This window comes from Bufo bufo, chromosome 1 (assembly GCF_905171765.1).
Source record: "Bufo bufo chromosome 1, aBufBuf1.1, whole genome shotgun sequence".
NCBI lineage: Eukaryota > Metazoa > Chordata > Amphibia > Anura > Bufonidae > Bufo > Bufo bufo.
The window spans coordinates 760,217,119-760,289,207 of record NC_053389.1 but is presented as its reverse complement, the minus strand read 5'-3'; the positions used below and the strand labels follow the sequence as shown (position 1 = coordinate 760,289,207).

Sequence of the window (72,089 nt, the reverse complement as noted above, 5' to 3'; positions counted from 1 at the left end):
GAAACTTCTGAACTCCCTTCCTAGGCTAGGCCCTGCCTATTTATACAGAACTGGGAGCTCCCTCTGCTGACTGTACCAAGGATTGCCTGCAACAGGCCTAACTGGCTTAAAGGGGAATACACAGAAAACCTAGCAGTGTCGGGTAACCTACCCGTATGCTGCACACCCCCAGACTTTAACGTGAGTAAGCCCTCGTACTCACACACACCTTCCTGAATCGGTATAACATGGTACATAACATTGACATTACATTATAATATGATAAATAATTGTTTCACACATAAAAAACATAACATTGGTAACTTCATAAATAAGTGAAGCAAGGGAAAGGGGCGTCTTCTTGCTTCTTAGGCACGGCCGCTGACCTGGCACAGCGGACTTGGGGTGAACCAGGTTAGTCCATTTGTCTTTGATGGCAGTATAATAACAGAACTACCCAGGGGTTTCCTGTGGGTGTATCACAGGCAAGGGCTCACGTGGAGGAGTCCATTCTTTGACAATTTTCTTTTTATTGAAAAGAAGCAGGTAGTTATTACACAAGTGACCTTATGTCATAGTAATAAGACAAAAAGATTGTACAACTGCATAGCCAGGGCGGATAGGCACATCCCCCAAACATTCTAGGTCTTATGCATAATGCGAATGAGCAGACCAGAGACATGACATGAGACAAAATTAATAAAGCATAACATCCATATAATAATCCCTAGTGGATCCCTGTATGGACACGCCTTGAGCATATATTAATGTGTACTTACATCGGTCACTTGGTTTACAGGGACATTTTGTCCAATTGGTGAACAGCAAGACAACGGCCTCACTATAACAAACATAACCATAACTTACATCTCTAAGCACATCTTAAAGAAGCATAAGGTAATCTGATGTTGGAGGTAGAGTGAAATAGTACCAGTCGTAAGGGTCAGGTGACCTTTATTGAGTAGCTGATGATTGTGACAAGCGATAACGCAACCAAGGGTTCCACATTTTAGCATGTTTCTCATGTGATCTATTCTCCCAACTGGCTAGTTCCTCAAGGCGCTGTATGTGATCTACCTTATTCATCCAATGGGATAAAGTGGGGGGATCTGCACTCAGCCACCTCTGTGGAATTATCAACCTTGCCGCTTGGATCAGTTGAGTGGCTAGGTTATTCTTAGAAGGGGAGAGAGCTTTGGTGGGTAACCATAGAAGGACTAACTCCGGGGACAGAGGTATCGTCTTATGTGTAATTGAGTTAATGGCCTTAGATACCCTCTCCCAGAAGGGTTGTATTAGAGGGCAGGACCAAAAGATATGTGAAAGTGTACCAACACCATCTTTACATCTCCAACATTGGTCACTGGAACTCAGACCCCTGAGGAACAACTGTTTCGGTGTCATATACCATTGGGTGAGTACCTTAAAAGAGTGCTCTTGTACTTTGACGCACCTGGAGAAGCCGTGCGAATGAGCATATAATCTGAGAACCTCCGTCTCAGTGAAAGACCTATTTAATTCTGACTCCCAGGTTTTCAGAAACAGAGGAGCGTCATTAGCTCGGGGTACATTTAGGCCTAAATAAAATAAGGAAATCAGTCTACTGTGTGGCGAGCTGGAGGACAGAATTTTTTCGAACCATGTTTGATCCTGTTTATGAATCTGCTTATTTATTAGAGTCCTACTGACTACCTTAAGATCGGCCAAGCCCAGAAAATTGCAAGACTGCATGGCTAGATGAAGGGGATGATCAGTTGATAAATTACCTAGAGCAGCATCTAAGTACTCTTTGGTTGTGAATTCCTTAAGAGAACTCCACGCTGGGGAGGTATTTGCTAATGTAGGTCTTACTGCAAAGGGGGCTAAGTCTGCTGGCATAGCTAGTGAGGGGGCGCCTAACAAGCCACATTCCTTATTGAGTTGTTTAATTACCATATTTGTGCCCTTAAGTAGTGTATGGTTATGCAAAGATGCGTTAGTCAGACCCCACAGTGCTGCTCTCTGTGATTGAGAAAGTTGGAGTGTCTCCAAGGCATTACCCAACGTTGAGCAGCTAGAGATATGTAACTGCATCCAGCGCCTAAGGTGGATCGCCCTATAGTATAACTGAACATCTGGCAGCGCAAACCCACCCTGAGTCTTCCTCAAAATCAGTCTACTGTAAGCTATCCTAGCTCCGCCCCCCCCCCCCCCCCCCACAGGTATGTAGAGAATAATCTCCGGATCTGTGTGAAAAAGGAGGAGGGAAGGAAGACAGGCAGCATCTGCATGACATATAATATTTTAGGTAACACAAAGGCCTTCAGCAGGTTCTTTCTCCCCATCCAGGAGGTGTAGGGGATGCGGAGGGAACCTAGTAGTTTTTGCACATCGGACAGAAGAGGGGTGTAGTTCAGCTGAAAAATATTCTCCAGTTTAGACGGGATATTAATTCCCAGATATGTGATGTGGGAAGTCTGCCATATTAAGGGAAGATACACTTTTTGATGGGGCTGTAATATTCATAACCTCCGACTTAGTGTAATTTACCTTGTAATTAGAGACTGTGCCGAATATTTCAAATAAGGAGAGGAGATGCGGGAAGGCCTCGACCGGGTTGGACACCATCACCAAGAGGTCGTCAGCGTAAGCAACGTTAATATATTCGATTGTGTCTTTCATGGCCCTAACCCCTCTTATACCAGGGTGGTCTCTGATGGCTTGGAGAAGTGTCTCCATAACTAAAATGTATAAAGCAGGAGATAAAGGGCAGCCTTGCCGAGGGCCATTATAAATGGGAAAGGAAGGTGATAAGGTGCCATTTACTCTAATTTTAGCACTCGAGTTGGTGTATAGAGTCATGATAGCTTTTTGAAATTGTTCAGGAATACCAAACCTCTGCAGTGTCCTCTCCATGAAGCCCCATCTCACCCGGTCGAAGGCCTTCTCCGCATCCACACTTAAAAAGGTCAGGGGTGTACCGTGCTTCTTAGCCCACTGGATTGCCGTGACGACTCTGCAGGAGTTATGGTTCCCCTCCCTTCCTGGTACACACCCAGCTTGGTCAGGGTGGATCAATTTGGGAAGAAAGGAACTAAGTCTGGTAGCCAAGATTTTGGCCCAGACCTTGACGTCAACGTTCAGGAGTGATATGGGCCTGTAACTCCCGCAGAGCGTGTGGTCTTTTCCAGGTTTAGGCAGGATAGTCACTGTAGCTTCTAGAGATTGAGTAGGAAGTTGCCCACCTGTAAGGAGAGAGTTGCACCAATTCGTGAGGTGAGGACATAAGATATCAGTAAATTTCTTGTAATATCCTACCGGAAACCCATCCGGCCCTGGACATTTCCCCATGGGCATTGACCTCAGCACTCTCCCTACTTCTTCCTCGGTTACCGGGGCAATCAGTGAGGACCCCTCTTCCCTACTAAGTTGGGGCAAATTTAAGTTGGACAGGAAATCCTCCATTATAGAATTTACGGTTGGGTCTGGGCTAATAGGGCTTTTATCTAATCCATAAAGCTCCTGATAGAAATTTTTAAATTCCTTTGCTATGTCTACAGTTCTATGTAATAATTTACCATCTGAGGATTTTATACTGGGGATAAACAAAGAGTCCTTCCGTTGTTTTATTAGCGATGACATCAGCTTCGAACCTCTGTCCCCATGAGAAAAAAACCGAAACTGCGCGTATTGATACGCTTTGGCATGGCATATGTTTAGGTGGTCCTTCAGTTTCGTTCTCAGGAGGAGGAGTTCTTGCTGTATTTTCAGGGCTTTAGACCTCTTATGAGTGGCTTCAAGATCAGCAATCTGCTTGAGTAAGGTATGAAGTGTTTGCTGTCTCTCCTTTTTAATTTTACATCCCAGGGCTATAAGTTCTCCTCTTATGACGGATTTATGTGCTTCCCACACCACAGTCTGGGGAACGTCTGGAGTTAAGTTTTCCGCAAAATACCAGGACAATTTCTTTGACAAGGCCTCTACTGCCTCCTTTCTATCCAATAAGGTTTCATTAAGTCTCCACTGCTTACACTGGGAGGGTAAACCAGAAATATGTATAACCATCGACACAGGGGCATGATCTGAAATAGTGATAGGGTCGATCACCGTCTGTTCCACCATGTCTATGCAGGAATTTGATATCAGGAGATAATCTAGTCTTTTGTAGACATTGTGTGCAGCAGAAAAAAAGGTGTAATCCCTGTCTGTGGGATGCGTCAGACGCCAGGCATCAGTTAAGTTAGCATTAGCAATGTGAGTATTAATACAGCCCAGGGTCCTCTGTGTTTGCTGAGTGGATCCATCCGAGGTATCAATACTGGGGTTCAGAGCCACATTAAGGTCTCCGCCTACAATACAGATCCCCTCAGCAAAAGCCTTGAGCACCTGCATGGTCTTTGCTATCCACGCTTTCTGACCTCTGTTGGGACTATACAGGCTCGCCAGGGTTACCGGTTGAGTGCCTATAACCCCCTTTACAAGGATGAATCTGCCTTCAGCATCTGTCTGAGTGGCTGTCATCTTAAAAGGTATGCGTTTTGTTATGGCAATACCCACCCCTCTTTTGGCTTTGTCGAAAGTGCTAAGGAACCAATTATTAAAATATCCCTTTTGAAGCGTGGGAACATTCGTGGTTCTAAAGTGCAGTTCCTGAAAGAAACATATGTCTGTGCGGTATTTCCGCAACAGGCGTATAACCTGGGATCTTTTTTGTGGAGTGTTGAACCCCCTTACGTTAAAGGATGTACATTTAATCCGTGACATCTTACATGTATATAAAAGCCCTCCAACCGCAGCTCCATATTACGTGCAATAGAGATTTAAAACCATATAACTGAACCCAGCCAATATTCCATACAGAACTTTGGAACATGGCCACATAACAGAACTTAGGGGGGATACATCTGACAACTCCTAACAAGGAGCATACAGTCAGTATGCCGTCCACCCAGTTAAAGCGCTGACACCAGGGCTGCGCTAGTATACCCCTGATGTAAAACATATGGGGGGGATCTAAGATTGAATATAGATCCTAAACATCCAGCCAATCCTGCACCTGGTGCAGTATGACATAGAATTGACTAACATAGCCCGTTATATGTGACTCTCAGACATTCTAGCAACATGACATGGGGCATATTAGAACCTGGAACATAACAGAGGCAGATACAACAAGCTAGTCATATAAGAGGTAAACAAGTACCATAGGATGAAACACAAATAATACTTGCAATACTGCGGATAGAAGTGAGGGATCGTACAGAACACACATAACCCTCACTGGATCCAATAGATAATTCACAAGGACAAACCCTTTGATCGCAGCGTTCATGTGTCTCTGAAACCAGGGCCCATCTTCTTTTTCGGACCCACTTTGGACCACCGCTGTACTCCAGGCAAATCAGGTAGTGGGGACCCCGTCTCCGCTGATGGAAGCCATGATGGGATGTCCATTGGGGTGGTCTGGAGTAACTCCCAGGCCGCAGCTAAATCTTTAGGGACACGGATGGTGCACCTCCTGCCCCCGACCGCAAACGTTAGGCCAAAGGGAAACAACCATTTATATGGTGTCTTGATGTGTCGCAGGTGGTCTGTGAGAGGACGGAGAGCCCTCCGTTTGTTTAGCGTTGTTGGCGCCAAATCTTGAAATAACAGGATCGTGGCTCCCTCATGGGTGAGATCTTTTTTCTCCCTGGCTGCTCTAAGCAAGGCCGCCGCATCTGTGTACCTCAGCAGACCACAGATAACGTCCCTGGGGTTTTCGTTATCCTTAGGCTTTGGCCTGAGCGCTCTGTGAATGCGCTCGATATCAATATCTGCCGCGTTGTCTGTACCCAGGAGGGCGGTGAAGATGGCGGCCGCCGCCTCAGGTAAGCCCTCATGTGGGATCAGCTCCGGCATGCCGCGTATCCTAATATTCTTCCGCCTGCTGCGGTTCTCTTGATCCTCGATGAGGGAGAAGGCTGTGTCTAAAGACTCCATGTATGCCACCGTATTCTCTCCCAGAGAGCGGGTGAACGATAATAAGGCCGCCTGGTTCCCCTCTAATGTCTCCACGCGGTGACCGATTTGGTGAATGTCGGATTTGATTTCCTGGAGCTCCTGTAGCACCGGAGCAATAGCCGATGAGAGGGCCTGCTGGAGGAATGTCCTCGATATAGGTGCTATGCCTGTGGGCTGAGGCCTGTCTTCTATGCCACCGATAGCTCCATCAGTCTCCTGCAGCCAGACATCTGCGTCATGTGGCGCCATTTTGGCCGCACCGCTCGTCGCACCAGAGGGCTTTTTATTCAAGTATCTTTCCATGTCAGAGACCCCTCGATCCGGCTTCGGAGAGTCAGCTTTCTCCTTAGGAAGGTACTTGCCAATTTTCCCCATACTTTGGTGGGCTAAATTGCTAAATATACCAGGTTGCAGGATTGCATAGGCAGGAGCTTCTCCTACATGCGACTGCTCTGGTCAGCAGTCAGACTCCGCCCCCTGGAGGAGTCCATTCTTGCGCACAAATGTCCAGCAAGGTATTACCAGTAGCAACTGTTTGGGAGGAGACACCACCAGAATAGTCAAAGTCTCCTAAACGGACTGGCGGGCGTCCCCTGGTCATCCGGGTGGACCTTCTCAATACAGGGGTCTCCTCTTCCCTTAGCAACGAGGTAGAAGAAAGAGGAGCAGCAGGAGGGTCTCCATCAGTGAGACCTTGGTCAGGAACAACAGGAACAACAATATCCCCTAGAGGGGGAACTGGATCCAGGGCATCTTGAACCGGCTCTTCTGGAGGTGAAGCTACAGTAAGTGCCGGAGCAGGCACCAGCAAGTTCAACCATGGTGTCAAAAGCCAATGCATGGGATCAGCGTCATACCTTAGATTACTGACAGCCTGCATAGGATCCTCGGGCTGTATTGCTGACTCTGACACAGGATATTCAGATCCAGAACTCTCGGCACTAGGTTCTGGTGTCAGGCAGAGCTTCAACCGGTTTCGGTGTACAATTTGGGATCCCTTGTCTTCCCGGGTGATCTCATAAGTGTGAGTTCCAACATTTGGGATTGCAGTGACAACATAGGGACTTCGCTCCCATTTACTGTCCAGTTTACTGGTACGGCGGTTATTCTTTAACCATACCACGGCCCCTATTGTCAAGGGTTCTGCATGGGCTGCTTGATCATAGTCTCTCTGCTGTCGGTCCCTAGCATAGTCCATACGTTCCTGAACAATGGCGTTGGCTGTATTCAATCGCCTTTGATGTTCAGCAACCCAGTCGGTGTTAGGTAATGGGTTAATGCAATCAGGTACGTGTATGTCCAATGAATGATCAGCAGGCAATGTCCCTTGGCGTCCAAACATCAAGTAAAAAGGGGTATACCCGGTGGAACAATGTATGGTATGATTGTATGTGAACATGAGCTGTGGCAACAGATTAGGCCAATCTCCTCTGTTTTCAGGAGGTACGGCCCTCAGCATCTCTATCAAGGTCTGATTCATTTTTTCACATAATCCATTACCTTGAGGATGGTAGGCCGTTGTCCGGATCTTCTTACAGTTGTGTAAGCGGCACAGTTCATGGAACAGATGGGACTCAAAAGCAGGTCCTTGATCGGTGAGGATCTTTTCTGGACATCTGTAGGGCAGGAGGAAATGCTTCCAGAACAGTTCGGCTGTAATCTTGGCTGTCTGGTCTCTCACAGGCACCGCTACAACAAACTTAGTGAAATGGTCAATAATAGTCATGGCATAAGCATACCCTGAGCGACTAGGCTCCAGTTTCACATGGTCGATGGCGACAAGTTCAAGAGGACGAGTACTTACAATGGGTCTCAGTGGTGCCCTCTGATCATGGTGCTCACTTCGTTTTAAGGCACAGGCTACACACTCCCGACACCACTTCTCAATGTCTTCTCTCATGCCCACCCAGTAAAACCGCTGGCGGATAGTAGCCTCAGTCTTTTGGACCCCAAAGTGACCGGATTGATTGTGGTACATCTCCAACACCATACCTGCATCTCGTCGGGGTATGAGAATCTGGTGCACTCTCTCGTTGGACACTGGGTCTAGGCTTCTCCGTAGCAATAGGCCCTTTTGTATGAAGAGTTGATGGCGCTGTCTCCACAGTTTGATGAGCTCAGGATCTGCACTCTTACGCCGAATCCTCTCAGGGGCTCTGCCACTAGTAATGAAGTCCAACAACTCACCCAGCACTCTACTTTCAGACTGTAGTTTCACCCACCTTTCTTCTTTAGGATCAGGCCTACTGGAGGGTGAAGGAACTGCAGCTCTGTCATTGGTAGCTCGAGCCTGATCCTGTTGAGCAAATTTGTTATAGAAAGCCGGCATCTCTACATCTTCCCAAGCATCTCGCACATCATCAAGAGCTGTCTCTGTGGGAAGCCTGGATAAAGCATCAGCATTATCATTAGTACGTCCAGCACGATATTTTACAGAGAAATCATAGTTGGCGAGGCGAGAGGCCCATCTCTGCTCCAAGGCCCCTAATTTAGCTGTATTTAGATGTGCCAGAGGGTTATTGTCAGTGAATGCAATGAACGGGGTGGCGGCTAGATAATCCTTGAATTTTTCTGTCACTGCCCACACTAATGCCAGGAACTCTAGTTTGAAGGAACTATAATTCTGGTCATTTTTCTCAGCTCCTTTCAGGGAGCGGCTTGCATAAGCTATCACTCTTTCTTTTCCCTCTTGGATCTGGGCTAACACAGCTCCCAGGCCTCGCTTGCTAGCATCAGTATACAGATGGAAGGGCTTGCTGTAGTCTGGATAACCTAACACAGGAGGCTCGGTCAGTTTTTTTTTTAACAATTGGAACGCTATCTCTCTTTCCTCATTCCACTCAATGGGCACAGGAGTTCTAGGACTTTTCTTGGGTTGCCCCCTCAAGAGCTCCTGGATAGGATCAGCTATTTGAGCAAAATGGGGGATAAAAAATCGTCTATAGTAGCCGGCAAAACCAAGGAAACCCCTCACTTCCTTGACGGTAGTAGGAACCGGCCAATTACGGACAGCCGCTAGCTTATCAGGGTCAGGTTGCACGCCCTCTCCGCTGACCACATGCCCCAGGTATCTTACTGCAGGTTTGAGCAGGTGACACTTGGATGGCTTTACCTTCAAGCCATATTTGATAAGGATTTCAAATACTTCTGCCAAATGTTTCAGATGGTCTTCATATGTTTTTGAGTACACAATGACGTCATCTAGATACAGCAGCACTGTTTCGAAGTTTTTGTGACCCAAACACCGTTCCATTAGTCTCTGGAAAGTTCCTGGGGCATTACATAGCCCGAACGGCATACAATTGAATTCGAACAGGCCCATGGGAGTGGTGAAAGCAGTCTTTTCCCTATCTGCAGGGGCCATGGGTACTTGCCAGTAGCCACTGGTCAAGTCCAATGTGGAGAAATAGGCAGAGGAGCCCAGAGCAGTTAGTGACTCCTCAATGCGGGGCAGTGGGTATGCATCTTTGTGGGTTATCTGATTAATTTTCCTATAATCCACACAGAAACGGATACCACCATCCTTTTTCTTTACAAGGACCAGGGGTGCAGCCCACGGACTACGGCTGTCCCGGATTACATTAGAGTCTTTCATCTCTTGGATCATTTCTTTTACAGTCTGATATGAAGTAGGCGGTAAGGGTCTGTATCTCTCCTTGATAGGAGGATGAGAGCCAGTAGGTATGGTGTGTTGTATGGCACTCACCTCTCCATAATCAGTAGCATGCTTACTGAAGGCCTGGTGGTACTCTTTGACAAGCTGTATAATCCCTTCTTGTTGTTGTTGGGGGGTAGTCTCGTCCCCCACATGGAGCTCTTCCCACCAGGGCACTTGTGGCTGGGTCACCGACGGACGTCCGCTGACTGCAGCTGGCGGCTTTTCTGTCACTGGAAGACGAATGATGTCTTGGAAGGACACCTGGGACAGCTGGGCAACACGGCAATGCTTAGTAAGCGCAACAGGATGATCACTCAGGTTAATCAGACGGACAGGTACTTTACCTTGGGAGACGTTCACCAGGCACTTGGCAGCTCTCACATAAGGGTAATCCTCCATCTGGATTGGTTCCACCAGGGCTCGATAATCTCGGCCTTGGACTCCCAGGACAGCACGACACCATAAAAGAGTTTGAGAATTAGGAGGCAAAGTCACAGGCTTAATATCACTAATCCTGGCAGTACAAATTTCTCCTTTCCCATTAGCAAACCTCTGCTGGGCACTTAATACAGTAATAGTCTTTTGAATCACCCTCTTGGATGCAGAGGAAGCAGTGGGCAAAGTCTGGTGTAATACGGCAAGTATTTCTGAATAACAGTTTTTGAAGACATTGGTGCCTAGAATGACAGGATGTCCTCCTCTGTCGCCGGCCTGTACTACTATCACCCCCTGTTGCGGTAAGGTTACTTCTCCCACCTGCAGGGTGGGTTCCCAGTATCCATGAATCTTTACTGGTTTGCCATTACTGGCGATAATCTCCACCCAGGATTCAGGCGGCTGGGTCAATTGGTTGGTGTCCCAGAATCTTTCAAAGGCGGGCAGCTGAATAGTAGTGACCTGAGACCCAGTATCTAATAGGGCTTCAAAGGGGACCCCGTTGATCTCTATATTGATTTTAGGATGGGATCCTACATAACGTGGCATCCAATTTGGATCCTCTGGACCTAGTGTTCTACCTCCCGAGGGGTGGTCCTCAGCCTCAGGGGTTGCCCGTTTAACTGCCAGCACGTGGATTCTGTGTGTCCCAGCTTTTTGCAGTATGTACACACGGGCCTCTTGCGATCTCTATTACGCCTCCCAGGATCCCTGGGGTGAGTCTCTTGGTAAGGAGGTGGGAACGGCCTAGGAGGTGACAGGAATTCTTCTTCTGTCATTATGGGTTTTTCCCATTCCTCTATTTTTCTGCACACTTTCTCTAGACTTTTAGTGAGGTGATTTACTTGCTCTGTCAGCATGGCAATAGTATCGGTGGCTGACACTTGAACTGCTTGACCGGCCTCAGCTTGGTTAGTGATAAGCGGTTTTGGCCTGCAGGCTGATAACTCAGGTGGGGTGCTCAACTCCGTAGATACTGCTGACGCCAGAATTTTTATAGCCAGTTCTTTAAAGTCCAGAAAGGCACTGTTAGGGTGCTGGGCGGACAGCATCTTTAGTTTGGTCCTTATTTGCTCACTAGACACCTCGTTGATAAATTGTTCCCTCAAGGTCTGGTCCTGATTATCAGCCTCTTTGGGATCTATCTGGATTACAGCCCCTAAAGCCTCCTGAAGTGATAGGGCATAGTCACGGAGGGACTCACCGGGCTTCTGTTTCTTGCCAAAGAAGTGCATCTTTATCTCTGAGGCAGTCCTGGTTTCAAAAGTGGCCCTGAGGCGGGTGAATATCTGCTCTAGAGTACTCCGCTCAGTAGCAGGCCAGGATAATACCTCCCTGCGGGCAGCTCCCTCCAGCTGCGCTAGCAGGATTTCCATTTGCTGATCGGCATTTATGGGGTACAGTTTGAATAATGCCAGCAACTTTTCTTTAAAGTCTCTCAGGGTATGGGTCTCTCCTCTGTAGCGGGGAAACCATGGGGCCCCGAAATAGTAAGGCATGGTAAAGGGCATCATGCTGGGGGCGATGGGATGATTAGGAGCCGCAAGCTCTCCCGGGGCCGGCTGCTCGGGAACTCCCGGTTCTGACATGTTAGCTTATTGCGATGCGGCCGCTGGCGACTAAAGGGGCCGGAACAATCCCCTTCCCTCCGGTTACAAGTTCTTACCGGTATCGCCGGGCTTGCGCAGGCCAAGTCTCGAGAGATCCCGGACGTCCAGAGTACGCGGTGACGTAGAAAAAGCAGGGCCGCGGCGGTGCGATGATGACGAGGGGCGGGATTCTCTGTGTCTTTGCAGGGATCCGCCCACGAAGGTCCTCAGCAGCGCGGGAAACTTTACTCCAGGCGGCCGGTGGCCATCTTGGTCTCCATTCCCTGACAGCAAGCAGGGTTGTTGAAAAGTCCATAAAACCACACTCCGGTGTGGCGATTTTCTTCCTCTTGATAGCGCAACACTGCACAGCGCCCCCTGGAGGCCCCAGGGACACTTTGGGTATGTTTTTCAATCCACAAAGTCCACTTTAATAAAACAGGCAATTTGTCACTTTGGTCACAGGGCAACTGTATAAGGCACAAAGTTCACGCTTCTTGCACTAGAAAGCGTGCGTATCCTGTTCGTGACGCCAAAAGAGAGGTGCAGCGTACTCAAGTTAGGTTTAGAAATGTTCCTGGGTGTTGTAGTGCAATAGACACTAACCTGAGACGGCTGACTCTCTGCAAGGGCAGGTGATGATAGGTAATGTTCGTGACGCCAGTGCCAATTAAACGGTGGCACGCCGTTTGCTGATAGCAGGAATAACTGAGGAACCACGTGATGTTAAAGCAGAACTCAAACTTTAGTAGTCATCATATAGGGACATTAACGGAAACGCAGTTCCTTTGCAGACAGTTGATTGCAGTACATTTGATGCAGGCAATATATGTATAGCAAGGTGACTTCAGAGTGTTAAACACAGGACTTGCAGTACAGGCAGCTGGCACTCTATTCCTGACTGATCCTGGAACATAGAAAATCTTCTCCAAGGCCCAATACCCTAGCTCTGGCGTATATCCTTGGTTTTATCTTTATCAAGTACCTCCTCTGTTGTCTTGAGTACCTCTTGCTTTCCTTGACATGCCTCTGTATCTCTCTCAGCTTCCTCAGACTCTAGAAACTTCTAAACTCCCTTCCTAGGCTAGGCCCTGCCTATTTATACAGAACTGGGAGCTCCCTCTGCTGACTGTACCAAGGATTGCCTGCAACAGGCCTAACTGGCTTAAAGGGGAATACACAGAAAACCTAGCAGTGTCAGGTAACCTACCCGTATGCTGCAGGATGGCTCTCCATACATCCAGTTTGTGGAATTTAACTTCCCCTTCCGATTTTGGATTAGAACAGAAAGAGGGAACCGTAATTTCTTCCTGTCTGTGGAAATTAGTAACAACTTTAGGTAGGAAGGAATTGTCTAATCTAAACACTACTTTGTCAGGGAATACCGTAAAGAAAGGGTCCACGATTTTCAGGGCCTGAATTTCACTTACCCTACGCGCTGACATAATTGCCACTAGGAATAACGTTTTCAGTGTAATATATTTTAACGGGACTTCTGAAAGAGGCTCAAAGGGGCCTGAAGTTAACACAGACAAGACTAGATTAAGATCCCAAGGGGGAACCGCGGGTTTTAGAAAGGGTCTTAATCTATCTGCTCCTCTCAGATATCGGATGACCCAAGGATGGTCTGCAATCTTTTTATCAAACACGGAACATAAAGCTGATATGTGGACCCTTAAAGTATTTGAGCGCAACCCTTTCTGAAATCCAGATTGTAAAAATCCCAATATAGTTTGAATAGAGAACTCCTGGGATGAATATTTGGACCGGTAACACCAGCCGCAGAATCTTTTCCAGATCCTGGAATAAATCCTGGAGGTAATCTCCTTCCTGCTGGCTGCCATGGTTCTTAATTATGGAATCAGATCAGCCTTAAACTCTTAAAGTTAGCCTCTCAGATTACAGGCAGCCAGATGTAATTTTTCCACTTTGGGTTGGTGAACTGGACCCTGGGACAATAGATCTTGCTTCGTTCCAGGGAAGCATCCACGGGCTCTGTACTGACAGGAGTTTTAGAAGAGGGAACCAGGACTTTTTGGGCCATAATGGCGCTATCAATATCACATGGGCTCTGTCCTGACGTATCTTTTTTAGTACCCTGGGTATCAGAGGAAAAGCATATGCCAGATGAAAGTCCCATTTTTGGGACAGGGCATCCATCCCTATGTTCCCGCCGAAGGGGTTTAGGGAAAATAATTTTTTTAGTTTAATGTTCACTGCGGAGGCAAACACATCCACCTGCGGGATTCCCCATAAGGAGGTTATCTGTAGGAAAACCTGTTCCTCTAGACTCCACTCTGTCGACTTCAGTGATACTCTGCTTAAAAAGTCTGCTTTTGTGTTTAAAGACCCTTTTAAATGTATTGCTGACAGGGATTTTAGATGAACCTCTGCCCAGGAGAATATTTTTTACACTATTTTGCTTAGCCCCACACTTCTTGTTCCTCCTTAAGAGTTTAGATAGGCTACTACCGTCGTGTTGTCCGATCCTATTTGTATGTCCTTCCCCACTATATATTGGGATAGTACTTTTAGAGCTTTCCAAACCGCAGAGAATTCCCTCTGGTTTGAAGAGAGATCCATCTGATCCCTGGACATCTGTTCTTGACAGGAGTGATGAGAGCAATAAGCTCCCCATCCCCATAGACTTGCATCAGTTGAAACAATCTGTAGATGATCGGGAGACCAGGCAACTCCTTCCCTCAGGGGATCTGGATCTATCCACCACTGTAGGGAATGGTTTACCCAAGAGGGAATTTGAACTATCTGATATATAGATTCCTGACTTCTGTCCCAACATCCCAATAACCACTGCTGGAGGATCCGAGTGTGGAAATGGGCCCATTTGACTGCGGGAATACATGATGTTAGTGTGCCCAACAGTCTCATAGCTTCTCTGATCGTACAAACTGACTGATTTTTGAAGTTTGAGACCTTTCCTATTACTCCTGTCACCTTTTCGGTTGGAAGAATTTTTTTTTTGATGGGTGGACTCCAGACGAACCCCTAGGAAAATTAAACTCTGTTAAGGGCAGGGGTTTGATTTCTCCCAGTTTATCACCCCACCTGTTTGAAACAGAGTCTGGCAAGTCTGAAATAGATTCTTCTCTAGACATTCTCTTGAATCTCCCACAATTAGAAGATTAGGGGATTATTAAGACATTTCGTCTCCTCAAGTGAGCCACTACATCTAACATTACCTTTGTGAACACCCTCGGAGCTGAGGTGATCCCAAAGGGGAGGACTTGGAACTGAAAATTATATAACTTTGTTCCCAGAAAGACTGCAATACAAAGACATTTTTTAGCTCTTTCACATACCGGAATATGGTAATACGCATCCTTCAAGTCAATTGATGTTAAAAAGTCCCCTTCTTTTAACAGGTTTATGGTGGTGTTTATGGATTCCATCTTGAACTTTTCGTATTTTATAAATCTGTTCAGACTCTTTAGGTTTATTATCAACCGAAAAGTTCCATTCGTTTTTTTTTACCAAAAACATGGTTGAATAGTAACCCAACTTTTGTTGATGAGGAGGGACTGGGATAATGTCCCCCGTTCAGGATTTCAACCATAGAGCCCTTCTGGCCACTACTGTTAACCCAGTGGTTCTTGCCGCCATCCTAACTGACTCTGCCGTAGAATCACACAAGAAATCTACCGCCTTTAGTAAGAGGGGAAAAGAGTCTTTCAACGTATCATAAGACGTCCCTTCTCTAAGAAGAGATTCTAATTGTTGTAACCACTTTTTAAGGGACCGAGACACAGAGGTGGCGGCTAGATTGGGTTTGAAAATACCCGTGGCAGCTTCCCAAGTCTTCTTTAGGCGTAAATCTACCTTTTTATCCATGGGGTCTTTTAAGGACCCCATGTCCTCAAAGGGAAGGGCATTAGAACCTTTAACCAACTTGGAAAGTGACATCTATTTTAGGGCATGAAGTTAAAGGGTTTCTATCATCACAAAATTCGTTATGTAGCTGGCTGACATTAGCGATGTGCTAATGTCAGCAGTACATAACTGTGTAACTTATCTGCCTACATGCTGCCGTTCGCCCAGACAACTAACTTTAAAAAAATGCAAATGAGCCTCTAGGTCACGGGTGTCAAACAAAAGACCTCGTCATGTGGCCCGCGCAGCCGCCGCCGGCCGCCAGCCAGTGCCGGCCTTTGGGGTGTGCTATGCGGCAGGCGAGCGAGCTGGCGGCGGCGGCTGGGCACAGGGAGATGAGCGCTTCCAATGTGGAAGCGCTCATCTCCAGTCATCTGTATCGCCGTCCTCAGGACAGCGATACAGATGCCTGCCTGTGCTGCGGTAGGGGAGGGAGAGGCGTGTCCCTTTCCCTTCCTCTGATAGGCTGCCGGCCTAGTGCCTGCAGCCTATCAGAGGCCGGCGCAGGCGGCGCGATGACGTCATCGCGCTGCCTGAGCCATACAGCGTGGGACACAGGCCAGAAGAGGCCTGCATCTAGGGTGGCCAGACGTCCGGTTTTAGGCCGGACAGTCCGGTTTTCAGGCTCCCTGTCCTCCGTCCGGCGCAGTGCCTGGACGGACACAGGGATGTCCTCCTTTTCAGTAGCTCACGCTCAGACAGCAGCATTGTGCTGTCTGAGCGTAAGCTGCAGCAACTGACCGAGGCTTCTCTCACTCACTGTGGATGACTGAGGGGAAGAGAAGCACCCCGGCTGCCCCCGCTCACCTTCCATTCACAAACTTCTTCCCTCTCCTCCCCCGTGTTTTTTCCCCCAGTCGATGGTGGGGGGCGTGGCTTCACTGGCACAGGGGCATGGCTTTGTGGTTTGGAGGCGTGGTTTGTGTCATTATGGGAGTGGTTTGGGGCGTTGTGGGTGTGGTTTGGGCCGGTCCGGCTTTCTAGGGTGAAGCCAGTGGCCACCCTACCTGCATCGCATCACTGACATGAAGGTAAGTATGTGTTTTTTTTTATTATTTTTATTACTGGCGGGGGCTGTTATTACTGGCAAAGGGGGCGCTGTTTGTTATTACTGGCAAAGGAGGGGCTGTTTGTTATTACTGGCAAAGGGGGGGCTGTTATTACTGGCGGGGGCTGTTATTACTGGCACAGAGGGGCTGTTATTACTGACACAGAGGGGCTCTTATTACTGGGGGCTGTTATTACTGGCACAGAGGGACTCTTATTACTGGGGGCTGTTATTACTGGCACAGAGGGGCTGTTATTACTGGGGGCTGTTATTACTGACACAGAGGGGCTCTTATTACTGGGGGCTGTTATTACTGGCACAGAGGGGCTGTTATTACTGGGGGCTGTTATTACTGACACAGAGGGGCTCTTATTACTGGGGGCTGTTATTACTGGGGGCTGCTATTACTGGCACAGGGGGGCTGCTATTACTGGCATAGGGGGCTATTATTACTGGCACAGGGGGGGGGCTGTTAATACTGGCACATGATTGGGGGCACTATAGGGGCATCTACTAAGGCCACAAAGAAGGGGTATTTTATATGGGCTCTCTGTACAGTACAATTTTATACTGGGACACATGGTGGGTACTATGGGGAAGGGGGGAGAGGAGTACTATGGGGTCATCTACGGGGGACACTAAGAAGGGGTATTTTATACTTGCAAATTATGGGGGACACTGAGGGCATCTACTGGAGCATTTTATACTGGTACATTATGGGGGGCACTAGGAGGAAGGAGGGTGTGGAGCACTATGGGGTCATTTACTAGGGGCACTATATAGGGGTATTTTATACTGGCACATTATGGGGGCACTATGAGGACATTAGCTCAAATGGTGGCATTACAAGGGGGTATTTTTTGCACTGTCACATTATAAGGAGAATTATTACTACTGGGGGGGGGGGGGGCATTATGGTGGGCTTTATTACTCCCCCATGGTATGACCCCCTAGTAGCAGCACCAGCCTCTCCCTGCTCTGCTATTCCTCTGCCCTTTCTCCAAATACTTATTATGAAATCTTTCTCATTAGGATAAAACACCTCATCAGCTCCACCGAGCCCCCGGCCAAAGTGTGGAAGTGGCGTCCGAGATCCCCAAGGGCCAAGTCAAGTAACTGTAAGTTTTCATATGAAATATGTTTGTTATACACATATAGCCTACACTGTGCCACACAATATTTTTATTTATTTTTTTATTACAAAAAACAGTAATAATTGAATGCAGTGACAATAATTTATGATAATAAAGAGTGGACACATAGTCCTACAGATACAACCGGCCCTTTGAGGGTGACCAAACTGCTGATGCGGCCCCCGATGAATTTGAGTTTGACACCCCTGCTCTAGGTGCTATTGGGGCGTTGCTGCAGCACCTAGAGACTCCGTCTCCTCACCGTTCGGCACGCCCATTTTGCTTTGATGGACATCTCTGCTCTTTGAAAGTAAAATCCCACGTCTGCGCCGTCCCGTTTAGTATTCGGCGCAGTGAGTGAAGGACGCTCGCCTGCTTCCTCACTGCGCCTGTGTTGAATACGTCACAGAGCTCCCCGGAAGTGAAGACAGCCGGCAGCAGGTGAGCATCCTTCACTCACTGCGCCTACTACTAAATGAGACGGCGCAGGATTTTACTTTAAAAGCGCAGAGCAGAGATGTCCATCAAAGCAAAATGGGCGCACCGAACGGTGAGGAGACGGAGTCGCTAGGTGCTGCAGCAACGCCCCCAATAGCACCTAGAGGCTCATTTGCATATTTTTAAAGTTAGTTTTCTGGGCGAACGGAGGCATGTAGGCAGGTAAAAGTTACATAGTTATGTACTGCCGACATTAGCACATCGCTAATGTCAGCCAGCTACATAACGAATTTTGAGATGATGGAAACCCTTTAACAAGGCTTCATCTTCCTCACTAAAGGGAAATCTACGCCGTATTGTTTGGGAATAAATAATTTCCTATCTGGCGTCTTCCATTCCCTTTTTATCACATCATGCATATTTTTATGGACTGGGAAGACTCGTTTTTTCTTATGTTCGAGTCCACTAAACAGTTTGTCCTGGACGGACCTATGGACTTTTTCGTCTGAGAGGTCAATGGTCGCCCTTATGGCTTTAAAGGGACACTGACAGGGCCAAAAAGCATATTAAGGTATATATATGACCGTACAGGCCTTATAAAGTGTATAAGAATCATGTAAGTATCCCCCCTATCCACCTTATAACTACTGTAATGTGAAGTTTTATAACCTGCTGGAATCGGGTTCAATCTGCCCAAGGGGCGGTGTTTCACCTCAGCTTGCGCCCAGCCAGCCTCGCCCCAACTGCCGTTTGAAGCGCCGCCCAGCTCATCAATATTCACTTCGCTGGGCGGCTACTAGTGTCCCCGGCCATCTTCAGCGCATGCGTCCGGCACCCTCACTGGCCGGGATCGCATCGCGCCTGCGCACAGTCTCATCCTGCTCTGAATCTGAGGAGCTAGAATACATAATTTTTTGTTCCCTACGTTTAGAGGTAGACGGACCCAGGCTGTTTGGATAAAGCTGAGCGCATCTCCTCTCTAATTACGTCCCTTAATTCCTCCCTGATAGATGGAACCAAACCTTTGGCCATATTTGTAGTACATGTTTCTGGTAATTTTACCAAACACACTACACATTTCCTAATTTTAGGGGTGGATTTTGTTTTCTGCACACCATCCTTATCACTCTGCACGCATATAGGAGAGGGTTGACAGAAACACAAGAGGTTAGCATAAGTACAAGATATACAGCATCCCCCAAGTAAAGTACCCCACAGCAGCAGGACCCATGGCGGACTCCATCTGGCCTGATCCCAATTCCAACGTACTGTCAGACCTCTGCAATGTCCGCCCCCTACGTTAGTCACACAACCAGAAGTACCGCTGGAACGCATGCGACTTCCTGTGACGTCATAGTCATGCACCGAAGATTCGGGATGCCATGAGGAGCGCTGAAAAGACAGGAGGAACTAAGTGTCTGGTTGACACATGGACCTCCACCCCGGCGCACAGAGCAGGAGGTAAGGAGCAGGGTCCCTTACCTACAGACTTCCAGCATCCCAATGCTCAACTAGGGAACGGGTGCTGCCTGCATCCCTCATGTGCCTAGGCATAATGACAGTAAAATCGCCACCTCTGCCTGCCGGCACAAAACTGGACCCACAGCAAGTGCCGTGAGGAATAACCCGTCTACCACCTGGAGGGACAGGAAGACAGTGAGGAGCCGGAGGAGGGTCAAATTTATTTTTCCTGTCCCTACCTGGTTGGAGGCGGGTCATCTCTCATGGTATGCCATCATGAAGGATAAAAGGGGAAAAATAGAACATGTCCTATTCTTGTCCGCAATTGCGGACAAGATTAGTCATTTTCTATTATAGTGTCGGCGATGTACAGTCCGCAGATTGCGGAACGCACATTGCTGTGTCCTGCGGATACGTAAAACACTTACAAACATGTGAATGGACCCTTAGCCGACTCACACTGAAGTGACTATTTCCCATAGCCCAAAAGGACCTTTTCCCTTTATTATGGAGTATGGAGGATTTATACTGCTGAGGTCCTTTTCAGGGATAGGATTTAGCGACCCTGCCTGGCATACTGTGCAGGAGCGACAGTGTAAATGTCTCCTGTGTCTCTACCAGTATTGATTTTGGTGGAATTTGGTTATTGATTTGTGTCTGCTGTTTCCATGTGTTTTTGTCTGTGCTGGCTTATTTTGTTTCCGCTTAGTTTTTACTTGATTTTGGCTGATCTGTCACTAGTCAGTTATTTTGACCCCACTGTACCATCCCCGTATAGGGGAATTAAGGAGTGACTGTGGACTATGAGAGATCGTGCAAACAGTTAGGACCATTGTTAGAGTAGGTGAGCATCAGAATTGTCCTTTCTGTGACACATGATTGAATCATTGTACAATGCAGGGAGTCCCCTCGTAGCAGTAGATGGTGCTCCCTAGTAGCAAAGGTCGCAGAAAATCATAAAAATATCAGACCACTATCCGGCGCTGCTGGCATATAAATCAGTCCTTGGGATGAATAATATTCTTTTATTTAAAGTCAACGCGTTTCAAGGGCGAAGTGCCCCCTTCGTCAGGACAATTTAAGGGTCACCAAGGCTGTTTAATGTGTGTGTCTGTTACATCATACATAGGCCCTGATTTATCAGAACTTCCCTCCAGAATTCTGGCATCAAAAAGTGCAAAATATGGCTTTTGCAACTTTTTTTGCCATTAATTGCGCCAAATTTAGCATTTTTACACAACGCATGCCAGTTTTGTAATATGGATGGAAAAGTGGGTGTGGTTAGCTATGTTAATGAGCTTCACTCCAGATTTATCATTGAGACTTTTTTTTAAAAGTCGCAATCTCATTCCAGGAGGGAAAAATAGGAAAACGGGAGGAGCTTCTCTAGAAGAAGTGTTGGGTGTAAGAACAAGCCACATTTATCAGACAATCTGTGACGTGTGATGAATGTGGAATAAAGTTCTCCAACCCAGACTCAAGCAAAACTGACTTCAAATATTCTCCTCATGATCAATTCCCCCAGTGTGTGCCATCAGAGACACATGCACGGCTACAGTTTCCCAAAGTATATAGTTATTATTTTTTTTTTAAACTGGATAATTTACAACAAAAAAAAGACGACAATTATTTGAAATGTTTACATATTTTATTCATCTAAAAACATTATTTATTTAACCACAAATTATGGTTATCCCTATAAAAAAAATATGCAGGATTAAAAATAGTAAACTAAACAGCATTGTAGGGCATGTCACACTCTTTCAAGCAGGACTTTTTTTGGTCTGGTGCTCCCATATTGAGACATATGTGCCGCCTGTTCCATGCACTGGGGACCGGAATAACCAATGTAATCTTGCCCATGTCAGCGATTTGTAATCTTCTACAGAGGAGTGGCAATATTCTAACACTTCTGGTACCCCATGACTACACCCCTACTGTAACCAGCACCCCACTGGTCCCCCATGTACCCCCAGACTACACCCACACTGTTACCAGCACCCCACTGGTCCCCCATGTACCCCCAGACTACACCCACACTGTTACAAGCACCCCACTGGTCCCCCATGTACCCCCAGACTACACCCACACTGTTACCAGCACCCCACTGGTCCCCCATGTACCCCCACACTGTTACAAGCACCCCACAAGCTTTACATATACCTTTCGTAAGGGACAAAAAAAAAAGAAAAAAAACTTCTTAAGCATGCCACCATCCTCTGTGTCCCTCCAGCACACCGTGCCAGTGCTAAACCATGTTACCCCAGTGCACCCACAGAATCCTAACCAGTAGTACACCATTATAAACGTGCCTAAACTGTACTCCCCAAATCCTGACCTAGCCCACCTCTAACCCAGTTAAAGGGGTCCTCTCACTTCAGCACATAGCATTCATCATGTAGATCAGGCATGCTCAACCTGAGGCCCTTCAGCTGTTGTAAAACTACAACTACCATCATTCCCAGACATCCTACAGCTTTCAGCCTACAGAAGGGCATGGTGGGAGTTGTAGTTTTACAACAGCTGAAGGGTCACAGGTTGAGCATTCCTGATGTAGATAAAGTAATACAAGCCACCTTCTAATGTATTGTGATTCTCCACATTGCCTCCATTGCTGGCTAGATTCATTTTTCCCATCACAGACAAAAAAAAAGCCATGTATGCAGCACTTTTTTGTTTGGTATAAAGTCAGATCCTAAACAGAAACTGAACAGACTCCATCATAGTCGGCGGGGTCTGTTCAGCTTCTTCCCTGTCTGTTAGGCCGGGCTCATATCACATTTTTGTCATACATTTAATGTACGCCAAAAAATGTATATATGTTACCAGGTGCCTCAGACAGATGCCATACTGTGGCATCACCTTAGAGTACCATAGTGTAAAACAATATATACGTTAGCCTATACAATTTTTTTTCCAGGATGGAAATCTGCAGCAGTGGTGCACTACACCTCCCATCCTGCAGTCCTACAACAAACCTTTGCTTTACTTTTTTTACAATGGAACTCTATGGTGACGGATGCCACAGTACGGCGTCAGTAAGGCGTCCGATAATGTATATGTTTTTTGTGTATGTTGACAAAAAGCCACCCTTACGTGTCCCATCCAGAACTTCTTTTATTTCTGTTCTGCTCATCTAACAGAGCAGAACATAAATAAATAGCGGTGGTGTGAACGGGGCCTAAGAGGTGAGCGTGCAGGAAACTGTTACTGGTCTAAATAACATGAGGTAATTATAGTGAAGTGATAAAGTCCGGTCCAATATGGCGGATGCTCCCTGTACTTTACCACTTGGCTTTAATAGCCTGCATTCACTACATGCATCTCACACACACATCAGCGTGTGTGAGCTGCGCGTGGTATTATAAGCGTGTGGGGCAGTGTGAGGTGCATGTGGTATTAGAAGCATGTGGGGCAGTGTGAGGTGCGTGTGGGGCAGTGTGAGGTGCGTGTGGGGCAGTGTGAGGTGCGTGTGGGGCAGTGTGAGGTGCGTGTGGGGCAGTGTGAGGTGCGTGTGGGGCAGTGTGAGGTGCGTGTGGGGCAGTGTGAGGTGCGTGTGGGGCAGTGTGAGGTGCATGTGGTATTAGAAGCATGTGGGGCAGTGTGAGGTGCGTGTGGGGCAGTGTGAGGTGCATGTGGTATTAGAAGCGTGTGGGGCAGTGTGAGGTGCATGTGGTATTAGAAGCGTGTGGGGCAGTGTGAGGTGCGTGTGGGGCAGTGTGAGGTGCGTGTGGGGCAGTGTGAGGTGCGTGTGGGGCAGTGTGAGGTGCGTGTGGGGCAGTGTGAGGTGCGTGTGGGGCAGTGTGAGGTGCGTGTGGGGCAGTGTGAGGTGCGTGTGGGGCAGTGTGAGGTGCGTGTTGGGCAGTGTGAGGTGCGTGTGGGGCAGTGTGAGGTGCGTGTGGGGCAGTGTGAGGTGCGTGTGGGGCAGTGTGAGGTGCGTGTGGGGCAGTGTGAGGTGCGTGTTGGGCAGTGTGAGGTGCGTGTGGGGCAGTGTGAGGTGCGTGTGGGGCAGTGTGAGGTGCATGTGGTATTAGAAGCGTGTGGGGCAGTGTGAGGTGCGTGTGGGGCAGTGTGAGGTGCGTGTGGGGCAGTGTGAGGTGCATGTGGTATTAGAAGCGTGTGGGGCAGTGTGAGGTGCATGTGGTATTAGAAGCGTGTGGGGCAGTGTGAGGTGCATGTGGTATTAGAAGCGTGTGGGGCAGTGTGAGGTGCGTGTGGGGCAGTGTGAGGTGCGTGTGGGGCAGTGTGAGGTGCGTGTGGGGCAGTGTGAGGTGCGTGTGGGGCAGTGTGAGGTGCATGTGGTATTAGAAGCGTGTGGGGCAGTGTGAGGTGCATGTGGTATTAGAAGCGTGTGGGGCAGTGTGAGGTGCATGTGGTATTAGAAGCGTGTGGGGCAGTGTGAGGTGCGTGTGGGGCAGTGTGAGGTGCATGTGGGGTAGTGTGAGGTGCGTGTGGTATTAGAAGCGTGTGATGATCACATACTGCACCACGTACATGGATAGATTACACACTGCTGTCACCTTGATTTCTGGGATGTAGTCTTCAGCTCCACTGCCATATTTGCCGGGTCCTTGGGGAGCGTGCCTGGCTCTTCCTAATATAGCAACCCTGGAAGCTAGCCCCTCCTCCTTACACTAGCCCCTCCTCCTTACAGCTCCCACCAGCTTTTTCTGCTGCAGGACTCTGTACAGCCCAAACTAACCAATAACAGAGCTCCTTATTGCAGGCACAGGCAGCACTGATGCACTTCCATTCCGTTCAGAGCGCCTGCGCTGATGAATGGCATGGAAAAGTCTACGGTGTATTGGTACACCTTAAACTTTTTTCAGAAAGAAGAACAGTCTGAACAGGCATCGCTGGCGCTTCTACAGGCGTTATTGCAACCTCTGGTCTGAAGTCATCCCAACATTCCCATATCATCAATACAGTGTTAGGCCTCATGCACACGACCGTTGTGTGCATCCATTTCCGTTGTTCCGTTTTCTGTGATTTTCTGCTGACCCATTGACTTTCAATGGGTCCGTTGAAAACTCAGAAAATGCACCGTTGTTTCCTGCACCCGCGTCCGTGTTTCCTGTCCGTCAAAAAAATAGGACCTGTCCTATTTTTTTGACGGACAACGGTTCGCGGACCCATTCAAGTCAATGGGTCAGTGAAAAAACACGGATGCACACAAGATTGTCATCCGCGTCTGTAGACTACTTTCACACAGACGGATCGCAGATCCGTCTGCATAAAAGCTTTTTCAGATCTGAATTTTCACTTCGTGAAAACCCAGATCCAACAGTATATTCTAACACAGAGGCGTTCCCATGGTGATGGGGACGCTTCAATTTAGAATATACTAAGAACTGTGTACATGACTGCCCCCTTCTGCCTGGCAGCACCTGATCTCTTACAGGGGGCTGTGATCCGCACAATTAACCCCTCAGGTGCCGCACCTGAGGGGTTAATTGTGCGTATCATAGCCCCCTGTAAAAGATCAGGTGCTGCCAGGCAGAAGGGGGCAGTAGGGGTTAATGCAGGGGTAAATAGGGTTTGGTGGCAGTAGGTAATGCTGGGCAGGAGAATAGCAGGGGTTACTTATTCCAGTCCAGGGGTATCTTCTGAGCGCTGACTGCGCTCTCCTTCTTCCTCCAAGCCTTGAGTGCTGCTTGCTCTCTCCTTTCTTCTGGGGGCAGGTCGGGGTTCTCCTCTGAGCACCTCCTGCACTCTTCCTCTTAGGGCTGGGGGCTGCTTCCTGAGCGCTGCCTGCGCTCTCTTATGGGGAGGGGGGGTGTCCGGGATTCTCCTCTTAGTGGGAGGGGCCTGTCTCCACTGAGCGCTGCCTGCGCTCTTCTTCTCTCAAGAGCCACACGCATTTTAATTCAGAGAGTTCGGATCGGAGTCCCAGTTTAATCGCTGGGGCTCTGATCGGTTACCATGGCAACCAGGACGTTACTGCAGTCCTGGTTGCCATGGTTACTTAGCAATTTTAGAAGCATTATACTTACCTGCGCTGTCTGTGACGGGCCCGGGCGCTCCTACTACTGGTAAGTGACAGGTCTGTGCTATAAGCAATGCGCCGCACAGACCTTTCACTTACCCAGTAAGAGGAGCGGCCGGCCGGTCACAGACAGCGCAGGTAAGTATAATGCTTCTAAAATTGCTAAGTAACCATGGCAACCAGGGCTGCAGTAGTGTCCTGGTTGCCATGGTAACCGATCGGAGCCCCAGCGACTAAACTGGGACTCCGATCGGAACTCTCCGCTGCCACCAATGATGGGGGGGAGGGGGGCCACACTGGCCACCAATAAATGTAATACAGGGGAGGGAGGGAGGGAGGGGGGGCCGCACTGGCCACCAATGAATGTAATACAGGAGGAGGGAGGGAGGTGGGGCCGCACTGGCACCAATAAATGTAATACAGGGGAGGGAGGGGGGGTCTGCCCCCTCCTGCCTAGCAGCACCTGATCTCTTACATGGGGCTATGATACGCACAATTAACCCCTCAGGTGTGGCACCTGAGGGGTTAATTGTGCGGATCACAGCCCCCTGTAAGAGATCGGGTGCTGCCAGGCAGCAGGGGGCAGTCATGTACACAGTTCTTAGTATATTCTAACTTGAAGCGTCCCCATCACCATGGGAACGCCTCTGTGTTAGAATATACTGTCGGATCTGAGTTATCACGATCTAACTCAAATCCGATGTTATATTCTAACATAGAGGCGTTTCCATGGTGATGGGAACGCTTCAAGTAAAAATATACCCTGACTTTACATTTGTAACGGAACGCCTAGCACCCCGACCGGGTACCTCCGTTGATAGATGCTCCTAGTGCTTTCCGAGGACTCCAAGCACTCCACTTGACACCGTACGCACTGCAGACCCCACGAACCGCCGAAGCTTGGTTGAGGTCTCACCGTCTCCTACCCACCCTGGACCTACGACAAGGCTCCAGTGGGTGAACCTCTCCTAAAACCAGAGAGCAGGAACAGCTCTTAAAAGAGCTAGTAGTTATAGCCAGGGGAGTATAGCAAATCTTCAGCGTATAGCAATCCCCAGCGTCGATCAGTTACCCAAACATCAGCCTCAACATGATGAAGGATAAAACAGGAACACTTTATTGAGGGCTACCCGCCCGTATTTATGCAGGTCCCCATCTGGTGTACACGCCCCTAGGGGACCAGAAGGAAGACTGTGACACAGGACAGATATGTAGCACTCAGGACACAACACATCCCCACAATGCATCATGGTTTCCTCCTCTCTGCCCTGGAGACACCCGAGGAGTAATCCAATTATCTCTCAAGACAAAGGGAAATCGCCAATACACATGTGGATACAACAGGACAGGAATCACCACCCAAACACACAATGTCACCCCCCCACCGCAAACACAGACATTTAACATATTCCCAGATAGCTCAAGTCTGAGTGCATATCATTAGGTGAATGGCACTCAGAATACACAAATACAATACAATTAGCTATCTGGGTACCCTCACATAACAAAATACAATTGCAAAGACAGATTTAAGCTGTGCGGCCGGTCTGTCTGCTCCTTTAAAGTTAGTATGAGCCATAATCCTGAGGCAAGAGGCTGGTAGCCAGGCCCCTCCGAAACCCAATGGCGAGGTTGGTTTCGCCACAACATCGAAAGTCAATGGGGGACGGATCCGTTTGCAAATGCACCATATTGTGTCAACGCCAAACGGATCTGTCCCCATTGACTTGCATTGTAAGTCAGGACGGATCCGTTTGGCTCCGCACGGCTAGGCGGACACCAAAACGACTTCTTCCTTTATGTCTGTGGATCCTCCAAAAATCAAGGAAGACCCATGGAAGAAAAAATGGACACGGATCACGGAACCTGTTTTTGCGGACCGAAAAAAACAAAAAAAACGGTTGTGTGCATGAGGCCTAATACCGCCGGTAATTACCCAATGAGCAAGCAAAAGGCAGATCGTGCTAATTACAGTCTGCCGCTGGCAGATAACTGTACAGCATTGAGACAAGCTGGAAAATCTGCCTCTGTAATACAGCCTTTACACACACTACCAACAACATACAATCCCACACACTGCTGTCCCCCTTCACATACAACCAGATACCCCCTCCCTCAGTATTCATGCAGCTGCCCCCCCATACAAGATACCCCCTCCCTTAGCATCCACACAACTGCCCCCCCCATACAAGATACCCCGTCCCTCAGCATCCACGCAGCTGTCCACCCGATACAAGACACCCCCTCCCTCAGCATCCACGCAGCTGCCCCCCATACAAGATACCCCATCCCTCAGCATCCACGCAGCTGTCCACCCCATACAAGACACCCCCTCCCTCAGCATCCACGCAGCTGCCCCCCCATACAAGATACCCCATCCCTCAGCATCCACGCAGCTGCCCCCCCCATACAAGATACCCCCTCCCTCAGCATCCACGCTGCCCCCCCTCCCTCGGCATCCCCCCCATACAAGATACCCCCTCCCTCAGCATCCACGCAGCTGCCCCCCCATACAAGATACCCCCTCCCTCAGCATCCCCACCATGCAAGATACCCCCTCCCTCAGCATCCACGCAGCTGTCCCCCCCATACAAGACACCCCCTCCCTCAGCATCCACGCAGCTGCCCCCCCATACAAGACACCCCCTCCCTCAGCATCCATGCAGCTGCCCCCCCATACAAGATACCCCCTCCCTCAGCATCAACGCAGCTGCCCCCCCATACAAGATACTCCCTCAGCATCCACCCCATACAAGATACCCCCTGCCTCAGCATCCACCCCATACAAGACACCCCCTCCCTCAGTATCCATGCAGCTGCCCCCCCATACAAGTTACCCCCTCCCTTAGCATCCACGCAACTGCCCCCCCATACAAGATACCCCCTCCCTCAGCATCCACCCCATACAAGACACCCCCTCCCTCAGTATCCATGCAGCTGCCCCCCCATACAAGTTACCCCCTCCCTTAGCATCCACGCAACTGCCCCCCCATACAAGATACCCCCTCCCTCAGCATCCACGCAGCTGTCCACCCCATACAAGACACCCCCTCCCTCAGCATCCACGCAGCTGCCCCCCCATACAAGATACCCCATCCCTCAGCATCCACACAGCTGCCCCCCATACAAGACACCCCCTCCCTCAGCATACACACAGCTGTCCACCCATATGAGACCCCCTCCCTCAGCATCCACGCTGCCCACCCCTCCCTCAGCATCCACGCAGCTGCCCCCCCATACAAGATACCCCCTCCCTCAGCATTCCCCCATGCAAGATACCCCCTCCCTCAGCATCCACACAGCTGCCCCCCCCCCCCATACAAGATACCCCCTCCCTCAGCATCCACGCAGCTGCTCCCCCCTCCCCCGGTGTACAATCCCTCACAGCACATCCCCAACAGTTTCAGTACCAAATAAGTTACTTAATCAGTAGGTTCCGCGTACTTCTACAACGCTGCAGGAGTTTTTTAGTTCACTCCCCGCGCTGCTGACCCTAGCGAGCTCCATGATAGTATGATACATGTGAAAGAGCGCGGCTCTCCTATTTCCGATCCACGTGATCTAGGAGTGCCACGTGATGTTATGACGTCAGCAGGTCCTTCCCGAATATAGTATTTAGCCATTACCATAGTAGGAGGGACTAGGAACGGGCATGGGGGCCTAATGATTTCTGTGTACGCCCCTGGCAGTGATTTTCCCGCATCACTTGTGCGTTGCGTGAAAATCGCAGCAAGCTCTATATTGTGCATTTTTCACGCAACGCACCGGCATCTTGTCCGGCCCTTACACGCGACGCCCGTGTGAAAGATGCCTTACAGAAAAGGATAGGACTGTTCTATTAGGGGCCAGCTGTTCCTTTCCACAAAATACAGAATGCACACGGACGTCATCCGTATTTTTTGCAGGACCATGTTTTCCGGACCGCTAAATACATATAGCTCGTGTGCATGAGCCCTTATGGGACATCCTATAGAACCAGTTAGAATCTCCTCACACAGAGTTACGGTAAATACTGGGGTCTGCAGTTTTATTTCGCACTCATTGCTATGGACATGTGTGGTGGGTTTTTGGCAGTAAACGGCAAACAACGGGTGTGGCATACACTGGTCTGAGAAAAGGGGAGTACTGCGCACTTCTGCGCCCTGTCCCCTCTCACCGTCTCCCCTGCACACTGCGCCGGATCACCAGCTGTGCAGGGAATTGCAAAGAGTCGTCTACACCTCCGGACTCCGGAGCAGCACAACGCTAACACTGACGCCTCTGCACAGCCCAGCCCACTGAGTCTGGCCACAACAGTTCACACCACGCCCACTGACTACTGCTGCCCAATCAGCAGTGACTGTATAACACGGCCGTCCAATAAGCGACAAGCTGAATTCTGCAGCCTCCACGCTAGCCGAGACCGCGCTGTCGCTGTTGTCCTTGTCAATAAAGTTTTATGGAGGAGGAGAAAAAACAAAAACAAACCAAATGTTCAGAGAGAAGGTGATTGGTTGCTTTTCCCTAGGTCGCAGAACCTTATTGGTTGGTTGGTTTGAACTGAGGCGGTTGTGAAGAAAGTGAGGTCAGCGGCCACTGCGCTCCAAATGGATATAATGGAAGGGAAGCGGAGTCTGACAGCACAAGGTGAGCTCTGTCATAGGTGCAGGTAGACGGGTGTGCCCCTCCTGCTGCACCCGCAGCTCACAGCCGCCTGCCTTGCATTCTATTCTAGTAATCCCCAATAGAATCCTCAGATCCTATACTGCAGGGATCAGCAACCTTCGGCACTGCAGCTGCTGTGAAACTACAACTCCCAGCATGCAAACTTTCTTGGCAGTTTTTGTAACTCCCATGAAAGTGAAAGGAGGATTCTGGGAGTTGTAGTTTCAGAACAGCTAGAGGTTGCTGATCCCTGCTGTAGGGGCTGTCTCCTAGAAATGCTTTGTATATCTATCTATCTCTATATGCCTCACGAACCTGTGGCAGACAATGGGCGCCAATGATTATGCCGGTGTTTATAGAAATCCTCACTACAATGGGAGTTGTGGAAATAGCGGAGCACCGGCTCGCTCACCTGTTTCCATAAGGCCGGCCACCTGGGTCTGGCGCTTACTCCTGTGTCGCCAAGGAAACGGTGAGATTGGGCAACCCCTTTAATACTCCCGGTAACCCAAAAATTGTTGCAGCTATTGGCCACCACATTGTCGTAGCTATTGGCCACCACATTGTGGTCAGCTTGTGTAGACCCAGGCGAGAGCTCCTTCACACAGAATAATCATTAGGCTGAGTTCACATCACGTTCTGTTCTGATCCGTCAGAGAAAGGAAAAAAACGGATCTCAGGCGGAAGCGGCTCAAACGGATGGTAACTGATGCAACAGGATTTTATATATTTTTTAAATTCTCTTCTTCTGACGGATTGGAAGAATGAAAAGCTAAACGGTGATGTGAACTCAGCCTTAGGCTAAGTTCACACGAACGTGTGTGATCCGTGGCCGTATTATAGACCTAATACACGGCCACAGTTCCGTGTGCATTCCGCATCACGGATGCGGACCCATTCACTTCAATGGGTCTACAAATCCGGAATTGCGGAACGGGCGCACGGAACGGGACCCCTCGGAAGCACTACGGAGTGCTTCCTTGGGGTTGCGTCCCGTACTTCCGTTACGCAAAAAGATAGAACATGTCCTATCTTTTTGCGGAACGGGCGGATCGCGGACCCATTAAAGTGAATGGGTCCGCGATCCGATGCGGCTGACCTACGGCCGGCGATCGTGCATTGCGGCACGGGCATGGGTCACACACGTTCGTGTGAACTCTGCCTTATCAGGGATGAGTATTTGTAGGAACGCCTGTTCCTGATAATTGCCCTGTGTAAAGGTGTGGGCCAGCGCCCCCTCTGAATCATCATTTCTGGGCAGTGTAATGAAGGATCTGCAGCCCAGGATCAGTCATTCTCTATGGGGATGAACAATCACAGCAGTGATCGCTCATCCCCCATACAGTGGACGTGATTGCTGCCCGTAAGCACAACTCTCACCTCTTCTGACAAGCAGGCAATTATCGGGAACATTTACAAAACTGTAAGTCGTGAGCTGAGGCCTCCATTGATCAGACTTGTTTCCCTGCAGAACATTTTTGGTAGCCACTAACCACAGTATACCAGGAACACAACCCACAAGATCTTCCGTCCGTCTAGTTGATCCACTTGTCTAGCCATCACAGTGTGCCCCTTGTTAAAGCAGCTCAGATCCTTACACTCTCCAATTTACCTACTTCTGTCTCTTTTATGTCAAGAACTGCGTGATCACTTACTTCCTAATATATCCCACCTCTTGACAGGTGTCGTTGCCATGGTGATAATAAAATTATTGACATCACCTTATAAGGCTCCATTCACACATCCGTGATAATGGGTCCGCATCCCTTCCGCAAATTGCGGAACGGGTGCGGACCCGTTCATTCTCTATGGGGACGGAATGGATGCGGAGAGCACACTATGTGCTCTCCGCATCTGCATTTCCGGAGCATGCCGCTGATCTTCCAGTCAGTGGCTCCCAAAAAAAATAGAACATGTTCTATTCTTGTCCGCAATTGCGGACAAGATTAGGCATTTTCTATTATACTGCCGGTGTTCTGCCAAATCTCTATACCTTGCCAAAAGTCTATACCGGAAGTGACGAGGCCGCCAAGGAATCAGCTGGAGGAGGGTGTACGCGGCGCTGCGCAGGCGCACATCCACCGGCTTAGCAAAGAATTATTGCTGCGCCGCGATAAGTGCGCGTCCGCACTTAGGGGTATAGAGATTTTGCAGCGCAAAATGTTTTATCAGATCTCCCTACCCCTGAGTGCGCACGCGCCCACAAATCATCAGTTGCAGTTCAGCTCTACTATGTGGTGAGCTCGGTATCCAGCACTCAGCTCTGCGGTAAGGATGAACTGCAACTGATGATTTGTGGGCGCGTGTGCACTCAGGGGTAGGGAGATCTGATAAAACATTTTGCGCTGCAAAATCTCTATACCCCTAAGTGCGCACGCGCGGTGTACGAAGTACTTCTATCGCGCGCAGCAATAATTCTTTGCTAAGCCGGTGGATATGCGCCGCGTACACCCTCCAGCTGATTCCTTGGCGGCCTCGTCACTTCCGGTATAGACTTTTGGCAAGGTATAGAGATTTGACAGAACACCGGCAATGTGCGGTCCGCAAAATAAGGAATCCGTGGATCTGCAAAACACATACGGATGTGTGAATAGACCCTCTTTTTCGATATTGATGACCTATGCAACGGTGAGCAGGTATACAAAGAAGAGAAGGCCATGGTTGCAGCCATCTGATACTCATGATAGGTCATCAGTCTAAAAAAAAAAGGGTGGACAAAACCCTTTAAAAGGGTATTCGGCTTGTAACCAGTTGCCTCCTATCCACAGGATAGTGGATAACTATTAGGGCTTATGCACACGACCGTTGGTGTTTTGCGATCTGCAAATTGCATTTCCGCAAAACGTGGATACCGTCCATGTTCATTCCGCATTTTACGGAACGGCCGGCCCCTAATAGACCAGTCCTATCCTTGTCCGTAAAGTGGACAATAATAGGACAAGTTCTATTTTATTTCGCAGAACGGACATACAGAAACGAAATGCACACAGTCATGTCCGTTTTTTTTTTGCGGCCTCATTGAAATGAATTTTTCCGCGTATGGGCCACACAAAAAAAACCGGAATGGACACAGATAAAAAAATAACTTGGTGTGGATGAGCCCCAAGATTGATGTGGATCTGATCTCTGGGCCCTGCAGAGAACCAGAACCCCGTACCCTGTGGGACCCCATGCCTCTCCTGTTCCCAAAATGAATGGAGCCGCAGGTTGAGCATTCGCACTGCCACCCCCATTCATCTTTGTGGGACTGTCTGAGATAGTACAAGTGCTCAGTTCTGGCGGTCCCATAAGGATGAATGGAACGGCAGTGCGCATGCTCAACCTGCGGCTCGATTCATTTCAGGGGGTCCCCGTTCTAATGATCGGTGGGGATCTAAGTGGATCTACTTATATAATTTAGCTGTTAGTATATATTTTGTATATTTGTCGCTGCTAAGAACTAAGTAGCATATTCCAGCGCGTCCATTGAGGGGTCCTGCCGTGTCGTGCGCATGCAGCCAGGCTGTCTATAGCAAGAGCTGTTCTTTGCAGCAGTTGTCATTTCTGGCTACTAGGCCGGGCACCCCCATTATTGCCTCTTTGTGCTCTTCGCTCTGTTTTCCAATCTAGGTTCTATTTTCAGGGGGTCCCCGGGGGCAGGCAACAACCTGCATTATAGGATGCATTACCAACCCTTAATTCTGAGAATCGGAGTCGGGGGAGAGGAAACTTAGTTAAATTTAATTTAAGACAGTTTGCATAAAATTCTGAGTCGACCTGATGCGATCACATAGTACAGTGTGTATGTCATCCGTTCCTTTTCCTTGCAGAAGAGCGTCGGTTGAAGCTTCTTGAATATTTGGAAGCAAAAGGGAAGCTAAAGCCTCAAGACAACTGCAAGTAGGTGCACACTTCTGGGTTTTGTCATAAGGCTACTTTAACACTTGCGGCAGAGTGATCCGGCAATCTGCATGCAAGGGGACAGCATTTGTAGACGGATCCGGATGCAGATCCGTCTCACAAATGCATTGCAAGAACGGATCCGTCTGTCCGTTTGTCATACGGACAAACGGATCCATTTCTTTTCTTTTATTTATTTTGAACATTTTTAAAGGTCTGCACGTGCGCAGACCGGAAAGGACGGATCCGGCATTGCTGTATTTTTAATGCCGGATCCGGCATTCCGCCAAGTGTTTTTTTGGCCAGAGATAAAACCGTAGCATGCTGCGGTTTTATCTCCGTCCTGATAAGTCAAAAAGACTGAACTGAAGACATCCTGATGCATCCTGAACGGATTTCTCTCCATTCAGAATGCATGGGGATAAAACTGATCAGTTCTTTTCTGGTATTGAGCCTCTAGGACGGAACTCAGTGCTGGAAAAGAAAAACGCTCGTTTGAAAGTACCCTAAAACAGCTTTTCCACTTAATGCACTGTCGGCAGTATGCACGGCCATTCTACAGAGAGACCACCAATCCCTTGTGAACTGCCAGGCCCCTGAGCTGAAAGGGCCTAATTTGTGTTCAGCTGACCAAACTGAGGTGGAATTTTCTATTTTAGGATAGGGTTAAAAACATTTAACTCTTTGTGCCTAAATTCTCCTTCTGTCCTATGACTTTGCACCACCGTGGACACATCGATGGAACACAATTGCCCCCATTGTAAGGCCTCTTTCACCCGTCGCTGAATTACGGACGTGGAACCATTAGATTTTAATGTGTGTTGGCACATCTATGGTTTTCCCAGTGGGTCAGTGGAAAATCCACGGAGACGTGCACTACTCTGGTCCGTGATGCAGACCATCCATTGAAGTGTGTGGGTCCGATAAACATAGACGCCATCCAATTTCAGTCAGTGATTTTTATGGACTATTGGTAGGAGATGCTCTAGATCAGGGGTGCACAACCTTTTTTGGTCCGAGGGCCACATTGTCACATCGCTCTATTTTAAGGGGCCGCAAATAAGAGGACGGCGCTCCCTGGTTATTACCACCTCCTGGCAGTTACAGGCGCCATGCAGTAACCAGTAAGCATTTTCCCTTACTACTGGGGAAAGCGCTTATTGGTTAACACTTTAATAACCAGACCTGAACAGACCCCTTTTTTATGTGTTGGGAATACCAAAATAATTTTTGCAACAATTTTTCACTTGACACATAGGGCCTTATAATTTGATTTTTAGTTTTATTTGGGGGAAACTGTACAAAACATTTTTAAAAAGTATTTTTTTTTTCAAACTATAGCTCCTCATTCTTTTAAATATGCAAACTGCCACCAAAATAAATTATTATAATTAGTTCCCTATTTTGTGTCGGTTGTTTTGTTATATAATACGTATAGTTTCACGTGAATGGGGCGATAATGGCGACGGTTTTGGTTGGTGTGGGTGTTTTTTCTTTTATGTATTTTATAATTTTTTATCTTTTTTTAACTTAATTTTTAGTATATTTCTGCTACAAATAATATTCCCCGAGAGGTCATAAAAAAACCAGTGGGGGACACTGACACTTTTTGTTAATTTTTCACTTTATCCTTTTTTTTTTTTTTTTTTACATTTATTTATTTATTTTATTGTTTTATTTTTTTAAATAATTGGTATAATATGTCCCCCAAAAGGTCATAAAAAGACTGTTGAGGGACAATGAACACTCTGTTTTGCACTTTTTCTTTTTTCTTTTCTATTATTTTTTTCAATATATTTTTGCCACATAATGTGTCCCCCAAGGGATCATAAAAAGACTGTTAGGGGACAGTGAACACTGCAATTTTTCCTTTTAATTTTTTTATTTTTATTTTAGTATTTTTCTTTTTTTTATAATTTTCTTTTTTGTTTTTAAATTTTCTTTGTGTTTTTATTATTATAATTATTATTTTTGCCACATTTTTTTAAATATATTTTTTCCACATAATTTGTCCCCAAGAGGTCACCTTTGGGGTCACAGACTTTTTTTGCACTATTTCCACTGTAACTGGGGCATCTAAAGTAGCCCCAGTTACAGGGGAAACCAGCCTGCTATGGGGGCATTGTACACAGGCAGAGCTGTCAGGGTCTCCTGATCCTGCAGCTCTGCGCCCCCAAGCTGGGTCCACCCTGCACAGCATGCCGCTCATATATCTGAGGGGAAGGCAGAAGCGCTGATACACTGCTTCTGCCTTCTCCTCGGCTCCCCCGCTGTCACTGACAGCTGGGAACAGACCTGCTCCTGCTACAGTGCGGGAGCGGTAATGCTCCATCGTGTGGCGCTGCGGGCAGAAACACAGCTGATTGCTCGATCAGCTGTGTTTCTGTCCATGCGGCCCGCAGGTTGTGCACCCCTGCTCTAGAAAATAATTATCAGCTGAGCAGTGTCCATGGAATATGGATGACACACGGACCAAACACGGATCCTTCACGGATGAACAATTGACCATCTTGTCATGGATGTCATCATGGACGTGTGAAAGAGGCCTAAGTCAGTGGGGTCTATGGCTAGCTGCAACATCCCCTTTAAGAGCAAGTCCTACCTTAAAATAAGTATAAACTAGTAAGGCTATACTGAAGCATTGCAAAAAGTTGGGGGTGATGAGTGGTCTCTATAGTCTTACTTGTAAGTGTTAATTTTCTTGTGTTTGTGCAGGCCATATCTTAAAGATTGCACCAATCTACAGAATAAAAGACCACAAGCGTCTTCTAAACAGGTCGGTGAGAAATGATCCTCTATTTCTATACGTTGTACTGTTTATTTATATAGCCGCTTTTTTTTCTGACACTAATGCCCACACGGCTCACAATACTGGAGAAGAACGCCTTCAGTGTAAAGCTGGCCATACGCATAATGTGTGTGCGGAGCTCCCGACTCTCCCCTCACACATGATGAAATGAATATTATCGCCCTCGTGGCAGTGTCTGGCAGTGGCATTCTCCACTCTCCCCATAGAATACACTTAACACGTGCGGCCGAGCAGAATGTGTATGTGGAAGTTGGGAGAGAGAGAGCTGTTGGCTGAACGATCGTTTAACAGATGGCTATTGAATGTGTATGGGTGGCTTAGTGAGGACCTCTCCCCTCTCCTGACCTGCCTGTTTTAATAGCTTCATGCATTCCCCATGTAATAACAATTCTGGAGCATCTATTCCTATGGCTCTATGTTGTGCCATTCCTTTATTAGTCCTACTAGAAGTTATGAATGAATTGCTAGCAGTCTGCAGTAAGGGTACAGAGGGGAGGTAACCAGTTGGGTGTGTTCCTGCACAGTCTAAAAATGGCAGCACTGATTGGCTAGAGGAAGACTGTGCAGGTACACGCCCCCAACCGGTTACCTCCCCTCTGTACCCTTACTGCAGACTGCTAGCAATTCATTCATAACTTCTAGTAGGACTAATAAAGGAATGGCACAACATAGAGCCATAGGAATAGATGCTCCAGAATTGTTATTACATGGAGAATGCATGAAGATATAAAAACTGGCATGTCAGGAGAGGGGAGAGGTCTTCTTTAAGAGTATGCATATACTTCTCATTCTGCCTTACAGAGAACCTGTCACACTGACATGAAGTCTTCTCTGAGGGCATTATGTGATGGAGCCGAGTCCTATCGGTGATTGACTGTTATCTCTGTATACACAGGATAGGCTCTCATTCACTGAATGGGACCACCCGCTGGACTCCTAAGCTCAGAAAGGCAGAGATTTCAATGAAAAAGTGACAAGTTATACTGATACTTTTCCCACAAAACTATTATTAATTAAGTCTGGCATTTTAGACGCCAGTCTTAATAAGGCCCGGCACTGGCAGTGGATCCACCAAAGTTATGTAGAGGCGCCGATGGTTCCACTGCCGCTTCCTAGCTGTCTTACATTTAAACCATTTTCAACACCTAAACCCCTTCCCCGTCCATGGAAATAACAGAAGTGCCAGCACATAACTGAAACTAACAGCACCAGACGGACCCGGTTATCTATATGTGGTCTGACGGGATTTGGTTTTCTGATACTTTTGATGGAATCTGTAACGGAGACCCCGAGCAGACCCTCTGAAGCTGAGGTACGCTCAGCCTTGCATTTCTCTTGTAGTAATTGTATTTCGGTGTATTGTTCTAGATCTGTGAGACAAAGAAATATGCTTCAAATAAAGCTTCACACTTTGCTTTTGAATCGAAAAAGAGCAAAACCTCAAATGCCGGACCACTTCTACATAAAACAAGCTCCGGAAAGATACCTGCGCAGCAGACTGTCTCATCCAACAAACCGGTGGATAAAATGTCATCCCGAAACCCTCTGCCACCTAAAGGCAGTCTACCAAGAGCGAGACCGGAACAGATCGGAGGAAGGACATTACAAGCCTCTCTTGTACCCAAGTCCAATGCTAGAAAGCAGGGAAGAAGTGAAGAGTCGGACGTCAAATTAACTGTTATTTTGACAAAAAAACAACCTAGAGATAAACCTGAAATCTGTGTGATGGGCAAGACATCTACTATGAGAGGCCAGCCGGGGCCGCAGCCTAAGAAGAGAGAGCAGAGCCTATCTCAGTCTAAGCAAATGCCTGCAACTAAAGCCATGACACAGGCCACGAAGGCAAAAATCCTCCAAGAGTCTCAGCCTCCATCCGGGAAGCCTCCGTCCGTGGCCGGCAGTGGACACATCCGCATAGTTTCTAGATTAAGCCTGCCTGGAGCGAAAAGTAAGAGTGCAAGCGAAAGAAGTTTCCTGATTAAGTCTTCAAGGAACGATGGTGTGAGACAGCCGCTGAATGTGCCCGAGGATCGGTTGGAGGGTAATTCTAAAAAACAGACCTGTTCTACCAAACATCTCGCAGCTGCACAGGTGACTTCCTCCACCACCACGGTCCATAGGAAGATCAGCACCAACCCTGTCTCTGCGCCAAAGATAAGACCACACCGTTTGGATTCCTCCTCCAAGACAGTGTCCAATCGTCAGAGTACCCACTTGCTGAATAAACAGGTAGCTCCTCGAAAAAGCGCGGGACCCACTGGATGCAAAAAAGCAGTAGATGGATCCAAGGATGAGTACAATAGAAAGACTCTGCAACAACGTGCAACTAAGGAGGCCACCACAAAGCCTTCCCTCCTGACAACCACTGACGCCACCATACGACCACAGACTCCCAGGATGACTGCAGATGACCGCAAGTATGTGAATGCACTCATATTGTTCTAACATGTAGTAGGGATCGACCGATATCGATTTTTTAGAGCCAATACCGATCTGTGAACTTTCAGGCCGATAGCTGATAATTTATACCGATATTTTATATCTCATAATATATATTATATTAGTTGGTAGTCACTGAGGTGGTGGAAATTGGCATTTGGCACTAGTATATTATAAATGTATATTATAAATGAATAAAGCCCTTAGTTGGTAGTCAATTTATCATTTACATTTATAATATACTAGTGCCAAATGCCAATTTCCACACCATCCCCCCTCCTCACTGACTTTATTAACCCCTATCAGACCTCAGATTAATAAAATTAAAAACTCCTCACCTCTCCTGCTTGCGGCTCCTCTTCATCTCCGGCGTCTCGCTCCCCTGACTTCTCCGGCCCGCGCAGCACTGTCACCTGATAGCGTGCAGCGCCAGGTCATAGTGCGCGCACTACGTCCTGACGCTGTACAGGGTCAGGACAGGTAGTAGAAGACCAGGGAGGGTGAGTATCTTCCCCGCTCTCTGCACCGGATGCATACTAGTGCGCGCTTCCATAATGGAATTAATCGCTTTATACGCATTATCGGTATATCGGCAAGGTTAGATGCCGATAATGTACAAAATCCGGAATGTCGGCCGATAATCGGTCGATCCCTAACAGAAGGGAATCTTTCATTTAGATTAAATTACATGATATTTATGTAGTGTGGGTTGTTACAGATTCATCAATAACAAATGTGGGGGGGGGGGGGGGGAAGTATTTTTTCAATTTTCTCCATTGAAAAGCATTTTTTCAGTGGTAAAAGGTGTAAATGTTTCTACTTGGATTTCTTAAATTTTTTTATTTTATTATTATTATTTTTTTTCTTAACCATTTATTAGTCTCACTAAAATCTATTGCACTGTTAATGCATTGCAATGTGTCTTATTGTGCCATGCTGGCATTCACCAGCAGAGTGCGCTGGAGGCAGGCCTAGTGTCTTCACTAGGTATTGGCCTGTGTGCACTGATATTGGCACCCCACAATCTTATTCGTGGGGTTCCGATAAGAGACAGAGGGAGTCCGCTCCCTCCGTAACTGATTACATTCCGCAGGTGTTGTAGTCCGCGGCATTTGAGAGGTTAAATGGCCGGAATCAGTGCTTCTACCGGTCCGGGCCGTTAGAGTAGAAGCGCGGCTTTCATGTGAGAGCCGAGACCCGTGCAGCGCTTAAGCCTGTATTACACAGGCCGATTGATCAAGCAATTGTCAGGAAGGAAGCGTTCTCTCCTGGCAATCACCTGCTCGCTAGAGGAGGAGACTGCTGCTATTACATGCACCGATCTCCTCCGCAGCATAGGGAGGAGCGATCACTATGCCTTTGCTCGTCCCCATGCTGTCTAGTGGTTTGCCAGCGGCAGATCGTAATTAGACAGCACAATCTGCTGCCAGGTGTGCATAAAAATCACGGCAGTATTAGGCCTAGTTCACACTTCAGTGATTTTCAGCCAAGACAAGGTGCGGCTCCAAAACACAGAACGAGTGCAGATCTTTCCATTCTACCTTATCAATGGAGGCTCCATTCCTGGTTTGGGTTTAAAAATCACTGATGGAAATCGCTGAAGTGTGGACAAGGCCTTACACTGCAAGATGGTTGCTAATAAGCGTTCGTATGAACACTCGCTAGCGATCATCTGCCGAAAAATCGGCAGGTGTAATAGAGCATTTAGACTGTGCTACCATAAAAAGGTGGCGGCCCAGCCTAGGGCCCTTTAGTGACCGTCGTAAAAAGGCGTATTGGTGGTCACTAAGGGGCTAAAAGAGTTGTCTCCCTTCAGCAAGTGACATTTACCATGTAGAGAAAGTTAATACAAGACACTTACTAATGTATTGTGATTCTCCATATTACCTCCTTGGCTGGCTGGATTCATTTTTCCATCACATTATACGCTGCTCGTATTCAGAGGTTACGACCACCCTGCAATCCAGCCGTGGGCGCTGTGCTTACACACTATAGGAAAAAAAGCTACTATGCGCAATCGCATGGTATTTTTTTTCCCTACAGTGTGCAAGCACGGCCACCACGGCTGGATTGCAGGGTGGTCGTAACCTCTGAATACAAGCAGCTAGGGATGTCCCGATACCAGTATCGGTATCGGGACCGATACCGGGCATTTGCACGAGTACATGTACTCGTGCAAATGTCCCCGATACCACTGCCGATACCTGTGCGCCGCTTCTTTGTGTCTGTGTCCGTCCGCGGCCCCTGCACCTCGCACAGCTAACAGCTTCACAGGCAGCAGCAGGCAGTGTAATAGGAGCCTAGAGTGGAAGCTGGCCCCGCCCCTCCCCGCCCTCCAACCAATCAGAGGCAACCAGCACAGGGAGCGTAGTGCAGGGACTCAGAGAATCGTCTGACAGTTTATTAGTTAAAAGAATCCAATGAGTCACAGACTGTGTCACCGAGTCCCTGCCAGGCCTCCTGCTCTGCGGCTCCCTGTAAGTCCGTCCGGGGGAAGGGGGGGCATTATTAGCATAGCATGTAGTGGAGCTGTGTGTGTACAGGGTGCATGTAGCAGAGCAGGAAGTCTGGCAGGGACTCGGTGACACAGTCTCTGACTCATTCGATTCGTTTTAACTAATAAACTCTCAGACGATTCTCTGAGTCCCTGCAATAACTATACATTGTAATTACATCAGTCTGCTCCACTGCATTCACTGCAGCAGAGCTGTGTTTGCCAGGAGCGAGTCCCTCCAAAGGTGATAGTGTCTGTCTTCTATGGCCCTGGTCCTTCCCTTCCTGCCTGCAAGCTGCACATTGATCTCTAAAAGCAGGCATTAGGGCAAGAAGAAATATACATTACTGCATGATGGCCACAAGAGTATTATACTGACTCCTTACAGTAGCGTCTCCTTTTGGCCGCCCCATACAGTGTAACGTCTCCTTGTGGCCGTCCCATACAGTATAACGTCTCCTTGTGGCCGTCCCATACAGTATAACGTCTCCTTGTGGCCGCCCCATACAGTGTAACGTCTCCTTGTGGCTGCCCCATACAGTATAACGTCTCCTTGTGGCCGTCCCATACAGTATAACGTCTCCTTGTGGCTGCCCCCATACAGTATAACGTCTCCTTGTGGCTGCCCCCATACAGTGTAACGTCTCCTTGTGGCTGCCCCATACAGTATAACGTCTCCTTGTGGCCGTCCCATACAGTATAACGTCTCCTTGTGGCCGTCCCATAAAGTATAACGTCTCCTTGTGGCTGCCCCCATACAGTATAACGTCTCCTTGTGGCTGCCCCATACAGTATAACGTCTCCTTGTGGCTGCCCCCATACAGTATAACGTCTCCTTGTGGCCGTCCCATACAGTATAACGTCTCCTTGTGGCCATCCCATAAAGTATAACGTCTCCTTGTGGCTGCCCCATACAGTATAACGTCTCCTTGTGGCTGCCCCCATACAGTATAACGTCTCCTTGTGGCCGTCCCATACAGTATAACGTCTCCTTGTGGCCGTCCCATACAGTATAACGTCTCCTTGTGGCCGCCCTTATACAGTATAACGTCTCCTTGTGGCTGCCCCCCATACAGTATAACGTCTCCTTGTGGCTGCCCCCCATACAGTATAACGTCTCCTTGTGGCTGCCCCCATACAGTGTAACGTCTCCTTGTGGCCGCCCCCATACAGTATAGCGTCTCCTTGTGGCCGCCCCCATACAGTATAGCGTCTCCTTGTGGCCGCCCCCATACAGTATAGCGTCTCCTTGTGGCCGCCCCCATACAGTATAGCGTCTCCTTGTGGCCGCCCCCATACAGTATAACGTCTTCTTGTGGCTGCCCCCATACAGTATAACGTCTCCTTGTGGCTGCCCCATACAGTATAACATCTCCTTGTGGCCCCCATACAGTATAAAGTCCCCTTGTGGCTGCCCCATACAGTATAACGTCTCCTTGTAGCTGCCCCCCATACAGTATAACGTCTCCTTGTGGCTGCCCCCATACAGTATAACGTCTCCTTGTAGCTGCCCCATACAGTATAACGTCTCCTTGTAGCTGCCCCCCATACAGTATAACGTCTCCTTGTGGCTGCCCCCCATACAGTATAACCTCTCCTTGTGGCTGCCCCCCATACAGTATAACATCTCCTTGTGGCTGCCCCATACAGTATAATGTCTCCTTGTGGCTGCCCCCATACAGTATAACGTCTCTTTGTGGCTGCCCCCATACAGTGTAACGTCTCCTTGGAATGTTATAGTTCTGTTTTTGGGCCTTTTGGTTGGTCAGTGGTCAGAAAATACATGTGTGTGTATTTTATTGTTAAAATTAGTATCGGTAATTGGTATCGGTGAGTACTTAAAAAAAAGTATCGGTACTCGTACTCAGTCTTAAAAAAATGGTATCGGGACATCCCTACAAGCAGCGTATAATGTGATGGAAAAATGAATCCAGCCAGCCAAGGAGGTAATATGGAGAATCACAATACATTAGTAAGTGCCGTGTATTAACTTTCCCTACATGATAAATGGTATTTGCTGAAGTCAAACAACCCTTTTAGGGTCCATTCACACGTCCGTAACGTGTTTTGCGGATCCAGAAAACACGGACACGGCAATGTGTGTTCCGCATTTTTCGGACAAGAATAGGACATGTTCTATTTTCTTCGGGAACGGAAATGCGGAACGAAATTGCAGACGTGTGAATGGGGCCTTAGTTGAATTTCCATCCTTACTTGACATGAAGAGGGATAGGTCTTCCATGTTCACATGTGTGCATTGATGCTGATGAGGATTTGACATAAGGGTTGAGGCCACACCATATGCCGCCAAAACCCTGCCCACGGTGACCAATGGCCACATGATTTTACTGCAAAATCCTGCATACATCGGCTGCTGTGGGTGCCCCTTGCAGTCAGCCGCAGTCAACCAAATGCTGGCATAAATCGGACGGTTGAGGTCTCACAGGGCCATACCTTGTCACTTTGTGTTGTCATTGTGACAAGAAGATGGTGAGAGAGTGAAGAGATACGGCCAAGCGGATGTTAGGTGGGATCCTTGTGTAAGTTTATGTAAGTACGCAGCATTCAAGCCTTCCATTACATTAGGCTCCCTTTCTATTCGTCAGATAAATCCATAGGGCTCCATTGACCCGATGTAGTGTCCACTTGGCCGCTGTTGTGAATGGATCTTTTGTGTAATATCTTCTCCTGGATATTCCCCAGATAATTTGGGGGCGATTTGTCCTCTGTAAGTACGGTTGCATTGTCACAGTTTTCTTTTCCACTTCTAAGAAAGAAGCTAGAAGAGTGGCTGAGCTCTAAAAGGAAGACTTACAAGAGGCCGCCCATGATCCTGCCACCAAAGAGGCCACCCACTGCGAAAAAACAAAACCCTTGTAACCGCTCTTTGTGGGAGGGCATCGAGGACGAGGAGGAGCTGCTGTCCCTGTCCAACAAAATCCGCCAGACACTGAGCGAGTGCCTAGAACTCATCGAGAAGGTAAAGGCTCTCCGCCATGACAAATAGTTCCTCGACATAAAATGAAAAACCGTAATTGGACTTAGCGGTAATTTTGTTTCCTTGAATCCACCATGACAGCTACCATGGAGAGATGACCCTTGACCTCTATAGGGGCAGGAGCACAGAGAGTTTAAAAGGCCACCACCCACTCTCACCCTCAGTGTTTACAGATTACCAAGTGGGTGCAGCCTAATGAATATTATAATAGCATATTCAACCACCAGCCTCACCAGTTTTTTTTTAGAAAGAATATTACTTCATACTCTCTGATAAAGTTTACATAGGGAGGGAATATCTGAGCCGTCATGGTGGATTCAAGGAAACAAAATTACTGGTAAGTCTAATTACGGTTTTCCTTATCATCTACCATGGAGAACTACCAGATTACTAGGTAGAGGGGGGGAATGCTGCCTGCAGAATCTTGCGACCGAACGTCAGGTCTGCACTGGCTGAAACATCCAGACAATAGTGTTTTATGAAGGTATTTATATTTGACCAAGTGGCCGCTTTGCATATGGTGTCCAGTGAAACACCGGCCTTCTCTGCCCAGGAAGATGCCATAGCCCTAGTGGAATGGGCTCTAATGTTGGCTGGGCTATTCAGGCCCTCCCTGGAGTAGCAGCATGCGATGGTAGACTTAATCCATCTACCGATGGAGGCCTTTGACACTTTTTTTCCCTTTGTTCTGACCGGCGAACTGGACTAAGAGGTTATTATCTCCTAAATTCTTTAGTAGTGGCCAAGTATAACACGATGGTGTCTCGTACATCAAGGAGATGGAATTGAGATTCTATCGGCTGAAGGACATCTACGGGAAAGTATGGTAAAATAATTTCTTGATCCCTGTGGAAATTTGATACGACCTTGGGGAGAAAACCAGGATCTAATTTTAGAACTATCCTATCTGGAAAGACTGAGAGGTAAGGTTCTTTACATGAGAGGGCCTGGATCTCGCCTAGGCGTCTGGCTGATGTTATGGCGATCAGAAAAGCCGCTTTGTATGATAGATGTTTTAATGAGATGTCTGACAGAGGAGTGAACGGGGGTTTTGTTAGTCCTCTTAATACCAGATTTAAGTCCCATTGTGGCACTTTATTCGTAAGGGATGGTCTTATTCTGGAAGCCGCTCTCATAAATCCTTTAATCCACCTGTGGTTTGATAGGTCGGAATCATAGAATGCTGCTAGGGCCGATATTTGCACCTTTAAAGTGTTAGGTTTAAGCCCCATGTCTAGGCCCTTTTGGAGAAAATCTAGAATTTTCTGGATGCAGGGTGGTGATCTGTTAGGGCAGTTATCCCCTAGCCAGGAACAGTACCTCTTCCATATTTTCATATAAATGGCCGTGGTTACTTTTTTACGGCTCAATTTTAGGGTAGTGATGACTTTCCCTGAGAGACCTTTACTTTTCAGCATCTCGCCCTCAGGATCCAAGCTGACAGACGGAACAGGCTGGGGTTCTGATGATTGATTGGGCCCTGTGACAGCAGGTTCGGATGGTATGGGATTTCCCAAGGTTCCTCTAAGGCTAGGTCTTTCAGGATGGAGAACCAGCTTCTTTTTGGCCAGAAAAGGGACCACCAGTATTACTGTTGTTGGATCCCTTTCGATTTTTTTGAAGTACCCTGGGGATTATGGACCAGGGAGGAAAAGCGTATGCCAGGTTCCATGTCCACCTGGTTGAGAACGCATCGATTGCCCACGGTCGGTCTCTGGGATTCAGGGAGCAGAAGCGTTTGACCTTTGTGTTTTCTTTTGACACGAACAAATCTATCTGCGGAGTTCCCCACCTTTTGCAAATTTTTAGGAAGGCATCCTGGCACAGGGACCACTCTCCCTGATCTATAGTTTTTCTGCTCAGGTAGTCCGCTTCTAGGTTTTCTGAGCCCTTTAAGTGGGCCGCCGTTATTGATAGGACATGTTCTTCTGCCCACTGGAAGATTAGTTCTGCCAACCGGATTAAACCTTGGGACTTTGTGCCCCCCTGGTGTTTTAAGTAGGCTACTGTTGTCGTATTGTCCGAAAAATTGGATTTTTTGTACTCACCGTAAAATCCTTTTCTCGTAGTAGGCATTGGGGGACACAGCACCATGGGTATATGTCCAACTACCACTAGGAGGCGACACTAGACATAAAAAGTGTTGGCTCCTCCCCGTTGGGCTATACCCTCTCCACAGACACTAGGCAGCTCAGTTTGTACCAAAAGCAGTAGGAGAGAGAAGAAAAGCAAGGAACCAACAACTCCCGTACCGGGAAAGATCAAGAGACCAGCCCGGAGAAGCGGAAGTAAAACAACATAGGGAGGGATCTGTGTCCCCCAATGCCTACTACGAGAAAAGGATTTTACGGTGAGTACAAAAAATCCAATTTTCTCGTGCATGGCATTGGGGGACACAGCACCATGGGACGTCCCAAAGCAGTCCCCGAGGGTGGGAAGAACAACCATGCCACCTGTGGGCATACAGGTGCGGGAGAACCATGTGACCCAACAGGAGAAAAGCACGGAATAGGCAGGAAGCCTCATAACAAGGGAGAAACTCCAAGGAGGCCACAGTGACGACTGCCAGCACCCCAGGACAAATGCCTGGGAGAAGGTCCCAAATGCAAGAAGAAGGCAAAGGAACACCCAGCTCAGCCGAAGGTCAAAGAATAGTGGCTAGCAATCAGCATACATTGTCCCGGGGAGGGCAAATACAGCGGCTTGATTGTACCACTAAAACAACAGACGCCCATATGCATAAGGAATGGTGAAGTCGCTATAAAAGAAGCGGGAGTGACTACACGAAATGTAGAAACCAGCTGCGACCGACATACAGAAGGCTCCCAGGGGGAGAGAGTACCAGATGGGCGAGGACAATAGCAAGGTCCCAAAGGACTGCCCTCTGATAGATAGTACAACTAAGCATAGAAATAAGGGAACACCCGGACCCAGAAGGAACTACGGAACCCTGTCCTATGTCAGAGCAATCAGCAGAAAATTCACCTACCAGGCAGGTGTGTGACGCTCAGTGGTTCTGTCCCTAACTCATCAGGGAGGACGTCCAGCGAGGATGTCCAGCGAGGATATGTCGCTGACCCCAGGAGGATTCCGTGTGGCGGAGGACATCAAGTGATGGCCGAAAACTGCTGCAGCGGCTGGTGCTCAGCAAGCTACGTACACCAGAAGTAGAAATAGACCGACAAGGAGGAGGTTGGGCTGGCCCACCCCTGCCAGATATGGCTACCATATGTGTGCTGAACCAGGATGCCGAAAAGGGAAGTAACCAACATCCGCAGCACAGATTAGAGCCCGGGGAAGGAAGCACCCAGTAATACAGAAACCGTATGGGCCACAGATTGCACCATAGGACCCAGCACATGGGTACTAAAAATACACGCCGAAAACCGAGGTAAGGTGGCTGCATGTTGCACACTAAGGAGGGTGGAAACAAAGCCACAGCATCCAGGAATGCGACCGCATTTGGAGGGTACAGGTCCTCAACCTGTAAGGTAGAAATGAGGCTGTGTAGTGTAGAGATACGACCAGACCGGTGCAATGGGTACAGCATCTGGAGATGGCCGAGGTACTAGGTCTAAGATTAGAGCGATGGGTCCACATGGAGCACCCTAGGACCAGAGAAGAAGTGCAACGGCTGCCACGTTAGCTATGGCACCTATATTTCGCTCGGGAAGGGAAAAATAGGGCCACATGGTACCACAAGGAACGACAGGTGCACACCACAACAAGGTAAGTGCAATGGCAACTGAAGAATGCCCTCTATTTCACCTAAAAAGAGGGAAATAGGGCCGCATGGCACACCATAGAGCCCGACAGGCGTAATGACTGCAGCATCAGAGACGGTGCAGGAACTCACCTAAGAAGGGAGGAAGATGGCTGTTTGGTGCACTCTAGATGAGGTTGCAGTGGCAACGGCACTACAAAGTGGCCTCAATATCTCGTCCAGTAAGGCAGAAATAGTGCCGCAAGGTACACCATAAGGCCAGACAGAAGCAACGGCAACAGCTCCTGGAGATAGAGAGGTTAAATAAAAATGAAGGGCACAAGGTGGCAGCCTGGTGCTCACTAGAACCAAACAGAGCAATTGCAAAGCAATTGAGAGTGGCCTCTATATCTCGCCGGAAAGGGAGAAATAGTGCCGCACGGAACAATAGAGTCTGCCAGGGATACTGGATACAGCATCAGGAGATGGTGTAGGGACTCTGCCCAGGAAGGGAGCAAGGTGGCTGGAAACAGACAGGTGCAATTGCTACGGCAATTGAAGGCGGCCTGTATATCTCGCCCGGTAGGGGGAAATAGTGCCGCATGGAACACCTAACCAGTCAGCAGGAGCTCTACCTATGAAAGTAATAAGGCAGCTGGAAACAGACAGATGTAATCGCCACGGCATAGAAGCCGGCCTGTATTCTCTGGTACAGGCATTACAAAAGAACCTTTAGAGGCCGAGAAGGGGAGCCAACCCTACAAGTGGCGTTTGCCTGAATTATCAGCTTGCCTAGAACATAGCCCCTGGATAGGGGCCAGGAAGGTCTGTCGTGCACAGCCTACGAGGGCGTACATACCAGAGACACCGCGTAGGTGTCCCAGTTGCTAAGCACGGTGACGGCTGCCTTACCTGTGCGGTAATTACCTGTGCAGGCAGGAGGGCGCCATCAGAAAGTCCACCAGAGGGGCACCAAACCTGGTAGGGTAGGTACCACCATGCACGTTTGACTTGACCACGCAGAGGGATTCTGCACGGTGGAAGACCGCCTGATGCTCTGTTCCGAGGAAATCGGTGCAGAGGTGTCCCCAGAGGCAACTGACAGAGAAGGCTTCGTCACCAGGCTCCGGTCTGGCCTGGGGGACCCGAGGATGCCGGGGAGGGGTGGAAGCTAGTTGAGACCACCCAAGGGTGGTCCATGGGCTACTCCTTGCGGGACCCTGTATCTTAGCGTGCGCGTGGCTCAGGGGGGAAGGAGACCGCAATTTGTAGGTAGCGCTCCAGCGAATCCGCCAGGGACTGAAGGATCGCCATGGAGAGAGCCCATTCGCGTGGGAGGGGGGGCCCTACCACGTGGAAACCTCCGTAGACAACGGACGCATGAAAATCGTGGCGATCCGATACGGAGGCTGGGAGAGGAGGCCCCATAGAGCAGCAGGGCTGACCTATCTAACCCCGGAAACAACATTTCCCAAGAGGTGCTGCAGCAGCTATATAGTAGGCAGGAAACCACATTCAGGTGGCTGGGCTGCAGGAAAATGCAGCAATAGAGAGGGGAGAGAGGAAAGGGGCCTGTGGAGCAATTCAGCCAGAGGCTGCCTACCGGACCCCAGGAGTTGTGCAGCGCACCGAGCGCAGAAGATGGCGACCGGAGATAGCAGGAGCCGGCGACCGGAGAAAGAAGGAGCCGACAGCCGGAGAAAGAACCGCCCCTCAGAGAGAGAGCAGAGAACCTGGGGCCGGCTTGGCAGGCAGAAGAGGCCCCTCCCAGGCTCCCCCCACGGAGGGGAGGAGACGGAGAAAAGCCCGGGAAGAGAGAAAGTGGGCGGGGAGTTGCGGCCTAGTAGGCCCGAAAAGCCGGGGACTAAAGTAATGGAGCGCGGCCGGGAGCGAACGACCGCGATAGTGCCCCAGAATTGCCGCGACGAACGGGGGCCAGGTGGGGGAGAGAGCTGAGGAAGAGACCCCCAGGGAGAGAAAAAACGGAAGGCCAGGGGCTTCAGGGGCCAGGATATTGCCTGAATTAGCAGCAGCAGAGGCAAGGCAGCTTATCAGAGGCAAGGCATTGTCCCACAGCAATAAAAGCTGTATCATGTATCCGGGTAGGGAACATGAGGGGGGAACGCGTCCAGGCCCGGGAAGGAGGATGGGATCCCTAATCTAACATACTCACCCTCAGACGTCTTCAGGCGCAGCAGTAACCACCCCCTCGGCGGACTCAACACGGGAACCGTGGGACTGCCGGAATTCCACTGCGGAAGCAGATTTGGGGACTGGGTGGCTGCCAGGTACCTGAGTACGCGCCCGCAGGGGGGCAACTAAAGTGGAACACGATGGAGCCACCCCTGCCGCAGGCCGAAACCTGCAGAGAAAGAAAAAATGATTAAAGAAAAAATAAAATAAAAAAGGTAGCAGGATGACCTGCACAAAAAAGCAGGTCAGGTCTGCCTCCTATGGACACTAAAACAAAACTGAGCTGCCTAGTGTCTGTGGAGAGGGTATAGCCCAACGGGGAGGAGCCAACACTTTTTATGTCTAGTGTCGCCTCCTAGTGGTAGTTGGACATATACCCATGGTGCTGTGTGCCCCAATGCCATGCACGAGAAATACTTTTAGGTGTTTCTTTAGAAGTTGGCCCTGGGCTACTTTTAAGGTTTCCCACACTGCACGCAGTTCTCTGTAATTTGAAGATTTCATACTTGCTGCGTCTGACCATTTGCCTTGCCAGTTCGAGGAGTCTACTTTGGCACCCAACCCCTGACTGCTTGCGTCTGTTATGATTTGGACCTCTGGGGTTGTTTCCCAGGCTACATGTTTTAACAAGTTTTTCCTTACCTTCCACCAGTTTAGATCGAATTTTACGTGGTGTGGGATTAATATTCTCCTGTCCAGTGAGGACTGTTTTCTGTCCCAGTTCCTTAAGATCCAAGCCTGCATTGTTCTGGAGTGGGCTTGGGCCCAAGCCACCGTAGTGATACAGGATGTCATGGATCCCAGAATGCTCATGGCTTCTCTTATCGAGCACTTTTTCTGAGCCTGAAATTTCTGTACTCTCTCCCTGAAATCCACCAGCCTTTCTATGGGGAGGGATGATGACTGGGTCACAGAGTCCAGAAGTACTCCTAGACATTTTATTTGGGTATTTGGAAGTAAACATGATTTTTTTTATGTTTATTATCCAGCCCAGTTTGGACATTTCTTGTGTGTTTTTGTTGATGAGTCTCCTATTATGAGAAAGTCGTCTAGGTAGGGAATTTTTTTTACTTCTTTTAGTCTGAGAAAAGCGGTCATTTCTACTACAATTTTCGTAAATACCCTGGGGGCGGAGGAGATGCCGAAGGGTAAAGCTGTAAACTGAAAGTGATTTATTATGCCTTTTTCGTCTTGCAGGGCGAATCTTAAGTAGGCCTGAGACTGTTGATGTATGGGGACGTGATAATACGCGTCTTTTAGGTCTATGGACGTCATGTATGAACCTTTTTTGATTAGTGGAATGATGGAGGAAATGGACTCCATTTTGAATTTCCGGTATAATATGTGTTGATTTAACCCTTTTAGATTTATTATAGTACGGAAGGATCCGTCTGGTTTTTGGACCGGGAATAAACTTGAGTAAAAACCCCTCCCTCTTTCGGGGTTGGGGACCTCCATTATTACGCCTGCTGATTTTAAGTCTAGGACTCCTTGCCAGATTTTTTGCAATGTTTTGGGGTTGTGTGAGGTTAGTTGAAACCTTCTTGGGGGGATTGAGGAAAGTTCTATACGATATCCGTTTTGGATTAAGTTTATGACCCAAGGATTCTGGGTTACTTCCTGCCAGGGTAACAGAAAATTCCTCAATCTGCCCCCTACTTTGGCGTCATTGTTTTTCGGTTTGTTTATTCTGTGGATTGAGGAGAAACCCTCTGCCCCTGCCCCCTTTGGGATAACTTCACCAGCCCGTTTTACCTTTGCCTCTATATGATTTTGACTGAGAGGGAAAGGGACAAAAGGGTTTTTTTTTTTTCTCTTCAGGAAAACCCTTTTTTGTGTCTGTTGCCTTTTCCAGTATTGTGTCCAACACAGGACCAAACACATATTCGCCGGAGAAGGCAATAGAGCAAAGTTTTGCTTTAGATGTTCTGTCTCCTCCCCAGGATTTAACCCATAAGGCGCGGCGTTAGATAGAGCTGCATCCTTGGCAGCAAAACGTATGGATTCTGCGGAAGCGTCTGCTAAAAAGCCAGTGGCAGACCTCAGTAAGGGAATTGAACCTAAGATTTCCTCCCTAGGGGTTTTATTTTTTGTGGTTTTCGAGCTCATTTAGCCAGATATACATGGTTCTGGCGACCGATGTGGCAGCGATGTTGGTCTTGATACCATACATAGAAGCCTCCCAACATTTGCGTAGCAGGGCATCTGCTTTCCTTTCCATAGGATCGGACAATTGAGAAGAGTCCTCGAATGGCAAGCAAGTCTTTTTTACCACCTTAGCAACTTGTACGTCGATCTTAGGCGTGTCATTAAATATTTTTGTTTCTGTTGGGTCAAACAATAATCTTTGCTTAAATTCCCTGGAGACTCCTAGTCTCTTCTCAGGATCACTCCATTCATCTAAGATCATGTCTCTAATGTTCTCATTCAGAGGGAAAATTTTTGATCTTTTTGTTCTGAGCCCACCGAACATTTCATCCTGAACCGATTTAGGTTTCTGGACGTCCTCTATGCCCATAGTAGACCGTACAGCTGTCAATAGGTCTTCAATTTCCGCAGATGAGAAGAAATATTTTCTATCATCCTCAATAATTTCCCCTTCTGACAGACTTTCATCACCCTCAATTGGTCTAGGTTTCGGAAGGGCCCAAATCCATGTCCTCTGGATCAGAGGAGGATGGAATTGAAATTTTTTGCTTTTTTGGCAGAGGTGCGGAAACAGGTTTAAGAGAGGCTAGCGAGGATTTGATTTCATTTTGTATCATCGATTTAACCTCCGTTAGGATGGACGGCTGTTCCTCTTTCATTAGGGCATAAATAGTTTTTTAGCATAACCTTCTTGCAGCCTTTTAGCACAAGTGGCACATCTTGTGTTTCTGGCTTTAATCTTTGCCTTTGCTTCCTATAAAAGAGGAGCAGCTATACATTAGCCCACATATAAAGGAAGGATACATTTGTTTCATGACCCCCACAGGGTAACTCACAGTTGGAGTGGCCGAGGGGGGTTCCGCCTGATCCATGGTGCTTGCTGGGGTGTCCGGAGTAGACATGTTTGTCCAAGCAGGGAGGACTCACAGTGGAGGCTGTGTGATTTGAAAGTGCCGCTCTTTAAGCCGAGTGGCGTCTGACGTGATCACAGCGTGCCCGGCCTCATGCATTCCACTGCGTCTAACTCCGCCCCCACCGGAAGTATCCGAGCGCGCGGCCAGCGGCAATGGTAAGGCCGGCGTGCAGCGCTGGATCTACAGTCAGCTTCCTCGTCTGGAAGGGAAGGAAGACCCCGGTTTTTTTGTGGAGGGAAAGCAGGCCCCCAAGCTGAGGACGTGTTCCTTCCCGTTGCTCCTCCTCTGCCCAGCATTGGAATACACTGCAGGAGGGCAGAGGGAGTTCAGGATAAAGTCTTCATCCAGGTACTAACAATACCTCCTTCCGGAGGTGCTCTGTGTAGGTGCCTCCATAGGGGCAGGAAAACACTGAGGGTGAGAGTGGGTGGTGGCCTTTTAAACTCTGTGTTCCTGCCCCTATAGAGGTCAAGGGTCATCTCTCCATGGTAGCCGTCATGGTGGATGATAAGGAAAAAAAAAGCTTCTGTGTTATGCTCCGTGCAGGGCCTGACACTGTAGAGATGTAGCCACAGTAGTAACAGGCTACCCAGTATGTGGACGGATGTCTGCTCTTCCATGTCAGCCTTTTCAGTCATTTAATACTTGTACAGTATTTTCTGCAGGTTTGTACAGGAGGCGTTGTGAAGATAACCTCGATTTACTGACGTTTGCTTGTCTCTTAGGGAATTTCGGGAGAGGATATTCATGCCACGTTGGACAACATCCCCGAGGCAAAGAAGTTTGCAAAGTACTGGGTGTGTAAGGCGAGGCTGTTAGAAAGGGATGGCGTCTGTGACGTTATTGACATGTACAAACAAGGGGTCCAGTTTGGAGCTGCGGTAAGTTTTTGGCTGTTATAAGAAGTTACAAATCTTAGAATGCATTATTAAAGGGGTTCTGCAGTTTGTTTAAACTGATAATCTATCCTCTGGATAGATCATCAGCATCTGATCGGCGGGGGTCCAACACCCGGGACCCCCGCCGATCATCCGTTCAAACAAACTGCAGAACCCCTTTTAAAGGGAATATATCACCATCCGTAACCCCATCCACCTGCCAGTAGTAATGCATAGTGTGACAGAGACTGATTTGAAATATTTATTTTAGTCAGCCACGAGCAAGGCCTGTTTCACACTGCCGGCAGGCTGTTCCAGCATTTAGTACCGGGAATTGGCCGGCCAAAAAAACGCTGCACGCAGTGGTATTTGTCAGGCCGTTTGTTGGCATATTTGCCGGATCGCCACCAGACCTCCATTATGGTTAATGGGGCCGGACGGCATTCCGGCAGCGACTTGCAATGCTGGATCCGGCAGGCTGTTCCCAGCCCGAACAGCCTGCCGGATCGGCAGACGCGACTGTGAAACAAGCCTAAAGCAGGCCTTTTCCCCTCCTGTACCTCCTGAACATTCATAATCAGATGTTGCTGGTCTGGTGTATATCAGAGCAGAGGGGCGGCCTCCGCACTGCCTATTTGCATGACAGGACTGCTGAGCTTATGCACATCATTAGGAGGACTCATCAGGACTATGGGGGAATGATTACAGGATCACAACGGGGGTTAGAGGGGAGTTTTACAAAAGTAATGACATCTAGAATCGGGGGTCTCTCAGCTATATCGCTTGAAGTTAAGCTCGCCACGCCCTCTTCCCTCCCCTTAGTATTTGATTGACAGCTTTTTGGAGCTATAACCTTTTTATTTTTCCATCTATATAGCTTTATGAGGGCTTGTTTTTTGCAGGACAAGTTGTGGTTTTTAATGGCGCCATTTTGGGCTACACATTACTTTCTGATTAACTTTTATTAACTCTTTCTGGGAGGGAGAAGGGAAAAACAGCAATACTGCCACTGCGTTTTTACGTTATAAATTTTAAGGCCTTCATTTTTCGGTATAAATAACATCTTTATTCTACGGGTTAGTACAATTACAGTGATACCAAATACATATAGTTTTTATTTCTATTTTCCTTTTTAGGTTGGGGGTCCAGGGCTACTAAGAGCTCTGCATCCCCGGGGGGGCTGACTTGTGACGCTTATTCCACCGCTCTGCCTCCCACAAGAAGACAAAGTGGACCAGGAGGGCTTGACCTTCCTGCTCCCCCCAGCCATGGGGCCACCTGTTCATGCCCTTCAACCCGGTCCCTGTCACTTGTGCCAGGGACGGAAGAGGTGGCTCTGCTGCTCCATGTCAGAAGGGTGAAGAATACAGATGAAGGCAGGTGAATATGTCTGTCTGTGTTCTGTGTGTCAAGTCCTTCGGATTGGGCGGGTGCCATCCAGGGGCTGGACTCTCTATTAGGGCATGGAGATTCTCCATGAGGGGACCTGTCTGCACGGCACCGCCTAGCCTTCCCCTCCCCAGTAGCTCGCTGAGCCCCGCCCCCGGTCCTCCAGGACCGGGGGCGGGGCTCTTAACCCTTCCTGGCCAGCCTCCGCTTTGAGGCTATCACAGGATTATACTATCTGCGGTGCAATGGGTCTTATTGTTGAGGATTTTAACCCCTTCCTGCCTCTTGCCCACTTGAGGCTGGGCATCCATTTATAAATGAATAAATAAAATAAAAAGTAAAGTGCATCTCGGATAGAGGAGGACCTCTGTGGTTTCCAAATCCACCATCCTGAGTTGTGCAGGACCTTCCCACTCACCCTCCGAGGTTGTGCGGTTGACAAGCACCGCCTGCTTAGTCCAATGGAGGATCTCCGGACCTTCCCAATCCACCCTCCGGGGTCGTTTGGTTGATAAGACACCGCCTACACAGTCCGGTGAGTGAACCTCTGGAAGTTCCCATTCCACCCCTGGGGTAGTTGGTCGATAAATCCCACCAGGGCAGTCCACGGCTGCCATGGACATGACTCTGAGAGTCAAGACTGCTCACAAGCGGGCCAGAGCAGGACGTATTTCCTCCTCTGTCACTCCTGCACCCCCAACCTTCCCCCCCCCCCGAGGGTCACGCTCAGACGCACCCTTCCTCCCTGGAGAGGTTCTGTCCGAGGAAGGAGGGGGGGGGGGGGGGGGATCACTGATTCGGACTCTGTCATCACCTGGCGCAATCTTCCAAGTTTGCATTCACTGTAGGCAGCAGTATTTGTCGTATGCATTACCCCCTTCCTTAGGCGGAGTATTTGCACTATTACTGGATACAGTACTTGCCTTAGACATTACCTTTTTCCATAGGTGGACTAACGGCACTAGCACTGGCTTCAGCGCCGGCGGTAGGCGTTCCTCCTTCTGTAAGTGGTGGAATTGCATTTCCACGGGTACAATACTTACCGTATGCATTAGCCTCTTCTATTGGTGGTGTTATGGCAGTGTTTCCCGTATGCATTACCCCTCTCTAGGTGGAGTAATTGCACTCTCACCGGGTACAGGACTCGCGATATGCATTACCCCTTTCCGTAATTGGCATAATTTCTCTGCCATTGGATTCAGTTCCTGCCGTATGCAGCACTCCTTTCCTTAGGTGGGGTGCTTACACTTCCTCGGGATACAGTTCTTGCCGTATGCGTTTTTCCCGCTTTGGGGCGAAATTGTTGCACTACCACTGAGGCAGTGCTCGACATAGGCATTGTCAAACTCCATTGATAGGATACTTCCAGTACCGTTGGATACGGTTCTGACAGTTGTGCTACCCCCTTCCTTAAGCGGAGTATTGCACTACCACTGGAGGTTATTTCTTTAGTCACATCGACATCTCCATGCTTACTGTTTTGTTAGTGATCGCTAACGGGTGGATAACTAAGCATCTTGAGATGCTGCACCTCCACTGTGCCAGGGCTCTAGATGCCTTAGCTTCCTTTGGTGCCCTGGACTCTTTATCTGGTAACTATGGATGCCTCCAGTGGATACCGTGGCTTTTTCCCCGTTGTGGCCTTTTTTCTTGCCTGTGCTGGTTTGGGGCATGAATATGTCACCCTCTGTCCTCTCGGGGAGTTACCCGGCAACACTTCAGTATCCTAGAGACCCACATCTCATTTGGTCATGGTATTTGTCCTCAACAATGTGGAGGGCGTACGCCATTGCACATAATATGGTGATTCCGCTCCAGCGAGTCGAGGGTCACACTGACTCTGTATTCTCTAGTCCCACTCCTCCTTATCTGGGAAAGTGGTTATGCTGACACTCTGGTTTTAGTTTTTACAGTGTGTTCTCCTCCGCATGTGCACCTTTTACGCTGGCGCTAAGGGTCGTAGCTGTTGCAGTGGGGCGTCCCCCCTCAGGTAGGGGTTCTTCCCTGACGCTAGCTTGGCAGTTGCTCATGTTCGGCGCCCTTGTCTGGTGGGGTGTTTTAGGTTAGGTCTACTTAACTGGGGCAGTAGGGTTCCATGACTTATATTGCAAGTCCTCAGACCTTCCCCTCAGCATTGACGGGACATGCGGTGACTACAATGATACGAGGGGTTCCTCCTCCACATACTAGGGTTCCTCCTCCACAGCTCCTTCGTTTGGTGGCGGATTCTTCTAGCGCCGCATTCGGTGGCCTCTGCCGTGTTGCCCCCTCCTCAGCTGGAATATGATGCTAGCAATAGACTTGTGGTTCCCCTTGCAGGGGTTCCTTAGGCGGAGTATGGCACTGCCACTACATCCTGTGGCTTCTGTATAGGGCCAGCCCCAGATGGGGAATGAGCTTTGCCCTGACTTCTTCTCTCCTTCCATCTTTCACGGGGTATTGGTTCCGGTCCCGGCTGGTCCTCCTCCTACAGGGGAATCCTTCCCTTTGATCCTGGGTGTCCTACATGTATCTACAATTATCTCTCTTACGACATGAGTAATGTCTGTCTTTTCAGTCCGATGGTGGTCATACTTTTTCACTACCCATTCCGTGGGTAGACTACGAGACTCGCCACGCCAGGCGGAGCGGGGGTCCTGTCATGCCCTTCCACCACTTATGGACGTTTCGTTCCTGGAACAGAACACCTTTTCTATTTCTTCTTCCTCCTCGAGACGATTATTGCTTGTCTCTCCCTTCTATCTACCTGACCAGTAGCCATGCGTGGCAATGCTCTGGACTCCCCTCATCATTTTATTTATTTATTTATTTATTTATTTATTTATTTTTCCTGTTTGACCAGTGTTCTCTGGTACGGGTGGGGCGTTGGACGTCGTCATCGCACTCCATCCAGCAGGGGTATTTCTCTTACCTTGGTCTGGTCGAAATTTTCGTCGAGCGGCTTTGCCTCGCTGTCAAGATATGGTCGCTGACGGAGCTCCTCACTGTCGGCGGTTCTCGCACCGGCCTTACTCTACCTATCTCACATGTATTGGTTTCTTGCCCTGCGGTGGGGCGTGTCTGATTCAGCCGTTTTTCTCTGTGGGTTATCAACCTGCTTTTCAGTCTCCCCGCAAGCCTCTTCGGCTCTGGGGGCATCGGTCTGCCAATCGACAGCTTCCGTGGAGCGTCCCTCTTTTGCAGAGGTGTATCCTGTGACCTGGGATTTTGGTTCTGCTTCCAGGGTTAGGGCCAGGTACCCGGTTTCGTCCAGACGACCGATGGGTCGTTTGGTGGTGTTTTAGTGATGAACATGACCCCTCTCTGCAAATCTTCCCCCCCCCCCCCCCCCCTTTTTATTTCTGGTAGGTGGCTTTCCTGGGCGCGGGCTTTTCCACCCACCGAATTTGGGAGTGCCTTTCTCGTACGTACGTTTTTCTTGTCAGGTACTCGCATAAGGCAGTGCTCTGCCCATTACCTTCTTTTTTGCTGAAGGTAGTCGCCGCCTTCCACGTCGACAGGACCTTGTTTTCCCTTCTTTTTCCTTCTCCCTCGCACTCGAGAGGGTGAGCTCTCCATCAGAATGAATTCGAGCTCGGAGATTTGCTTGTCCATGACTAGCTCTTTCCACCGTGCGGATTCTTACCTGGTCATTCCTGGAGGTCCTTGGAAAGGCTCGATGGTCTCCAAGGGGTGTTTCCAGGTGGATTCGTTGGCGGTTGCTTAGGCATTCCGCTCCCGGGGCAAGACACCGCCCAGCGGAGTTCGGAACATCTGACCAGCGGTCGGCTCTTCGTGCCATACATGTTTCACCCTGCATCAGCTTCGCGGTTGTATATGGCTGCGCCTGGATATTCCTGGCGTACGTTCACCAAGTTTTTTGCTAGGTGCTTCCTAGGCATCGCCAGTGCTGCTTCGGGACGCAGGGTCTCGCAGGCAGCAGTGCATTAAGCATTCTCGAGAGTGCTATTTCCATGGGTGTGGATTTTTTTCCCTCCCCGTGGACCCCCTTTAGGACCTCAATAATACCAGCGAGAAAACGAGATTTTTTTGAAACTCACCTGTAAAATCTTTCTCGCGTGGTTCATTGGGGGACACAGCACCCACCCAGTATTTATTATTGTTGAGGGTGATGTCTGGTTGCCGGTCGGGTGTTTAGCGGGTTCGCTTCCGCCGGCGTTGGTTGCATTCTCTTTTGCTTGACACATGTTTTCTACTGCTCCTACTGCTTGAGCAGAAACTTACATGCTCTCTCTAGGCTGGAGGGGGTATAGCCTGCGGGGGAGGAGCTAAGTCTTTTTTCAGCCTAGTGTCGCCTCCTAGTGGCAGCAGCAAGCTATACCCACGGTCCTGTGTCCCCCAATTAACCACGCGAGAAAGAGATTTTACAGGTGAGTTTCACAAAAATCTCGTTTTTTCATTGGTATCTTTTGGAGTAAATGGCGCTTTTTCATCGCTTGTTATTACATTTTTTCAGTGGCAATTTAAGAATAAATTAGCAATTTTTTTTTATTTTTTTTATTACGCCGTTGACCGTAGGGGATAATTTAAACATATGGGGAAGATTTTTTTTGTTTTCTATTTTTTTTTCATTGAAAATTGTATTTTCAATGGGAAAATAAAAGCGTAATTTTTTTTATTGAATAAATTAGGTTTTTACCACCATGTGACTATAACAGACAGCTTTTTGATTGCTTTTAAAATGCAATGCACTATCTCCAGGGCCGGCTCCAGGTTCATCTGGGCCCTTGGGCGATAAATCCCAGTGGGCCCCCTTTAGGCATTTTTTTACATTTACATGTCCCCCTGTGGCTCCCACACGGTATAGTGGCCCCTATACAGTACAATGACCACTAGTGGCCCTACACACAGTATAATGACCCCCCCCAATGCCCTCCCCCACACTGTATAATGACCCCCAGTGGCCCCACACACAGTATAATGACCCCACAGCGGCCGTCCATTCAGAATAATAACCCCCAGTCGCCCCCCATTCAGAATAATGACCCCCAGTAGCCCCCACACTGGGGGAATACTGTATGGAGGGTCACTGGGGGTCATTATACTGTATGGTGGTCACTGGGGGGGTCATTATATTGAATGGGGGCTCTGGGGGTCATTATACTGAGTGGATCGTCATTGGGGATCTTTATACTAAATGGGGGACACTGGGGGTCATTATACTATGTAAAGGGCCCACAGAGTATAATGACCCCCAGTCGCCCCCTCACTGGGGGTTATACTGTCCGTAGGGGGCACGGGGGGTCATTATATTGAATGGGGGCTCTGGTGGTCATTATACTAAATGGAGGGTCAAGGGGGATCATTATACTAAATGGGGGGCACTGGGGGTCATTATATTGTGTAAGGGGCCCTCACAGTGTAATGACCCCCCAGTGGCCCCCTCACATACCTATCATTGCTGGAGCGCAGGGGAGCCGCCGGTCCTGTCATTCACTAACCGCAGCTCCCTGCGCTCCTTCTCTCCTCAGACACGTTACGTCACCCCTGGGCCGGGCCTGGAGGAGAGAAGGAGATGTGCAGTGATGTAGCTAGAACTGACTGGGCCCCACAGCAAATTTTAGTGCCCCCCCCCCCGTGAGTTCACATCACGTTTTTCCTATCCACGTTTTTGTATCCTGCAGAGTCCAGTAAAAAATATATACATTAACGTATATGTTTTTCTACCATGGAACTGTATGGTGAACAGATGCCACTGTACGGCATCAGTTTCAGGCATCTGTTAATGCATACGTTTTTGGTATACATTAAACGAATGGCACAAATGGGATGTGAACCCAGCCCTAGTGTCAGAATAACCACCAGTACACAGCGGAGGCGGAGAGGGGAGGCCGCCATGTACTGACAGAGCGCTACCTAGTCCTGGTGGTCAGGGGTGAGGACTGTGTTTCCCAAGGATCATTTATCTTTTGGGAAATACAGGGCACAGTATAATACACTAGAATCTATATACTATAAAGATATTAGCCCTATACCCAATGCAGGGTATAAAGGGGCACAGGACTGGGTGGGGGGCACAGTACAGGGTGGGGGGCACAGTCACATGACCCTGTGACGTTAGAAGGTCCTTATGGTGAATGCGGAGGCGCAGCCTGCTGGAAATTACTCAAGGCTGGTCTGGGGCCTACATCAGACCCCAGGCAGCCTTTACACACATCGGCACCCCGCGATCGCATTTGCGGGGTGCCGATAGGAGACAGAGGGAGTCCCGTCCCTCTGTCAGCACTTTACATGCAGCGGGCGCCATTGCCCACTGCATGTAAAGTGTTAAACAGCCCGGATTGGCACTCCTGCCGGTCTGGGCTGTTAGAGCAGGGCTGCGGCTCATATGAGAGAGCCGAGTCCCTGCTGCACGGGGGACCACCTTCATTTGTTTTCAGTGGGAATCCACATTGCCGGATATCGCGGAAGGTGTCTGTGCAAAACTACGGCAGAAGTCTTGGGATTTCTGCAAGTTTTTTGGTGCAGAATCCAAACCAAATTTCGCAGACAAAATACTCTAAGCCGTATGGCCAGACTTAGGGCTGTGTTTCACCATCCAATGTTCAGGTAGTGCGAGCGGCGGTGGATGGTGTTCGTTTGCACCCACCATGGTTACACAGCCTGATGGAAACTGAATGAAGCCAATGCTCCTTCATCCTCTTCTTTTCATTATCGGCAGCACATCCCGGAGTACACAGGGAGACGAACGATGAAAGATGCGCAGCAGCCGACAAACAAGCATTCGCTCACTGATCGGCGGCTCCATTATCCTGGCCAGTTATCAGGAACACTCCTATGAATGCTTCTTTCTGATAATTGGCCTAGTAGGGCTCCTATAGTTTCTTATTGACCTATTTGTCCTCCGCTGTGATTTTGGACGAGCAGCAGTTTTTCTTGTATTAACCCACTGTCTATTTTACAGCCAATAGACGAGCTGAGGGAGGTTGTGTTTGACATCATGAAGAACAAAAGCAAGAAGACGAAAGGTGATTCTTATTCTGATTGACTGTCCTGCAGTGTGAGAGGGGGAAACCTTGACATGATACTCATGGGTTGGATTGTCTTTCTTAGTGGTCACGTTTGGTCCTCTGCCAGCTGAGGAGGTGATGGAGAATGAGAACCACAGGGACATCCCATTAACTCCATTTACTAACCGTACAGAAGAGGTGAAGACACCCTGTACCGGAGCAAGTATATATGACCATGGCTCTGCTGTGAAGCTCCAGATTACATCTTTTTCCAGGTAAGAGCCATTCATCAAACTGTTAACCTCACAAGGGGAGGGGGACGGTTCCTTCCAAATGTTTGAGCCCACTATATCAATCAAATATTGCAAAACTCAGCCAACTATACAACAGAGTTCAAGAGAAGTGACAAGTGTGGGAACTGGTGGTATTCCGATGTGATCGGCAGTATCGCACATGAGATCCATACATATCCATGGACGGTATATTGCTTTATCTCCCATATGTCCTGCTGTGGATGACTGCCCAGAGACTACAGCATTGTTGTGTATTCCCGAAAAACATAGAAACCTATGAGAAGGTTATGTTATGTAAAGGTACAACAGGACCTGAGGTTTCAGAACAGAGCTGTCCGTTATATCTAGCTATCTGCATCATGGACGGGACGATGTAAAAACACATTTGTTACAGTATACCATAATGCAACACTGACTCTATGCAACTGTTCCAATCAAATGACTGGCAAACTACAGAAAATTATTTTCCGTAGACTTTGGTGTATTTTGTCACCCAAGAAACTTCTAGGTCAGGGATCGGCAACCTTCAGCTCTCCAGCTGCTGTGAAACTACAACTCCCAGAATGCCAACATGCTCGGCTGTTTTTGTAACTCCCACAGAAGTGAATGAAGCATTCTGGGAGTTGTAGTTTCTTAACAACTGGAGTGCCGGAGGTGGCTGATCCCTGGTCTAGGTGAACAGTGGCAGGCATGACTACAAGGTAATGTCATCCTCCCACCGGATGCCTCAGAATTCCAGTGGTATAGGCTCAGCTTTCTTTTCTTTTTGGAAAGAGAGCTAATTTACATATAGTTTCCCCAGAGGAGCTTTGCCTGTTCTATAAGACTACTAGGCACTCTCCATAAGGAGATCTAGTACCACCCCTGAATCCTGACCTAGGCCTCTCACCCAGTTAAACCAGTACTCTCTGCTCTGCACTGATGAGAGGGAATCACTCCGAAACAGCTGTCTGCAGATGAGTAGCCTTAAAGGGTCGAGGACTGACTTCTAGAATAGCTGCCTTCTATCTGGTGGGATCAGAGACTCTGCTTTCTTTTTGTTTTGGAACATGAGCTACTGTGCATATCTAGTGAAATAGAGTTCCGCACAGTATATTTTTTACTGCCTGTGTCTGCATGATATGGCGCGGTCTGCTGTGACACTCCATACAGTAAAAAAAAAACTGATAACGGCTCAATGGAAGTCTCCATTCAGTGAATGGACGGCCTTTGGACTCATTTAAAGGGGGTTTCCAAGACGTTTAGCAGGAGCTGTATTTTTTAAATGTCCTCCAGCTCTGGTTACTTTGAAGCCTGTAGTGGTCAAGTGCTGCTCATTATTCACATGACTGCTGCAGCCACTCACTGATCATTTGAATGAGCGCCACGTGACCAGTGATTGACTGCAGAGGTCACATGTGAAGGGCATGTGACAGCTGCCGGAGCGGCGGGACATTTTAAAGATGACTAAGGTTTTTTTTTTTTTACTTTACTTTATTTTACGTAGCGCCCTGTTCTCTGGGAATTTAAAAGAAAATCACTTTAAAACTCAATGTGTACACAGTTAAACGTATACTGCAGGTGCAGTGTGAAAACCCTCCTGGTAATGAAAATCACTAGCTGGTTGGTGGAAGCCCTGCACCAGTGATGGTCAGTTCGCAGTGTTCGCCAGAGGACACAATGCGGGCTGCCATCTTTAGTAAGGTAGACTCACCCGTCTGGCGATGCACAGGTAAGCCCTTGCCTGTGCCCGAAGTCGGTCTGAAATCAAATGCGGTCACCGGGAGCAGGCAGTTCAGAGAACAGCGCGATGAAGGACCCCGGCGGCTGTTCTCGGAACTTCCTGCTCCCGGTGACTGCATTTGATTTCAGACCGACTCCGGGCACAGGCAAGGGCTTACCTGTGCATCGCCGGACGGGTGAGTCTACCTTACTAAAGATGGCAGCCTGACCATCACTGCCCTGCACCCCTGCTAACCATCGGTTCGGGTGTAGTGCTGTTGCCTGAAGTCCGTTCTCGGTACTACACAGGACTGTTAACCTTGTCATGGAAAGTGCTGTGGGAAAAGCTATAACTTGGTAAAGCCTGGAAAACCCATTAAAAACAATAACTTTTTTCATCTTCACATACCCCCTGATGCATGCCTGTTCAAGTGAATACTGTAGAGCCGTCCCATAGAAGTGAATGGGGATGCCATACTTGTAATTACACTGCTCACCACTGCAATTGCTGCGGCGAGCAGGTAAACGGAGCAGAGAAGGTTGCGCTCGTGCGCTCTCTTCAAACAGCTGATCGGCAGGGGTGCCGGGAGTCAGACCCCCACAGATCTGATATTGATGACCTATCCCTGTGATAGCTAACCTCTGGTACTACAACTCCCTAGATACACATGCTTGGCTGTTCTCAGAAATGAAATGAATGAGCATGCTGGGAGTCGTAGTTTAGCTATCACTGACCTATCCTGAGAATAGGTCATCAATAGTAAAAAGCAGTCAACCCCTTTAATATAAACGTATCCTGCCCAATCAGTTTTGATGTACTCGCTGCAGGTTGTGTCAAGCATTGGAGCCTTGCAATACAGGACGCACAAGTATCATTGGTAAGGACAAGGGGCGTGTTTATCACCACATGTACTTACTGCTGATATCAGGCCACATCTCACTGTCCTAAGGCATAACGGGACAGCGGTCACATGACAAACCAGGAAGTAGGATTTAAGCATGGGGGGGATAAGAGAAAACTGCAAATTAGGTCAATTTGGAAAAAAAAATATATATATATCCAATAAGTAATGGGAGCAAGAGTAATAATACCACATCTGTAATACCCAGTCACACTTTGCGCTGTTACAGTGCCCACTGTATAGTTATTATATACACAGCATGTCACAAGGCCTATTCTGGGAGCTGACGCTCACAGACAGAACAGTCAGTGCTTTGGTGCCCCTCACCTCCGTGTTCAGGCTGGCACTGTGTACGACAATGTGCAGTGTCTGTGGTCATTATGTTGGTTGTTGCTGTAGATATGGCACCTGCCAGCCAAGTCGTCATCAATTAAGAATGTATTAACTGTCTGGGGCAGGGGTCCGCAACCTTCGGCACTCCAGCCGCTGTGGAACTACAACTCCCAGCTCTTGCACCATTGCTCTTGTAACTCCCATGTGAATGAAGCATCCTGGGAGTTAGTGTCAGAGCAGCGGGAGTGCCCGAGGCTGCCGATCCCTAATCTAGGGTGTCCAACTTTGAAGATTTATGTCTAGAATTTTTTGTGTACGTTATATTTTTCAAACTCGTATAATTTCAGTAAAAAGAAGAATCCCGGGAGTGGCCAAGAATGGAAGCGACTCACTCCAGTGAGGAGATCAGTCCGGATCCATCACTCGGCATCTCAGTACCCAGAGGTGGTACAGGAACAGGACACTGTGGTGTCCTCTTTGGAGGAGCTCCTGGACAAGGCTGATACAGATGCCTACTTATACATGAAGAATGAGGCACTGCCGGAGGAGGCAGAGCACAATGTCATTGGCTTGATGAAGACAGAGGATCAACAGGACCCCACAGAGGATCAACAGGAAGGACCAGTGTGAAAACAGCAGTGCCCGGTCATGTCAGCCATGTGCATGTCTGTGTTATTCGGGCCGTCTGTTCCCAGGACCTCTGGTGGCTTCCATTAAACAGGAGAACATTAGCGAGAGGCTAGTGCCATCTGCTGGCGATCAGGATCCTGTGCATAATGATACTATACATGAAATACCTACAGTACCTTGTAACACGCGTTTATATTTCATGTAGCAGATACTGCTATACCGCTGTCTGTATGAAAGACGCATTGCTTCATTCTTTTTTTGTAAAATATTGCCTTACTTTGCACATTGCAAATTTTTATATAGGATGTGGAATGCAATCATAGGAATGTATTAGGCCTCTTTCACAGGACCGTTTTTTGTGTTCCGTATACGAAACCATTCATTTGAATGGTTCCACAAAAAAAACAGAATGTACTCCGTATGCATTCTGTTTCCGTATTTCCATTCCGTTAAAAGATAGAACATGTCCTGTTATTGCCCGCAAATCACGTTCCGTGGCTCCATTCAAGTCAATGGGTCCGCAAGAAAAACGGAACACATACGGAAATGCCCAGCCCAATTTTTTATGCGTAATTACTGGTATACTGGTAAAAGCCAAACGGAATAACGGAAACGGAACAACGGATCTGTGAAAAACAGACCGCAAAATACTGAAAAAGCCATATGGTCGTGTGAAAGAGGCCTTAGGAAGAGTTTTCAATCCAGTATTATAAAATAGCCACTTGTAAGATAAATTGCCCAAATTTATTTTGCAATGTATGTGAATATCAAATGCAAATTATTATTTTTTTATTAAATTGTTGTGGAAGTTACAGTGCATTCGGAAAGTCTTCACTTTTTTCACATTTTTGAATTTTAGAAGTACTTAATTATTTATTTAAAAAGTGAAAACTAAAATTTGCCATGGACCTTTAGCTCTGGGGCCCCCTGTTTCTCTTGATCGTCTTTGAGATGTTTCTACACCTTGATTGGTAAATTTAGGTGAATGAACAGGATTTGGAAAGACACAGTCCTGTCTGCATAATGTCTTACAATCCATATCCGAGCAAAAACCAAGCCATGAGGAGGAAAGATCTGCCTGTAGAGCTCAGAGACAGGATGGCATGAAGGAACGGATCTAAGAAGGGGTTAAAAAAAAAAATTCTGCTGCACTGAAAGTTTCCAAGAGCACAGTAGCCTCCATAATACTTATGTTTGGAACAAGCCGGACTCTCCTTAGAACTGGCCACCCCTACAAACTAAGTAAAGCCTCATTCACGCGTCCGTGCTTAAATCCGTGAAAATATGGTCAATGATACCTCCAAGAAGATGTCCGTGAAGGATCTGTGTTTGGTCAGTGTGTCCGTTTTTTGCTGTCCATGTGTCATCCGTGTTTCACGGACACCGAACAGCTGAATTTTTTTTTTCAAAGCATCTCTTCCTAATGATCAGTGAAACACGGATGGCATCCATGTTGCATCCGTGGTTTTCACAGACACAAAACGACTATAATGGGCGTGATGGATCCGTGAACATGGACAAAATAGAGCATGCATCCGTGCTAAAAACACAGACCCACTGACCGTGGTAAAAAAACCTCATGTGTGAATACTAGAGATGAGCGAATTTCCGCTTATGAAATTCGTTTGCGATTCGTTTACTGGTAAAAGCAGAATTGCGTTATGGATTCCGTTACCACGGACCATAACGCAATTCTATGACGGAATGCATAACGAAATGCCTTTAGAGGCATTCCGTTATTTATTCCATCATAATAGAAGTCTATGGGCCGCAAAACGGATCCGCCCCGTTTCCATTATGCAGCCCATAGACTTCTATTATGACAGAATGAATAACGGAATGCCTCTAAAGGCATTTCGTTATGCATTCCGTCATAGAATTGCGTTATGGTCCGTGGTAATTCTCTCATCTCTAGTGAATACACACATTAACCCTTTCAGGACTCTACCATATTTCACTTTAAGGACCAGGCCGTTTTTTATTTGACGTGTCACTTTATGTGGTAATATCTGTAGAACGCTTTTACTTATCCAAGCCATTCTGAGACTGTTTTCTCGTGACACATTGTACTTCATGATAGTGGTAAATTCAGTCAAAATATAGAAAATTCGCAACTTTCCAAATCTCAATTTTTCTACTTTTAAAACCGATAGTGATACCTCATAAAATATGTATTACTTAACATTCCCCATATGTCTACTTTTATGTTTGCCTCATTTTGTAAATGTCATTTTCTTTTTTAGGACTTTAGAAGGTTTAGAATTTTAGAAGCAAATCTTAAAATGTTTAAGAAAATTTCCAAAACCCACTTTAAGGTCCAGTTCAGTTATGAAGTCACTTTATGGGGCTTACATAGTGGAAACCACCCATAAATGACCCCGTTTTGGAAACTACACCCCTCAAGTTACTCAAAACTGATTTTACAAATTTTGTTAACCCTTTAGGTGTTCTACAAGATTTTTAAAGGAACATTGAGATGCAATTTCAGAATTTTCCATTTTTCCTATAACAAATCAAGGGTTAACAGCCAAACAAAACTAAATATTTTTTACCCTGATTCTGTAGTTTACAGAAACACCTCATATTTGGTCATTAACTGCTGTATGGGCACATGGAAGGGCGCAGAAGAAAAGGAGTACCATATGGTTTTTGGAGGGCAGATTTCACTGGTATAATTTTAAGTTGCCATGTCACATTTGAAGACCCCCTGATGCACCCCTAGAGTAGAAACTCCAAAAAAGTGACCCCATTTTGGAAACTACGGCAGTTTTGCTGGTACTATTTTAGGGTATATATGATTTTATATTACGCTTTTTGTGAGGTAAGGTAACAAACAATTGGCTGTTCTGGCACAGTTTTTATTTTTTGTTTTTTACAATGTTCATCTGAAAGGTTAGATCATGTGATATTTTTATAGAGCAGGTTGTTACGGACGAGACAGTATCAAATATGTCTACTTTTTTTGTTTGTTTCAGTTTTACATAATAGGATTTTTTGTGCTTGCCTGTAAAATCCTTTTCTCTCTGAGTTCATTGGGGGACACAAAAGACCATGGGTATAGCTGCTGCCACTAGGAGGCGACACTAAGCAAAAAAAAAGTGTTAGCTCCTCCTCTCAGCTATACCCCTTCTGCAGACACTGAGCTAATCAGTTTGTACAAAAGCAGTAAGAGCAGCCAAGAGAAGTCAACAGAAAACAATAAAAAGGAAGAAAACCGGAGATGGGTCATCATCAAGAACCAGAAGGACGCATCTAGGAGAACCACCAATGTACATACAGGGTGGGAGCTGTGTCCCTCAATGAACTCAGCTAGAAAAGGATTTTATAGGTAAGCACAAAAAATCCTATTTTCTCACTCATATCTTTGGGGGACATAGATCTCTATTAGGGTGAATTAGGACAGGGGTTCTAGCCCCTAAGGAGGCTAATGGTTATTAAATAAAAAGTAAAAAAAAAAAAAGTTTAACCCCCCCCTCCGAAATATAGAATATATTGAGATATATATTGCATATCACACATGCTTAAAATTATATCGCAATATAGATTTTAGGCCATATCGCCCACCCCTACTTGCCCCCCCCATGTGTGAAGAAGTAGGGATGCTCGAAGGAAAAGGCCCCACACACCATACAGGACTGCCAGAAGAGAAGAACACTCCACCCGGACCATGACGAACAAGTCAGGGCTAGAGAACCTGGAAGTCAGGCATGAGAATGGCCCACAAGAAAAAATTCTTGAGGGAGTGAGGAAACCCAAAGGGAACAAGGCAGTGTAACCGACCCAAAACTGCCCAAAAATTGAGGGGTAACCTGACGGAAAGAGTGTCCTCCGGGATCAAAAATGTCCCCTTCAGACCTACGGCCAAGGGGGTTTCTTCATAAGAATGTTCCCCCTGGAAAATGCCAATGTGGAGGTGGACCTTAAATTCCAGAACAGAAAGAATTCTGATGTCTGATACTCCATGGAAGACCTAATCGGAAGCTGCAGACAGGAACCAGAGATGGGAAAAATGCTGCGCCAGGAAGGGAATGTGGACCCCAAACGCCACAAAGCCCCAGAAAAAAAACTGGTAACAGAACCAACACCACCCGTGCAGGCACCCCACAGCAGAAAGGGTGCATACGAGAACCTAATGGCTATGAACACTGGCCGAGCTGGCAGTAACAGTATGTGGGGGGAGCGCAACTACTCGCCCTGCAGAAGGGGAGAAGTAGAAGCAGCCGATGCGGCTTAGTAGAAAACCAGCACTTAGGGGTGACAACAAGGGCAGTACGACCGCTCAACCTGGTGAGGGGAGCCATGTAGACAACTCACATATACAAACTGAATAAGTGCAAACTCCACAGTGAGGGAACGCTGATGCTGTCACCGTAGTAGATTGTAGAGGCAATGCGGTACATGTAAAGGGAAAAAGGCTCTAAGCCAGCGGTATAGAAATCGGTATGTTATGCCAGGTACAGAAAACGTACTAATGCCCAGCAGAAGGGAGCAAACCCCTCAGCCGCAGCGTGTCATGGCAGAACATAAGCAAAGTACCCCCTGTGGAAGAAGGAAATGTAGACACGATCACAACTACAACTAGCGAGAAGGCACCATGCCTACAAGGAGGAATGTTGTGTAAATACCACTGGAATGCCAGGGCCGATACTCCACATGGAGGAAGGGGATGTGGAGAAATCAGCCAAATGAGATTGCCCCTCACAGGGACTCAAGGCATGAGCAAATTTATGAGGTATACCAACTAGGGCTGCAACGAGTACTCGATTAAATCGAGTAATTTGACAAAGAAAAATCTTTGATGAAAATTTTTGGCATCGAGGATTCGTTTGTGTCACATGACCACGGAGCGGGAGTGAAGCGCTTGCTATTAGGCTACGTCTACACGACGACATTTGTCGCTCGACAGACAGGGCACAACTACACTGCAACATTTGTAGAGCAACTTTTTGTTGCACTAATGTCGCGCAACAATTTTTATAATGGCAGTCTATGGTGTCGCTCCACCATAAAAATTGTCGCGCGACATTAGTGCAACAAAATGACACGCGACAAATGTCGTTGTGTAGACGTAGCCTTACTCCCGCTCCGTGGTCTCCCGCTGGCCTGCAATGCACTTGGAATACTCCCCTTTCCAGCAGGGGGCCTCCACCTCCAGACACTCCACAGCACGTCTATGGTTCCGCGCTGCACTGACC

The 72,089-nt window shown here is 48.1% G+C and overlaps 1 protein-coding gene across 2 annotated transcripts; it reads left to right on the top strand.

The window, feature by feature from the left end:
- Positions 1-30,140: 30,140 nt before the first annotated feature.
- On the top strand, positions 30,141-67,233 carry CKAP2L (cytoskeleton associated protein 2 like). 2 transcript variants are annotated; one of them, XM_040414608.1, is made up of 9 exons: positions 30,153-30,223; positions 34,051-34,120; positions 36,836-36,896; positions 38,298-39,346; positions 44,635-44,842; positions 54,544-54,699; positions 62,990-63,053; positions 63,139-63,310; positions 66,612-67,233. In XM_040414608.1, exons 1-9 carry the CDS (start codon positions 30,184-30,186, stop codon positions 66,892-66,894), a joined length of 2,103 nt encoding a protein of 700 aa, XP_040270542.1. In that variant the 5' UTR covers positions 30,153-30,183; the 3' UTR covers positions 66,895-67,233. The 2 variants fall into 2 exon arrangements, with proteins under 2 accessions (XP_040270543.1, XP_040270542.1); XM_040414609.1 differs by lacking the exons at positions 34,051-34,120; positions 36,836-36,896 and having other exon boundaries at positions 30,141-30,223.
- The last annotated feature ends 4,856 nt before the right edge of the window (positions 67,234-72,089 follow it).

Coding starts and splice junctions, on each gene's coding strand:
- CKAP2L (XM_040414608.1), top strand. CDS start 30,184: ATGGATATAATGGAAGGGAAGCGGAGTCTGACAGCACAAG. Junction 44,843..54,543: donor GCCTAGAACTCATCGAGAAG/GTAAAGGCTCTC, acceptor CTTGTCTCTTAG/GGAATTTCGGGAGAGGATAT. Junction 54,700..62,989: donor GGGTCCAGTTTGGAGCTGCG/GTAAGTTTTTGG, acceptor TCTATTTTACAG/CCAATAGACGAGCTGAGGGA.